The sequence below is a fragment of the Hordeum vulgare genome, chromosome 7H, assembly GCF_904849725.1.
Source record: "Hordeum vulgare subsp. vulgare chromosome 7H, MorexV3_pseudomolecules_assembly, whole genome shotgun sequence".
Classification (NCBI taxonomy): domain Eukaryota; kingdom Viridiplantae; phylum Streptophyta; class Magnoliopsida; order Poales; family Poaceae; genus Hordeum; species Hordeum vulgare.
Genome location: NC_058524.1, coordinates 376,868,625 through 376,940,713, shown reverse-complemented (window position 1 = coordinate 376,940,713; position 72,089 = coordinate 376,868,625). Strand labels below are relative to the sequence as shown.

The 72,089-nt window shown below is 46.6% G+C and overlaps 2 pseudogenes; one reads left to right on the top strand and one right to left on the bottom strand.

Annotated features, from left to right (window-relative positions):
* The first annotated feature begins 43,427 nt into the window (after positions 1–43,427).
* On the top strand, positions 43,428–44,758 carry LOC123411757 (annotated as a pseudogene).
* A 21,656-nt stretch (positions 44,759–66,414) lies between these two features.
* LOC123408924 lies at positions 66,415–68,011 on the bottom strand (annotated as a pseudogene).
* Between the last annotated feature and the right edge of the window lie 4,078 nt (positions 68,012–72,089).

The following is a 72,089-nucleotide window of genomic DNA, read 5'->3' as shown; positions in this document are numbered from 1 at the left end:
TTACATTTGTGGTTACCGAATGTTGTTCGGAGTCCCGGATGAGATCATGGACGTAACGAGGGTTTCTAGAATGGTCCGGAAATGAAGATTGATATATAGGATGGTTTCATTTGGTCACCGGAAAGTTTTGGGTAATTCTGGGAGTGTAGCAGGACTGACGAATGGATTCCGGTAGTTCACCGGGAGGGCCCCACCCACCCGGGAGTGAGCCCAAGGCACTAGGGTGGCGCCACAAGTCCATAGTGTGCTGGTGGAGTCAGCCCAAGGGGCCCATGGCGCCACATAAGAAAATACCAAAAGAAAATAAAAGAAAAAGGGGAAGAGGTAGGTGGGAAGGAAGAGTAGGACTCCTCCTTCCCAAACCGAATTGGAGGAGGAGTCCTCCTCCTCCCTTGACCGACGCACCCTTGAGGCCTTGTGCCTCAAGGCTAGCCCTCCCCCTCCCTCCTATATATATTGGTGGTTTAGGGCTGACTTGAGACACAACTTTGCCACGTGCAACTCAAACCTATCCCACATAGTTTTGCCTCTAGATCGGATTTCTGCGGAGCTCGGGCGGAGCCGTGCAAGAGTAGAACATCACCACCACCGGCGCGCTGCAACAAAAGACCTTCCAATGGCACGATAAATAGGCACGTTGATTGAGAATACTTGACTTGATCCTTCTGCTGCCGCTAGACCTTAAGGGACTTCCTAGGCAAGTATGCAAAGGATTTCCCCCGTGGCCTTGGAGCCTTGCGTTGGTGTTCCCTCGAAGCGGAAAGGGTGATGTAGCGTAGCGGTGGTAAGTATTTCCCTCAGTTTGAGAACCAAGGTATCGATCCAGTGGAGGAGTATCACAAGAGCCTGCACAAACACAAAAAAGCTTGCTCCCAACGCTATGAAGGGGTTGTCAATCCCTTATAGATTGTTTGCCAAGTGAGAACTGAAACCAACAAAGTAACAAAGCAAAGTAAAAGCGGAGGTGTAAACGATGGAAGTGAATAGACCCGGGGGCCGTAGTGTTTACTAGTGGCTTCTCTCATGAAAGCAAGTAGACGGTGGGTGAACAAATTACAGTCAAGCAATTGATAGAACCGCGCAAAGTCGTGACGATATCTATGGCAGTGATTATATCTATAGGCATCACGTCCAAAACAAGTAGACCGATACTTTCTGCATCTACTACTATAACTCCACACGTCGACCGCTATCCAGCATGCATCTAGTGTATTAAGTCTATAAGAACAGAGTAACGCCTTAAGCAAGATGACATGATGTAGAGGGATAATCTCAAACCAATGATGAAAACCCCATCTTTTTACCCTTGATGGAAACTACTTAATGTGTGCCTTGCTGCCCCTACTATCACTGGGAAAGGTCACCACATGGTAGAACCCAAAACCAAGCACTTATCCCATTGCAAGAATCGTAGATCTAGTTGGCCAAACAAAACCCAAGACTCGGAAAGACTTACAAGGATATCAAATCATGCATACAAGAAATCAGCAAAGACTCAAATATATATCATAGATAATCTGATCACAAATCCACAATTCATCGGATCTCGACAGACACACCGCCAAAGAAGATTACATCGGATAGATCTCCATGAAGATCATGGAGAACTTTGTATTGAAGATCCAAGAGAGAGAAGAAGCCATCTAGCTACTAACTACAGACCCGTAGGTCTGAAGTGAACTACTCACGAGTCATTGGAGGGGCGATGATGATGATGAAGAAGCCCTCCAACTCCAAAGTCCCCTCCGGCAGGGCGCCGGGAAGGGTCTCCAGATGAGATCTCGCGGAAACGGAAGCTTGCGGCGGCGGAAAAGTATTTTCGAGGCTCCCCTGATTTTTTGCTGAATTTTTGGGAATATATAGGCCAAGGATCTAGGTCAGGGGGCGGCCAGGGAGGCCACAAGCCCTGACACCGCTGCTTCCCCCTGGTGGCGAAGTGGGAGCTTGTGGGCTCCCTCGAGCCCACCTGGCTTGGCCCAGAGGCCCCCTGATCTTCTTTCGTTCGGGAAAAAATCATTTCGGGGTTTTTATTCCGTTTGGACTCCGTTCCAAAATCAGCTCCGAAAAGTGTCAAAAAAACAGAAAAAACAAGAACTGGCACTTGGCACTGAATTAATAAGTTAGTCCCAAAAAAGATATAAAAGGTACATAAAACATCCAAAGATGACAAGATAACAGCGTGAAACCATCAAAAATTATAGATACGTTTGACACGTATCAAGCATCCCCAAGCTTAACTCCTGCTCGTCCTTGAGTAGGGAAGTGATAAAGAATGAATTTTTGATGCTTTCATGATACCTAGCATAGGTGTCCTTTGTAATTCCTCTTATGTGACGTGAATGTTTAGATCCATTAGATTCAAAACAATAGTTTTCTATTGACGTGGAAACAATAACAATTCAAGCAAACTAGCAAGGTTATCATGAACTTTCAAATAACAAGGCCAAAAGAAAGTTATCCCTACAAAAGCATATAGTCTGGCTATGCTCTATCATCATTGCACAACAAATTTAAATCATGCACAACCCCGGTATTGGCCAAGTAATTGTTTCACACCTTTACTTTCTCAAACCTTTTCAACTCTCACGCAATACATGAGCGTGAGCCATGGTTATAGCACTATAGATGGTGTGGAGTGTGGTGGAGGTTGCAAGACAAAAAAGGAGAAGATAGTCACATTAACTAGGCATATCAATGAGCTATGGAGATGCTCATCAATAGATATCAATGTGAATGAGTAGGGATTGCCATACAAATTATGCACTAGAGCTACGAGTATGTGAAAGCTCTTAAAGAAATCTAGTGGGTGTGCATCCAACTTGCTTGCTCACGAAGACCTAAGGCAATTTTGAGGAAGCCTATCATTGGAATATACAAGCCAAGTTATATAATGAAAATTTCCCACTAGCTATATGGTGGTGACAAAACGAGAGACTCTCAATCATGAAGATCATGGTGCTTAATATGCACAAGTGTGGAAAAAGTGGTAGCATTGTCCCTTCTCTCTTGTTCTCTCATTTTTTTTATTTATTTATTTGGTGGGCTCTTTGGCCTCTTTTTTTTGGTGGGCTTCTTTGGCCTCTTTTATTTCCTCACATGGGACAATGCTCCATTAATGATGATCGTCACACTTTCAACTCAAAACTTAGAGAAACTATGACTCTATATGGAATGCCTTCGGTAGTGTACCGTGTCAATGATCTAGCATGGCATAGACATCAATGGAAACATCATGCTAGCTATCTTACGATCATGCAATGGCAATGTAGACGTGGTGGCACATGTCATGGTGGTAGTTGCATGGCAATATATCTCGGAATGACTTTGAAAAAGCCATAGTAGGTAGGTATGGTGCGTGTTTTGAGGGAGGCTAATGGTGGGTTTTGTGCACCGGCGAAAGTTGCACAACACTAAGAAGATAGTGATGGTGGTAGGTGAAAGTGCATCTAAACCATGGACTCAACATTAGTCATGAAGAACTCATATACTTGTTGCAAAAAATTTATTAGTAATCGAAACAAAGCATTCAACGCATACTCCTAGGGGAAGGGTTGGTAGGTATAAACCATCGCGTGATCCCGACCGCCACGCAAAGGATGACAACCAATATACTAATCATGCTCAGATTTCATCACATAGCGGTTCACCATACGTGCATGCTACGGGAATCACTAACTTCAACACAAGTATTTCTAGATACACAACACCTTACTAGCATGACTTCAATATTACCATAGCCACAACTCAAAACTAATTGAGATGAATCAAACTTCTCTAACTATTTGATGCACATGAAGGTGGAAGTTTTCGTATCCCTTTGGATAACTACCCCTTTTGAGACTACTTTCAAATCATAGATCAACTACCAAGCCACGCACCACTGCGCTCTAAAAGATATAAGTGAAGCACATAGAGCAAAAGTATATAGCTCAAAAGATATAAGTGAAGCACATGTGAGCTGAATTGTCTACCAAAACATATAAGTGAAGCTCGACAAAATCATGGTGTGTGTATGTTTCTCTCTCTAGGTGTGCAGCAAGGATGATTGTGACACAACAAAAATAAAAGACTCCTACGATACAAGACGCTCCAAGCAAAAACACATAACATGTGCTGAATAAAAATATAGCCCCAAGTAACGTTACCGATGGATTGAAGACGAAAGAGGGGATGCCTTCCCGGGGCATCCCCAAGCTTAGGCTTTTATGGCATCCTTGAATCTCTCGGGGATGCCTTGGGCATACCCAAGCTTGAGCTCTTGCAACTCTTTATCTTTTTGTCCATAATAACTTCACCCAAAACTTGAAAACTTCACAACACGAAACTTCAACAGAAACTCGTGATAACATTAGTATGAGAAAGCAAACCACCACTTCCTTAGGTACTGTAGCAAACTTAAATTCTACTTGTGCTGATGTTGGGTTACTGTACTTTCAATCTTCCATGGCTAATACCCCCCGATACTATCCATAGTTTCATTAAAATAAGCAACCAACACAACAAAAACAGAATCTGTTAACAGCAGACCAGTCTGTAGCAATCTGTCTATTTCGTATACCTCTGGTACTTCAAAAATTCGGTACAATTACGAAGGTCTGAAGAATTTGCGTAGCAATCAGCAGGAAAAAGAATCAACTCAAAAGCTCTTACAGAAGAAAAAAAATTCTTTTCGTGAGAAGAAAGTTTCTATCTTTTCCAGCATGACCAAACGATCATCCCCAAGACTAATCATAACGGTTTTGCTTGGCACAAACGCAAAAAGAAACACAAAAAACACAAGCATAATAGAATTATGAAAGTGTGGAAAATACAAAATAGAAAGAAAAAGGATAGATTCGTTGGATTGCCTCCCAACAAGCGCTATTATTTAACGCCCTTAGCTAGGCATCAATGATGCTCACACAAAAGACAAGAGTTGAAGCACAATGAGAGCATCATAAAGCATATGGCTAGCACATTTAAGTCTAACCCACTCCCTCTGCATAGGGATTTTATAGGAAAACAAATTGGAAAGACAACCAATAGTTACCAAAAGCAAGGAAGAAGATAGAGACAAGAGCAATTTCAACATAACGAGAGGTGATTTAGTGGTATGAAATTTTCTACCACCATATTTTCCTCTCTCATAATAACTACATGTGGGATCATATTCGAATTCAACAATGTAACTATCACATAGGATATTCTTTTCATGATCCACATGCATGCAAAGTTGACGCTCTTCAAAAATAGTGGGATTATCATCAACTAAAGTCATGACTTCTCGAAACCCACTTTCAATATTATTGCAAATATCATATTCATCATGAGGTTTGAACAAATTTTCAAGATCATAAGAAAGATGATTACCCCAATCATGATTATTGCAACAAGTAGGAGACATAGCAAAACTAGCATCCCCAAGCTTAGGGTTTTGCATATTTTTAGCATGATTTTCACTAATAGGATTTATAGTGAAACCATTGCAATCATGCTTTTCATCCAAGGAGCCCTCGTGAATCTCTTCATAAATTTCTTCCTCACAATTTTCAGATTCACGCATCTCAAGCAAAACTCCATAAAGATAGTCAAGTGCCCTCAACTCACTAGCAATTCGTTCCACATAGGTGGGTCTCTTAAAGAGATTAGCAAGTGGATGAGGATCCATATCACTAGATTTTCAGCAAGCGAACATGCAAGCATATTGAAGGCACATAGCACACAAGCAACGGGAAGGCAAACAAGAGAAAAGGGCGACCGAAAACGGCAAAAGGCAAAAGGCAAAAGAAAATGGCAAAGGAGAAAGGCAAAGGAGAAAGGCAAATGAAAGTGGCAAATGTGAAGTGGGGGAGAGGAGAACGAGGGGCAACTGGCAACAAAAGTAAATGCAAGAGATGAGTTTGTTAGACCTACTTGGATAGATCTTGATTTCTCCTCCCCGGAAACGGCGCCAGAAATACTTCTGCTACTGCAACAAAAGACCTTCCAATGGCGCCAGAAATAGGCACATTGACGGAGAATACTTGACTTGATCCTTCTGCTGCCGCTAGACCTTAAGGGACTTCCTAGGCAAGTATGCAAAGGATTTCCCCCGTGTCCTTGGAGCCTTGCGTTGGTGTTCCCTCGAAGCGGAAAGGGTGATGTAGCGTAGCGGTGGTAAGTATTTCCCTCAGTTTGAGAACCAAGGTATCGATCCAGTGGAGGAGTATCACAAGAGCCTGCACAAACACAAAAAAGCTTGCTCCCAACGCTATGAAGGGGTTGTCAATCCCTTATAGATTGTTTGCCAAGTGAGAACTGAAACCAACAAAGTAACAAAGCAAAGTAAAAGCGGAGGTGTAAACGATGGAAGTGAATAGACCCGGGGGCCGTAGTGTTTACTAGTGGCTTCTCTCATGAAAGCAAGTAGACGGTGGGTGAACAAATTACAGTCAAGCAATTGATAGAACCGCGCAAAGTCGTGACGATATCTATGGCAGTGATTATATCTATAGGCATCACGTCCAAAACAAGTAGACCGATACTTTCTGCATCTACTACTATAACTCCACACGTCGACCGCTATCCAGCATGCATCTAGTGTATTAAGTCTATAAGAACAGAGTAACGCCTTAAGCAAGATGACATGATGTAGAGGGATAATCTCAAACCAATGATGAAAACCCCATCTTTTTACCCTTGATGGAAACTACTTAATGTGTGCCTTGCTGCCCCTACTATCACTGGGAAAGGTCACCACATGGTAGAACCCAAAACCAAGCACTTATCCCATTGCAAGAATCGTAGATCTAGTTGGCCAAACAAAACCCAAGACTCGGAAAGACTTACAAGGATATCAAATCATGCATACAAGAAATCAGCAAAGACTCAAATATATATCATAGATAATCTGATCACAAATCCACAATTCATCGGATCTCGACAGACACACCGCCAAAGAAGATTACATCGGATAGATCTCCATGAAGATCATGGAGAACTTTGTATTGAAGATCCAAGAGAGAGAAGAAGCCATCTAGCTACTAACTACAGACCCGTAGGTCTGAAGTGAACTACTCACGAGTCATTGGAGGGGCGATGATGATGATGAAGAAGCCCTCCAACTCCAAAGTCCCCTCCGGCAGGGCGCCGGGAAGGGTCTCCAGATGAGATCTCGCGGAAACGGAAGCTTGCGGCGGCGGAAAAGTATTTTCGAGGCTCCCCTGATTTTTTGCTGAATTTTTGGGAATATATAGGCCAAGGATCTAGGTCAGGGGGCGGCCAGGGAGGCCACAAGCCCTGACACCGCCGCCTCCCCCTGGTGGCGGAGTGGGAGCTTGTGGGCTCCCTCGAGCCCACCTGGCTTGGCCCAGAGGCCCCCTGATCTTCTTCCATTCGGGAAAAAATCATTTCGGGTTTTTTATTCCGTTTGGACTCCGTTCCAAAATCAGATTCGAAAAGAGTCAAAAAAAAACAGAAAAAAACAGGAACTGACACTTGGCACTGAATTAATAAGTTAGTCCTAAAAAAGATATAAAAGGTACATAAAACATCCAAAGATGACAAGATAACAGCGTGAAACCATCAAAATTATAGATACGTTTGAGACGTATCACGCGCCGTCGCGCTTCCGGAGAACCCATCTACTTCTCTGTCTTCCTTGCTTGATCAAGAAGGCTGAAATCATCGTCAAGTTGTACGTGTGCTGAACACGGAGGTGTCGTCCGTTCGGCACTAGATCGGAACGGATCGTGGGACGGTTCGTGGGACGGTTCGAGGGACGTGAAGTGTCACACCCTGTTTTTCACCCCAAGTATTCTATGTTGCAAAAATTAGAGCTTGTTAAAACTTTTTAAAATAATGTTGTGAGTGCAATGTCAGCCCTTGTATGAGTGAATGCTTTCTTGCTTGATGACTCAAACCCATGAAAAACTTCGTATTTTGCTCTCTTCAAAAACCCTTTTTTTCCTTTATATCAAGATCACCTTCATCATGTTGGGATACACTACTAGCTCATGAAGCCAAGTGGCACTTCCAACCAAAGTTGGTGATCTGATCCAAATATTATTTTCATTCATTAAAAACATTAATTGGTGATTTAAAATATTATTTTCCTATTTTATATCTATGTTTGTTTCTCAGGCCAATAATGATATTTCCACAAGGAAAATTGCTTTCCTGCCTTAGAAAATTCTGAGTAAATTCATGGAAGCTCAGAAGGACATATATTTTCCATATATAAGATTTTCTACCCTATTTTATATTAATATTATTTGAGTAAAACCCTGAAAACCATTTCTGTCTGTTTTAGCTTTTTGAGATGTTTCCAAAGGAAATGATCTCAATAAATTCCCATAAAATTACAGGAGCCCTCCCAAGCCATATTAGGTGCTCACATAAAATATCACCTTGATCCAAGGTGGGGAAGTGCACGTAATGAGCCCAAAACCCTCTCTGTCCAGAGAAGAGTTGGAACAACTCTACATTGCAAAGTTTCTCCAATGGAGCTGAAACTTTGCAGAGGTGTTTGACACCACAAATGAGGACTCCACACCAAAGATGGGATTTGTGAGACTCTGATTGGCCACACTTCCTTTATAAAGGACAGTACTGGTCATTTTGAGACATTTTCAAGTTTACAAAGTCAAACTTGTTCAATGGAGCTCAGATTTGGTGGAACCCCATGTTTTTACCCCAAGATCAAACCTGTTAAGTTTCATTTACAGTGGTGGGGTGGAAGCACCCCAAGTCACTGTTGAACACCTACTGACAGGAAGGTAAAAACCCTCCTAGCCACTGTTTTACCCAATGCCAAGGACCCAAACTTGGTGGGTTAGAGCACCAGAACACCTTGAGCACCCAGTCAATCAGCCCCTCCCCAACTCCAAGCACAAGTGACAAGAACTCCAATTTGAGTTGCAGGGCAGTACTGGCAACACTAGTGTTCCTTGCTCCCTTGACCAGCTCGAGCTCCCACTAAGCCACAACGGCTAGGTGCACTCCCAGCAACACTCAAGACATGGAGGACACATCCCTAGTGCCCCAGAGCGAGCCAGCATGCCGTGGCATGCCAAAACTGCGCTCTCGGCCTGCTGCAGAGAGCCACCAGCAAGGGGACGACGCTTCGGTCGGTCCCAACCTCCCCAGTTATGTCCAAACACTCCCCCGACAACCGTTCAGTGCAAAGCTACCCCAGGGACCCTCTCCCCCTCGCGCAAGAGCTCATGCGACGCGTGCCCGTGCGTGCCCGACGCGGCCGAGCATGCACGGTCGCTGCGGCTCGACCCCACTCGCTTTCCCTCTGCGGTCGTTGCACCAGGAGGTCCTAAACCACGTCCCGAACCCATGGTTTCGCGGCCAGCACCTCACTGTGCTCGCACGCGCGCCACGGTGAGTCACCGGCGCGCCCGAGTCGGGTCACCGTCGTTGGCCTATAAATAGGTCCCCCCGGCGCCCCAGGACCCTCCAAGCAGCTTCAGCACAACCAGTATACACTCCCTAGCCACCCAATCGAGCTCGCAGAGCCCCGGTGCTCGAGATCGACCGAGGCCCCTCCGCCTCGGAGCTCCAGTCGATCTCCGGCTACACGTCGGCTCCTGCGCTGCCCGACCTCCCATTACGCTCCCCTTGACACTAGGAACATTTCCCTAACTTTCCCGAGCGAATCCGTGCCCCTAGTCCCTAGTTCAACACCAACCCGAAACCTTTCCGCCACGGGCACCTCGTCGCCGGCGACCCAGACCACCTTCGGTGACGTCCCGACCACGAGCAGGTAGGCGGAGGCACGAGGGACCCGTTCCCGTTCATAGATTGGCCTGAGGACAACGGCAGCCTCGCCGGCGTCCATCTCCACCTCTCTGGCTGGAGGTAGGAGAAGGACCCGACAGGTGGAGCCCACCTGTCGGTGTCCTGGGGCAGCCAGCGCGCGCTGCCGCTGACGCTGACCCAAGGGGCCCGCAGGTCAGGTTTGAACCTGGCCCGCGCGCGCCTGGTGGCCAGGCCTACTGGCTGGGCCGGCTGGATCTGTTCCCCTGGCCCTTTTTCCTTTTATTTTAATCATGTAACTTAAATGATTTTTATAAAAAGATTTAGCTAGTGGAAAAATATAATTCTTCCACCAGTAATTTTCTAAAAATGAGTAGTATTTGATTCTGCAATAGTTGACATTTATCAAAAACAGAAACTATTTTGATATAATAAAATGATATTAAAAAGCACTTGTTTACTTCTGTGTGCTTTTAAATAAATATGCTTAGCTAATAAAACTATAGGAAGCATTTTCCAAAATAATAAACTGAATTTATTCAAGCCTTGCAACATTTTTAAAAGCACTTTGTGATCTGTTTTAGTGAGAGCTAGTATTTATTTATTCCTTTCTCGATGATAGAGTTACCGAGTGACGGAGGATCCAGAGCGCAAGACCTCGAAGACCCCGGATACCTAGCTGACCAAGGCAAGCAGCCTTTTGCCATGACTTAAGTATATAAAATTATGCATGCTAGTATAGCAAGTATTTTCCCGTTGCATGTAATCACAGTGCGTGTTCATCATTGATGTGATGGTACCGGGGGCTTCTTCAAAGCCCTTGCATGTTGATAATGATATTCACATGGCTCCTCGGAGCACAAACATCATGAGCTAACCCTACTATCTATGAGGATCATGCTACTGTCATGTTGATTAGTAAAGTTACAAGATCATTGCATTGAGCTTGACCCTACCCCGTGAGGGTCTTGTTATCACCATGTTGACAAGTAAAAATAGAGCATTTTATCATGAGCATGATGATGAGTTAAATAAAGAGATTATGAAAATCCCGTCGGGTGCCACTAATGCCCGAGGGTGATGATGAGTTGGTGATCACTTTTGGTGAAGTGATGCACCGGCGATTTTGGTGTGAGTATGGCTTCGAAAATGGATTAGATTTATGATGTGTCGACCGTCCCAACCTTACCAGTACGACCACGATACCCCTTTATGGGACGGGGCTTTGTTGATTACTCTGGTCGGTACTAGCAAAGAGCCACATTACTAGTGGCGGGAGTGATCGGTGTCACTCTCGTGATGGGGTCGTGCCAGGTAGAACGACTATGCCATTATTATGAGTTCCAGGCACACCGTTGGTCCCTGCATGGTTGATACAGTCCAGAGTCGGTGCTCGTAAGACGTACAACATGTGGGCTGGGTACCAATCGAGTGGACCTCTTTGTCTAGTATCGTCAGGGGAAAGATGATGATCGGGTACTTACCTCAGGTAAATGTGATATACCGCGAGTCGTGGATGACACGGAAGTTTCCTGTTTCTCGTGGGTCCAGCGTACTACCTCTGCACAGTGTAAACTATTCGAATAGCCGTGTCCACGATCAAGGACAGTTGGGTGGTGCTGCTTAAACTATGTCCTGTTTCCGCATAAACCAAGAGTGTGTGTGTGTGGTGTTAAAAAGGTGTTGTTATGATAATCATAATAATATGATCAAGTTCGGTGACTTGACATATAGGGTAAACCCGGATGGTTTAGCCCTCATTGTTACCTTGAGGTTATGACAAGTCCGATGACTTGGCATATAGGGTGAACCCGGTGTGTTCAACCCTTGTCAGATATGTTGGTATCGGTAACCTGTTCTTAAAAAGGAAATTCTTTAACTTGTTGCATATACCTGATCATGCCACCACATTGCATCCCACTAAAGAAGCATGTTACTGTTATTTCTTACCAAATATATTCATATCATGGGCTGTTTGCGAGTACATTCAAAGTACTCATTGGCTTGCCACTGGTTATGTTATTGACCAGACATGGAAGGACCGGAGTTTGGCGATGAGTACGCCGTTGGAGACGAACCTGCGATCTAGGACGCTTCCAAGTCAGAATGCCTGTAGGTGTAGGCTTGATGGCATGGGCACCGCTTAGCCCTTACGAGTTTCCGCTACTCGATGTATCCGTTTAATTTGGCTTTAGGCCTTGCTCTTGAACCCGACCTTCTGGTCGTTTGATGTAATAATCTCGGTACTTGGATGTAAGACTCTATTATTCAGAATCTGTGTTCAGTGAACATTGATCCTTGGGGTCACTGGGCACGGCGAACTCGACTTGCTAGTCGGGGTCCCCACATGAAGACGTTCCACTACATCAACCGTGTTTCTTAATGCTTCCCGATGTGCGATCTACAAGGGTACGTAGATCTAATCTCCACTCGTAGATGGACATCACCATGATAGGTATTTGTCTGCGTAGGAAATTTTTTGTTTCCCGTGCAACGTTCGCCAACAGTTAAGTGGAGGCGGGTTCCTCCACGGGCGCGTCCCCGCCCTGGAAGCATGAAGGGCGATATGCGCCTTCGGCGTTGCCGCTCCACTGGCAGCTAGCGTAGCTGGGCTGGCCCACCTACCTATCGGTCGCCCTGAGCGCGCAATAGCCTCCCCGGTGGCCCCCTTCTCTGCTTTTTCTTTTTCCACAAAATTCAAAATTCCATAGAAAAATCATTTAAACCCCAATTTGGTTGATTCAAATTTCTGCAGGTCCCTAAAATCAAGACCTATCCAAATATGTGATTTGCACATTTTCCAAGCAACTTATATGTTATTTTCAAGCAACTTCTATGTTATGGTTCAAATCATCTCCAAATGGAGTGAATCCAAATTCGAGAGACGTCTAATATCATATCCTATTTTTGAAGCCTTGGTCAACATTTTTGTATGGCATATTTCTCTTGTAATAAATAAATAGCCTCCTTTTGCTATTTAGCCAGTATTGGAAAATACCTAGTATATTCATATCAACTCCAAGTCGAGTAAAACAACTTCCTAAATAGTTCAAAAATTATACTCTGTTAAATGAGTGCCTCCACTCATTTTTACCATGATATTTTCTGTAGACTTCCTGTAAGATCAACTATTCCTCCTTTCATCCATTTAAAATTCTTTGATGATCCAAACCTCCTATGGCAAGCTTCACGTATTTTTCTTATGACCAGAGAGGTCTAACAAAAATATAACTTCCATTTTTATAGCACTTTTGTTCTGCTTGTTGTGTGGCTGACTGTGATTGTTTCCAATGATAGTTGACGAGTAGATGGTGTACTCGGAGTTGGATCGGAAGACCACGAACACCCCGAGGACTTATGAGAGCAAAGGGAGGCAGCCCTTTGACCATGTTTGAGGAAATACTATATTGCATGCTAGTAGAGAAACTATTTCCGTTGCATATGATCATGAATAATAGGTAAATCATCGATATGATGTTTCTGATGGCTCCTCCGGAGCACTTGCATTTTGAGCATGATCCTACCACCTATGAGGGTCACGCTAATATCACGTTGACAAGTAGAGCTAAACAAAGTAGTAGCATGAGCATAATGATGGTAAATATCAAAGGTTCATGAAAACCCCGTCACGTGCCATGCTACTTCTCAAAAAACAGCGCCAGAAATTCACACGTTGACGGAGACTCGGCTTGCGTTGGTTTTTCCCTTGAAGAGGAAAGGGTGATGCAGCACAGGAGCAGTAAGTATTTCCCTCAGTTTGAGAACCAAGGTATCTATCCAGAAGGATGGTCTCGTCAAGTCCAGAGTACCTTCACAAACACAAACAAGCTTGCACCCAACGCTTCAAAGGGGTTGTCAATTCCTTCAAGATTGTTTGCAAAAGTGAGATCCGAAGGCAGAAAGTGCAACGAAGTAAAAAGTGTAAGGCTGAAAATATGGTGTGGAGTAGACCCGGGGGCCATAGTGTTCACTAGAGGCTTCTCTCAAAATAGCAAGTATTATGGTGGGTGAACAAATTACTGTCGAGCAATTGATAGAACCGCGCAAAGTCATGATGATATCTAAGGCAATGATCATACATACAGGCATCACGCCCGAGACAAGTAGACCAATACTTTCTGCATCTACTACTATTACTCCACACATCGACCACTATCCAGCATGCATCTGGTGTATTGAGTTCATGACGAACAGAGTAACGCCTTAAGCAAGATGACATGATGTAGAGGGATAATCTCAAACCAATGATGAAAACCCCATCTTTTTACCCTTGATGGCAACAACATGATGCATGCCTCGCTACCCCTTCAGTCACTGGGTGAGGTCACCGCACGGTATGAACCCAAAACCAAGCACTTATCCCAATGCAAGAATCATAGATCTAGTTGGCCAGACAAAACCCACAACTCGAAGAGAATTACAAGGATATGAAATCATGCATAAGAGAGATCAGAAGAAACTCAAATAAGATTCATAGATAATCTGACCATAAATCCACAATTCATCGGATCTCGGCAAACACACTGCAAAAGAAGATTACATTGGATAGATCTCCATGAAGATCATGGAGAACTTTGTATTGAAGATCCAAGAGAGAGAAGAAGCCATCTAGTTACTAGCTATCGACCCGTAGGTCCATGGTGAACTACTCACGCATCATCGGAGAGGTCATGGTGTTGATGAAGAAGCCCTCCGTGTCCGAATCCCCCTCCGGCAGGGCATCAGAACGTGCCCCATATGGGATCTTGTGGAGACAGAAGCTTGCGGCAGCGGAAAATTACTTTCGATGATCTCCTGATTTTTTTTTGGGATTTTTAGGGAATATATAGGCGCAACCCCTAGGGTAGAGGGCGCCCAGGGGGGCCACAAGCCTATGGGTCGCGGCCTCCCACCTGGCCGCGGGGTGGGGGCTTGTGGGGCCCCTGAGGCTCCCCTGCTTTGGCTCTCAAGCTTCCCAATCTTCTTCCGTTACGGAAAAAATCTTTTCGGGGATTTTCTTCCGTTTGGACTCCGTTTCAAAATCTCCTCTGTAAGGGGTCAAAAACATGAAAAAAATAGGAACTGACACTTGGCACTGAGTTAATAAGTTAGTCCCAAAAAATATATAAAAGCATGCAAAACATCAAAAGTTTTACAAGATAATAGCATGAAACCATCAAAATTATAGATACATTGGAGACGTATCATGCCACTAATGCCCGAGGGTGATGATGAGTTAGGTGGCCACTTTTGGAGAAGTGGTGCACCAGGTGTATTTTGGTGTGAGGTGTTTCGGAAATGGGATTAGATTTATGACGTGTCGACCGTCCCAACCTTACATGTGCGACCACGTTACCCATTTATGGGACGGGGCTTTGTTGATTACTCTGGTCGGTGCTAGCAAAGAGACAAGTTACTAGTGGCGGGAGTGATGTGTGGTCACTCTCATGATGGGGTCGTGCCAGGTAGGATGACCATGACGTTTTTACGTGTTCCGGGCACACCGTTGGTCCCGCATGGATGATAATGTCCAGAGTTGGTGCTCGTAAGACGTACATCATGTGGGATGGGTACCAATCGAGTGGATCTCTTTATCTAGTATCGTCAAGGGAAAGGCATTGATCGGGTACTTACCTAGGGTATGTAATATACCACGAGTCATGGATGACACGGAAGTTTCCCGGATCTCGTGGGTACAACGTACAACCTATGCAGAGTATAAAACTATTCGAATAGCCGTGTCCACGGTCAAGGACAATTGGGTGGTGCTGCTTAAACTACATTGAGTCGTTTCCGCATAAACCAAGTGTGTGTGTGTGTGTGTGTGTGTGTGTGTGTTTAAAGTGATATGTGAGAAAGAGTTGATATGACCAAGTTTGGTGAGTTGGCATATCGGGTGAACCAGAGTGTTCAGCCCTTAACAGATATGTTGATATTTGTGACTTGTTCTTCTAAATACCATCTAGCTTATGTTGCACATCCATCTATGACCATGTTTATTTGCAAACAAGTTGCTATCCACCAATACTGCATATTACTATTATCATACCAACTACATTACCCATATCGTGGGCTGTGTGCGAGTACATTCAAAGTACTGATTGGCTTGCCACTAGTTATTTCATTGACCAGGCATGAGAGAACAGGATTGGGTGAAGAGTAACTTGGTGACGCTCATGCGAGCTAGGACACTTCGCAGTCAGAATGCCTATAGGTTAAGGCTGATGGCATGGGTTCACGCTTTCAACCAATATTTTCTCTATTGGTCCAGTTGGTGTGTTGGCCCCCAAGGCCCTATATGAGCAAGACTTGACCGAAATGGTCATTTATTGTATCAAACGGTATGAATGGATGTAAGATTCTTGTTATTCAGTTTATGTGTGTTCGGTGAGCATTGATCTCTAGGATCACTAAGGATGTTCATTCGACGATCTCGACTCGTAAGTCGGGGTCCCTACAGAGCTGGTATCAGAGCCATCCTGACTGTAGGAAGCCTTTTTAGCACGAACGTTAGTAGGACAAAACTGCTTTCTAGACCTTTCAAAACTACTTGCAAAACCTGTAGCTTTCTCACCTCTCCTAAATTATCAAAGGAAGATAGGTTTTGCCTTAGCACTTCCACTCTTATTTACTTGACACTCCTCGTCTGCTTCTTGATGATGAGATGATGTATATACTTCTCGCACCCTGTTGGTTACCCCAAGTGGAAGGTTGAGATGTAGTTAGCGGCAAGTTTTCCCTCACACGGGAACTGTAAGGTTTATCGAACCAGGAGGACTCCTAGGAGCAACAAGTAGGTGTCTTCCACCCTGGCGCTAGCAGAAGACGTGGACCTGCACACACAACAAATAACTTTGCTCCCAACGAGTACAGAGATGTTGTCAATCTCTCCGGCCTTGTAGTTTGCAACGGATCAAAACACAAGCGGGAAAGTAATAGTGATTGCAACGGAAAAGTAAATGAAAACGGTAAATGGTGAAGGTGTAAACAATGATGGTGATATGGACCGGAGTCACATGATGTTCACTAGTGATGTCTCTCTCCCAAAAGACGATAAACAACTATGCTTGTGTAAACAAATCACAGTTGGGCAATTGACAGAATTATGAACGCATCACAATGCTAATTATGCTACTTGATAGTTAGAGGCTCAATAGTAATGGGCAGTACGCCAAGACAAGTGGACCGTTTATTCATCAGCATCTACTTATTAATCATCCTCCTTGAGATATCTATACAGAACATCTCTCTGGTATTAAGTTGCGAGCCCCACCCAAAGTTTAAACTCAAAGCAACGTACAACTGCATTAACGAACTATGTGTAAGGTAAACAATCCTTGCAACCATGGTCACAAGCACCGTTGTTTTCTCCTTGGTGGCAACATCACATCTCCTAGTCTCATGTTTCTGTCACTCAAGCTAGACATCGAGGGCATGAACCCACAATCATGCATAACGCTTCCTCTTGGAGTTACAATCTACTACTCGGCCAAAGCGATAAATAGCAACGGAGAACATGCATGAATCACTAAGGAACATAATATAAAATAATAATCAAATATATAACTCATAACAATCTGAACATAATCTCATAATCCATCGGATCCCAACAAACTGAGCATAGAAATAGCAACAGAATTACATAGATTCCTTGATCATGTAGGGCAGGTCACAAGGACTAACCATTGAAGCACAAGATTGAAGAGAAGACATCACATAGCTATTGCTCATGGACCCATGGTCCAAGGAGGACTACTCACGGCACGTCCGGGAAGCGTCCATGGCGGTGGAGCAGCTTCCGGAGGTCAATCCTCCCTCCGGCAGGGTGCCGGGAAGAGGTCTCTTGACGCTCCCGATCTCGGAAGCGCTGCGCGGCGGAACGATGGAGAAATTCATGATTCTAGAAGTTTTGGAAGGGTTTCCTTTCAGGACTCTAAATATAGGCCAAAGGAGGGCATCTGAGGAGGTGGGGGCCACTCAGGCGTCCTCCTGGCGCGGCCTAGGGCCTGGCTGCGCCAGCAGGTCGCCTGGGCAGCCCCTGGCCCCCCTCTGGCCCATCTTCGGTGATCTGGAAGCTTCTGTTTCGCTGTTTTTATATATTTTTCCTAGAATTTTTCAGGCTTCGGAAAATTGGGTAAAAGCCCCTGCAAAATAGACATCAGCACACATAAACTGGCACTGGGTGCACTGAGTTAGTAGATTAGTCCAAATATGTGTCAAATGATATAAAAGTGTAGCAAAACATGTAACAATGTCATACAAAAGATCATGGAACAAGCAGAAATTATACATACGTTTGGGACGTATCAACATCCCCAAGCTTAATTTCTGCTCGTCCTCGAGTAGATAAATGATAACACAATAATTTTTGTGGTGACATGCTAACACACATATAAGAACTTCAAAGTAAAGCAAGTAAGATATGCAGTTCAAGTCAAGACAATAACAAGCAAGAGTTTATATCTAGTATTGAATTTAGCAAAGTAAGAACATAAAGGTGCAAGAGCTCTCGATGTCCGTGACTCGAATGTCTCCAAATGATGTTTGCGTGCAAGAAGTGGGAGATGGGTTGAGATCATAAAATATTTATTTAATTGAGAACTCAATCTACTAAAATTTCACACTTAGTCTCCTCCGGAATCTTATTTTCACTCATCCCCAGACCATTAGTCAGGCACAAATCAAAATGATCCTCTCCCTTTCGACTTTGAGCACTCACGCAATGGATGAGAGTAAGCAAGATATGTTGGCACTTAGGATGGAAAATAGAATAATGACAGGGAAGGAAGACAAAAAGGTGTGAAAGGCTCTGCACTTCAATGGGGACAACCATAGGCGAGAGAAAGCCAAATGATAGATATGATGTGAGGAGTAGGGATTGCCATGTAACGGATGCACATATGAGCTAAGTAAGATCTTCAATGGAACTAGTTGTTGGGGAACGTCGCATGGGAAACAAAAAAATTCCTACGCGCACGAAGACCTATCATGGTGATGTCCATCTACGAGAGGGGATGAGTGATCTACGTACCCTTGTAGACCGTACAGCAGAAGCGTTAGTGAACACGGTTTATGTAGTGGAACGTCCTCACGTCCCTCGATCCGCCCCGCGAACAATCCCGCGATCAGTCCCACGATCTAGTACCGAACGGACGGCACCTCCGCGTTCAGCACACGTACAGCTCGACGATGATCTCGGCCTTCTTGATCCAGCAAGAGAGACGGAGAGGTAGAAGAGTTCTCCGGCAGCGTGACGGCGTGCCGAAGGTTGGTGATGACCTTGTCTCAGCAGGGCTCTGCCTGAGCTCCGCAGAAACGCGATCTAGAGGAAAAACCGTGGAGGTATGTGGTCGGGCTACCGTGGAAGAGTCGTCTCAAATCAGCCCTAAAACCTCCATATATATAGGTGGGAGGGAGGGGACCTTGCCTTGGGGCTCAAGGAGCCCCAACGGGGTCGGCCGAGTCCAAGGGGGAAGGTCCCCCCCCCAAACCGAGTTGGACTTGGTTTGGTGGGAGGGAGTCCTTCCTTCTCTTCCCACCTCCCCTTTTTTTTCTTTTCTCCTTGATTTTCTTCTCTAGGCGCATAGGGCCCTCTTGGGCTGTCCCACCAGCCCACTAAGGGCTGGTGCGCCACCCTCATGGCCTATGGGCTTCCCCGGGGTGGGCTGCCCCCACCCCCCCCCCCCCCCCCCCCCCGCGCGCCGGTGAACTCCCGGAACCCATTCGTCATTCCCGGCACATTCCCGGTAACTCCGAAAACCTTCCCGTAATCAAATGAGGTCATCCTATATATCAATCTTCGTTTCCGGACCATTCCGGAAACCCTCGTGACGTCCGTGATCTCATCCGGGACTCCGAACAACATTCGGTAACCAACCATATAACTCAAATACGCATAAAACAACGTCGAACCTTAAGTGTGCAGACCCTGCGGGTTCGAGAACTATGTAGACATGACCCGAGAGACTCCTCGGTCAATATCCAATAGCGGGACCTAGATGCCCATATTGGATCCTACATATTCTACGAAGATCTTATCGTTTGAACCTCAGTGCCAAGGATTCATATAATCCCGTATGTCATTCCCTTTGTCCTTCGGTATGTTACTTGCCCGAGATTCGATCGTCAGTATCCGTATACCTATTTCAATCTCGTTTACTGGCAAGTCTCTTTACTCGTTCCGTAATACAAGATCCCGCAACTTACACTAAGTTACATTGCTTGCAAGGCTTGTGTGTGATGTTGTATTACCGAGTGGGCCCCGAGATACCTCTCCGTTCACACGGAGTGACAAATCCCAGTCTTGATCCATACTAACTCAACTAACACCTTCGGAGATACCTGTAGAGCATCTTTATAGTCACCCAGTTACGTCGCGACGTTTGATACACACAAAGCATTCCTCCGGTGTCAGTGAGTTATATGATCTCATGGTCATAGGAATAAATACTTGACACGCAGAAAACAGTAGCAACAAAATGACACGATCAACATGCTACGTCTATTAGTTTGGGTCTAGTCCATCACGTGATTCTCCTAATGACGTGATCCAGTTATCAAGCAACAACACTTTGTTCATAATCAGAAGACACTGACTATATTTTATCAACTGGCTAGCCAACTAGAGGCTTGCTAGGGACGGTGTTTTGTCTATGTATCCACACATGTAAATAAGTCTTCATTCAATACAATTATAGCATGGATAATAAACGATTATCTTGATACAGGAATTATAATTATAACTATATTTATTATTGCCTCTAGGGCATAATTCCAACAGTCTCCCACTTGCACTAGAGTCAATAATCTAGCCCTCACATCATCATGCGAATTACATTGTAATAAATCTAACACCCATACAGTTTTGGTGTTGATCATGCTTTGGCCTTGGAAGAGGTTTAGTCAGCGGGTCTGCTACATTCAGATTCGTGTGCACTTTGCATATATTTACGTCCTCTCCCTCGACGTAGTCGCGGATGAGGTTGAAGCGTCGTTTGATGTGTCTGGTCTTCTTGTGAAATCGTGGTTCCTTTGCTAAGGCAATGGCACCCGTGTTGTCACAAAACAAGGTTATTGGATTCAGTGCGCTTGGCACCACTCCAAGATCCGTCATGAACTGCTTCATCCAGACACCCTCCTTAGCCGCTTCCGAGGCAGCCATGTATTCCGCTTCACATGTAGAATCTGCTACGACGCTTTGCTTGGAACTGCACCAGCTTACCGCACCCCCATTAAGAATAAATACGTATCCGGTTTGCGACTTAGAGTCGTCCGGATCTGTGTCAAAGCTTGCATCGACGTAACCTTTTACGGCGAGCTCTTCGTCACCTCCATACACGAGAAACATCTCCTTAGTCCTTTTCAGGTACTTCAGGATATTCTTGACCGCTGTCCAGTGATCCACTCCTAGATTACTCTGGAACCTACCCGCCATACTTATGGCCAGGCTAACATCCGGTCTAGTGCACAGCATTGCATACATGATAGAACCTATGGCTGAAGCATAGGGGACGGAGCGCATATGCTCTCTATCTTCATCAGTTGCTGGGCACTGAGTCTTACTCAATTTCGTACCTTGTCAAACTGCAAGAACCCTTTCTTGGACTGTTTCATTTTGAACCTCTTCAAAACTTTATCAAGGTATGTGCTTTGTGAAAGTCCTATCAGGCGTTTTGATCTATCCCTATAGATCTTAATGCCTAGAATGTAAGCAACTTCTCCTAGGTCCTTCATAGTGAAACTTTTATTCAAGTAATCCTTTATGCTCTCCAAAAACTCCACGTTGTTTCCAATCAGCAATATGTCATCCACATATAATATTAGAAACGCCACAGAGCTCCCACTCACTTTCTTGTAAATACAAGATTCTCCAACCACTTGTATAAACCCAAATGCTTTGATCACCTCATCAAAACGTTTGTTCCAACTCCGAGATGCTTGCACCAGTCCATAAATGGATCGCTGGAGCTTGCACACCTTGTTAGCATTCTTAGGATCGACAAAACCTTCGGGTTGTATCATATACAACTCTTCCTTAAGGAAACCGTTAAGGAACGCCGTTTTGACATCCATTTGCCAGATTTCATAATCGAAAAATGCAGCTATTGCTAACATGATTCTGACGGACTTAAGCATCGCTACGGGTGAGAATGTCTCATCGTAGTCAACTCCTTGAACTTGTGAAAAACCCTTTGCCACAAGTCGAGCTTTATAAACGGTCACATTGCCGTCAGCGTCCGTCTTCCTCTTAAAGATCCATTTGTTCTGAATAGCCTTGCGGCCCTCAGGTAGTACCTCCAAAGTCCACACTTTGTTCTCATACATGGATCCTATCTCGGACTTCATGGCTTCTAGCCATTTGTTGGAATCTGGGCCCACCATTGCTTCTTCATAATTTGCAGGTTCATTGTTGTCTAACAACATGATTGATAAGACGGGATTACCGTACCACTCTGGAGCAGCACATGGTCTCGTCGACCTGCGTGGTTCGACAGAAACTTGAACCGGAGTTTCATGATCATCATCATTAACTTCCTCCTCAACCGGCGTTGCAACGACAGAGGTTTCCCCTTGCCCTGCGCCACCATCCAGAGGGATGAGAGGTTCGACAACCTCGTCAAGTTCTATCTTCCTCCCACTCAATTCTCTCGAGAGAAACTCCTTCTCGAGAAAAGCTCCATTTTTAGCAACAAACACTTTGCCCTCGGATTTGAGATAGAAGGTGTACCCAACAGTCTCTTTTGGGTAACCTATGAAGACGCACCTTTCCGCTTTGGGTTCCAGCTTTTCAGGCTGAAGCTTTTTGACATAAGCATCACATCCCCAAACTTTAAGAAACGACAATTTTGGCCTTTTGCCATACCACAGTTCATATGGTGTCGTCTCAACGGATTTTGATGGTGCCCTATTTAAAGTGGATGCAGCTGTTTCTAATGCATAACCCCAAAACGATAAAGGCAAATCAGTAAGAGACACCATAGATCGCACCATCTCTAATAGAGTACGATTACGACGTTCGGACACACCATTACGTTGTGGTGTTCCAGGCGGTGTTAACTGTGAAACAATTCCACGCTGTCTTAAGTGAGTACCAAACTCGAAACTCAGATATTCACCCCCACGATCAGACCACAGGAACTTGATCTTCTTGTTACGTTGATTTTCCACTTCACTCTGAAATTGCTTGAACTTTTCAAATGTTTCAGACTTGTGTTTCATCAAGTAGACATAACCATATCTACTCAAATCGTCAGTGAAGGTGAGAAAATAACGATATCCGCCGCGTGCCTCTACGCTCATCGGACCACACACATTGGTATGTATGATTTCCAATAAGTCACTTGCACGCTCCATTGTTCCGGAGAACGGAGTCTTAGTCATCTTGCCCATGAGGCATGGTTCGCATGTGTCAAGTGAATCAAAGTCAAGTGACTCCAAAAGTCCATCAGCATGGAGTTTCTTCATGCGCTTTACACCAATATGACCTAATCGGCAGTGCCACAAAAATATGGCGCTATCATTGTTAACTCTAACTCTTTTGGTCTCAATGTTATGTATATGCGTATCGCTATCAAGATTCAATATGAACAATCTTCTCACATTAGGTGCATGACCATAAAAGATGTTACTCATAGAAATAGAACAACCATTATTCTCTGACTTAAAAGAGTAACCGTCTCGCAATAAACAAGATCCAGATATAATGTTCATGCTCAACGCAGGCACTAAATAACAATGATTTAAGTTCATCACTAATCCTGATGGTAACTGAAGTGAAACTGTGCCGACGGCGATTGCATCAACCTTGGAACCATTTCCTACGCGCATCGTCACTTCATCTTTCGCCAGCCTTCGTCTATTCCGCAGTTCCTGTTTCGAGTTGCAAATATGAGCAACAGAACCGGTATCGAATACCCAGGCACTACTATGAGAGACGGTTAAGTACACATCAATAACATGTATATCAAATATACCTGATTTTTCTTTGGCCGCCTTCTTATCTGCTAGATACTTGGGGCAATTGTGCTTCCAGTGACCCATACCCTTGCAATAGTAACACTCAGTTTCAGGCTTAGGTCCAGCTTTGGGTTTCTTCGTCGGATTGGCAACAGGCTTGCCGCTCTTCTTCGAATTACCCTTCTTGCCTTTGCCGTTTCTCTTGAAACTAGTGGTCTTATTCACCATCAACACTTGATGCTCTTTACGGAGTTCAGACTCTGTGACTTTCAGCATCGCAAACAACTCGCCGGGAGACTTGTTCATCCCTTGCATGTTGTAGTTCAACACAAAGCCTTTATAGCTTGGCGACAGTGATTGAAGGATTCTGTCAGTGATAGCCTCTTGCGGGAGTTCAATCCCCAGCTCAGCTAGACGGTTTGAGTACCCACACATTTTGAGCACATGTTCACCGACAGACGAGTTTTCCTCCATCTTGCAAGCATAGAATTTATCGGAGGTCTCATACCTCTCGATCCGGGCATTCTTCTGAAAGATAAACTTCAACTCCTGGAACATCTCAAATGCTCCATGACGCTCAAAGCGACGTTGAAGTCCCGGTTCTAAGCCATACAAGACTGCACATTGAACTATTGAGTAGTCCTCCTTACGTGCTAACCAAGCGTTCTTAACATCCTGATCAGCCGTAGCGGGTGGTTCATCTCCTAGCGCAGCATTAAGGACATAATCCTTCTTCCCAGCTTGTAAGATTAGCTTAAGATTACGAGCCCAGTCTACAAAGTTGCTTACATCATCTTTCAACTTAGCTTTCTCTAGGAACGTATTAAAATTCAGGGTGACTGTCGCGTGAGCCATGATCTACAACACAAATATATTCAAAGTGGACTTAGACTATGTTCAAGACAATTAGAGTTTAACTTAATCAAATTATTTGCTAAACTCCCACTCAAAAAGTACATCTCTCTAGTCATTTGAGTGGTTCATGATCCACTTACACTAGCTCGAGTCCGATCATCACGTGAGTTGAGTATAGTTTCAGTGGTAAGCATCCCTATACTAATCATATCATCTATATGATTCATGATCGACCTTTCGGTCTCATGTGTTCCAAGGCCATGTCTGCACATGCTAGGCTCGTCAAGCTTAACCCGAGTGTTCCACGTGCGCAACTGTTTTGCACCCGTTGTATATGAACGTTGAGTCTATCACACCCGATCATCACGTGGTGTCTCGAAACGACGAACTGTAGCAACGGTGCACAGTCGGGGAGAACACAATTTCGTGTTGAAATTTTAGTGAGAGATCACCTCATAATGCTACCGTCGTTCTAAGCAAAATAAGGTGCATAAAAGGATTAACATCACATGCAATTCATAAGTGACATGATATGGCCATCATCACGTGCTTCTTGATCTCCATCACCAAAGCACCGGCACGATCTTCTTGTCACCGGCGCCACACCATGATCTCCATCAACGTGTTTCCATCGGGGTTGTCGTTCTACTCATGCTATTACTACTAAAGATACATCCTAGCAAAATAGTAAACGCATCTGCAAGCACAAACGTTAGTATAAAGACAACCCTATGGCTCCTGCCGGTTGCCGTACCATCGACGTGCAAGTCGATATTTTCTATTACAACATGATCATCTCATACATCCAATATATCACATCACATCGTTGGCCATATCACATCACAAGCATACCCTGCAAAAACAAGTTAGACGTCCTCTAATTTTTTTGTTGCATGTTTTACGTGGTGACCATGGGTATCTAGTAGGATCGCATCTTACTTACGCAAACACCACAACGGAGATATATGAGTTGCTATTTAACCTCATCCAAGGACCTCCTCGGTCAAATCCGATTCAACTAAAGTTGGAGAAACCGACACTTGCCAGTCATCTTTGAGCAACGGAGTTACTCGTAACGATGAAACCAGTCTCTCGTAAGCGTACGAGTAATGTTGGTCCAAGCCGCTTCAATCCAACAATACCACGGAATCAAGAAAAGACTAAGGAGGGAAGCAAAACGCACATCACCGCCCACAAAAACGTTTGTCTTCTACTCGAGAAGACATCTACGCATGAACCTAGCTCTGATACCACTGTTGGGGAACGTCGCATGGGAAACTAAAAAATTTCCTACGCGCACTAAGACCTATCATGGTGATGTCCATCTACGAGAGGGGATGAGTGATCTACGTACCCTTGTAGACCGTACAGCAGAAGCGTTAGTGAACGCGGTTGATGTAGTGGAACGTCCTCACGTCCCTCGATCCGCCCCGCGAACAATCCCGCGATCAGTCCCACGATCTAGTACCGAACGGACGGCACCTCCACGTTCAGCACACGTACAGCTCGACGACGATCTCGTCCTTCTTGATCCAGCAAGAGAGACGAAGAGGTAGAAGAGTTCTCCGGCAGCGTGACGGCGCTCCGGATATTGGTGATGACCTTGTCTCAGCAGAGCTCCGCCCGAGCTCCGCAGAAACGCGATCTAGAGGAAAAACCGTGGAGGTATGTGGTCGGGCTGCCGTGGAAAAGTCGTCTCAAATCAGCCCTAAAACCTCCATATATATAGGTGGGAGGGAGGGGACCTTGCCTTGGGGCTCAAGGAGCCCCAAGGGGGTCGGCCGAGTCCAAGGGGGAAGGTTCCCCCCCCCCAAACCGAGTTGGACTTGGTTTGGTGGGAGGGAGTCCTTCCTTCTCTTCCCACCTCCCCTTTTTTTTCTTTTCTCCTTGATTTTCTTCTCTAGGCGCATAGGGCCCTCTTGGGCTGTCCCACCAGCCCACTAAGGGCTGGTGCGCCACCCTCATGGCCTATGGGCTTCCCCGAGGTGGGTTCCCCCCCCCCCCCCCGGTGAACTCCCGGAACCCATTCGTCATTCCCGGCACATTCCCGGTAACTCCGAAAACCTTCCGGTAATCAAATGAGGTCATCCTATATATCAATCTTCGTTTCCGGACCATTGTGGAAACCCTCGTGACATCCGTGATCTCATCCGGGACTCCGAACAACATTCGGTAACCAACCATATAACTCAAATACGCATAAAACAACGTCGAACCTTAAGTGTGTAGACCCTGCGGGTTCGAGAACTATGTAGACATGACCCGAGAGACTCCTCGGTCAATATCCAATAGCGGGACCTGGATGCCCATATTGGATCCTACATATTCTACGAAGATCTTATCGTTTGAACCTCAGTGCCAAGGATTCATATAATCTCGTATGTCATTCCCTTTGTCCTTCGGTATGTTACTTGCCCGAGATTCGATCGTCAGTATCCGTATACCTATTTCAATCTCGTTTACCGGCAAGTCTCTTTACTCGTTCCGTAATACAAGATCCCGCAACTTACACTAAGTCACATTGCTTGCAAGGCTTGTGTGTGATGTTGTATTACCGAGTGGGCCCCGAGATACCTCTCCGTCGCACGGAGTGACAAATCCCAGTCTTGATCCATACTAACTCAACTAACACCTTCGGAGATACCTGTAGAGCATCTTTATAGTCACCCAGTTATGTTGCGACGTTTGATACACACAAAGCATTCCTCCGGTGTCAGTGAGTTATATGATCTCATGGTCATAGGAATAAATACTTGACACGCAGAAAACAGTAGCAACAAAATGACACGATCAACATGCTAGTCTATTAGTTTGGGTCTAGTCCATCACGTGATTCTCCTAATGACGTGATCCAGTTATCAAGCAACAACACTTTGTTCATAATCAGAAGACACTGACTATATTTGATCAACTGGCTAGCCAACTAGAGGCTTGCTAGGGATGGTGTTTTGTCTATGTATCCACACATGTAAATAAGTCTTCATTCAATACAATTATAGCATGGATAATAAACGATTATCTTGATACAGGAATTATAATAATAACTATATTTATTATTGCCTCTAGGGCATAATTCCAACACTAGTGGGGGTGCATCCAACTTGTTTGCTCATGAAGACCTAGAGCTCATTTGAGGGGGCTCATCATTGGAATATGCAAACCAAGTTCTATAGTGTAAGGGTCCACACATAGTTATGCATGAATGATAATCTCTATGTAGTACCAATATAGCAATGGAGTACGAGTGTGGATCTTCAAAAGGAATAGTAGTATTGCCCCCTTCTCTTTTTTTCTTTTTTCTTTTTCTCTCTTTTTTCTTTTTATTTTTTTGTGGCCTCTTTGGACATTTCTATTTATCTCTCATTTGTCCTCTTCGGTATCTTTTGTTTGTCCTCTTTGGGATCTTTTCCTCACTTAAGGGCAACACTCTATGTTTTACATGAATAAAAAGAAGATCATCACACTTTATAGGAAGTACTCAACATAAAGACAAGTGAAAACTATCATGATGTATGCAAATGTATGCCTCTGCCAATGTAGCAGGATATGCAATGATACTAGCGCATCATGTAGCAATAATTGGGGTAAGGCCCAACTATCATGCGGCTCTACGATCAAGCAAAATCATGTATGACATGAATATCAAGTCATGAGATGAAAGGATATGGAAATGCCTTAATAGGTAGGTATGGTGGCTATTTTGAGGAAAGATATAATGAGGCTTATGTATGACAGAGAGTTTCATGCCATGGGTTTGCATGCACCGGCGGAGTTTGCACCAACTCTCAATGTGAGAAAGGGAAATGCATGGTACCGAAGAGGCTGGCATAATATGGATGGTGGAAGTGCGAACAATCAAATACTCACATTAGTTTGAAGAACTCATGCACTTATTATTTGTAACTCTCTATCTAGTTAGGAAATTCACAAAGATACAAGTAACCCGAGGAGGAGTGTTTGGGGGTTTGGTTATCCTTCCACATCCTCGACTCATGGTAACGTGAGGGTACTCTATATATTCCAACCCCTCCAGGGGTTAGCGATTATTTTAGTAGCTAGAGTTCTCAACTAATTTTTAGTTTTTGAAAAACACACGGATTTCCCAAAATACGACACCTGTCACACGGATTTCCCAAAATACAACCCCAGAACTCATACACCAATAGTCCAAACATTACTCAAATCAATACCTCAAAACTATTGCAAGTTACTACGATACTTAAATAGCAACCTCAGTTACCTACTCATGCAAGACACACAACTCAGTGCAACGAGCCAACTCTCTAAAAAATATAAGCATGATAACTCAAGAGAGTTCCAAAAGCAACCTAAATAAAAGCTCTTAAAAAGATAAGCATGAAAACTAAGAGCTAAGCATGACAGTAGCTACAAAAAGATAGAGAACACACAAAAAGATAAGCATGAAAACCTATGTTGTGTTCTAGAGTGGAATGGAGCGTGTCTCTCTCCCAAACAAGGTAGGCTAGGTTCTGACTTATATGAACAGCAAGCAAAACTAAAACAAACTAAAAAGTAAAGAGCGGGACACTCCAAGCATAGCACATAACATATGAAGTGATAAAAATATAACATGGAGATGGACGAACTGATGATTGTTGATAGAGAAGGGGATGCATGGGGTCATCCCCAAGCTTAGACGCTTGAGTCTCCTTGACTATTTCTTGGGGTGCATGGGGGCATCCCCAAGCTTGAGCGCTTGACACTCATGTATCTTATTTCATCATCTCCCATCGCATACTTGAAAACTCCCTTCATACAAAACTCATCATAAGCTGATTAGACTGGTTAGTACCCTTAATAAAATAATTCACTACCTTCTGGAAATAAAGATTTTCATGAAAAGCTACTGCTTCTCATGATTGCCAAAATATTTTTGCAAAAAAAAAAGCAAGCTTAGGATTTGCAAAACAATGGAAACGCAAAACATGGCAGAATCTGTGAAAAACAGAACAATAGGTAGTAAATAATTTATTCGGGGCACTTCTGCAACTCAAATGAAAAAACTCAGAACAGATTCCAGCAAGACAGTTATATAGAGCATGTTGTCAAAAGAAATCAGATCAAAAAGACGATCTGGTGATTTTTGACGATGGTTTCCGTCAGGCAGACAGAATCTATTTATGGACAGCATGTCACAACTTTTGAACTTTCTTGCAATCAGAGGCTATAACTTGGCACAAAACTTAAAAATAAAGATACAATGATGTTGCTACAGTAGTAACAAGCATCAATACCACTAAAATAGAAAGTAAAAACAAATTGGGTTGCCTCCCAACAAGCGCTTTCTTTTATGCATTTGAGCTAGGCATAATGCAAGAAGATCAAGTGTTATCAACTCCAAAAGAATAACTTGCCGGAGTAACGGACTCATAAGTTAACTTAATCTTCTTTCGAGGGAAGTCTTCCACTCCCTTTTTAAGAGGAAATTGGAATTTAATGATTCCCTCTTTCATGTCAATGATAGCACGGACGGTGTGGAGAAAAGGACGTCCCAAAATAATTGGACATGAAGGATCACATTCAGTGTCCATAATAAGAAAATCAACGGGCACGTAATTGTCATTGACAACAATAAGCACATCATCAATTCTCCCTAAATGTTTCTTTATGGAAGAATCAACAAGACAAACACCAAAAGAATATGGATCATAAGGTTTCTGATCAAGCATATCATACATTCTTTTGGGCATAACAGAGGCACTAGCTCCAACATCACACGATGCAAAGAAAGAGATATTATTCAATTTTATTTTGACCATAGGATCCCAACCATCTTCTAGTTTTCTAGGAATAGAAGTCTCTAGCTTGATCTTCGCCTCCCTAGCTTTGATAAGAGCATTGGTAATATGCTCGGTGTGTTGGAAATATGCCCTAGAGGCAATAATAAAATGGTTATTATCATATTTCCTTGTTCATGATAATCGTCTATTGTTCATGCTATAATTGTATTAACAGGAAGCAGTAATACATGTGTAAATAAATAGATCACAATGTGTCCCTAGCAAGCCTCTAGTTGGCTAGCTCGTTGATCAATAGATGATCATGGTTTCCTGATCATGGACATTAGATGTCATTGATAACGGGATCACATCATTGGGAGAATGATGTGATGGACAAGACCCAATCCTAAGCATAGCACTAGATCGTGTTGTTCGTATGCTAAAGCTTTCCTAATGTCAAGTGTCTTTTCCTTCGACCGTGAGATTGTGCAACTACCGGATACCGTAGGAGTGCTTTGGGTGTATCAAACGTCACAACGTAACTGGGTGACTATAAAGGTGCACTACGGGTATCTCCGAAAGTGTTTGTTGGGTTGGTACGAATCGAGATCGGGATTCGTCACTCCGTGTGACGGAGAGGTATCTCTAGGCCCACTCGGTAGAACATCATCATGAGCTCAAAGTGACTAAGGAGTTAGTCACAGGATGACGTGCTACGGAACGAGTAAAGAGACTTATCGGTAACGAGATTGAACAAGGTATGGGTATACCGACGATCGTATCTCGGGCAAGTTCAATACGGAGAGACAAAGGGAATTGTATACGGGATTGATTGAATCCTTGCCATCGTGGTTCATCCGATGAGATCATCATGGAACATGTGGGAGCCACCATGGGTATCCATATCCCACTGATGGTTATTGGCTGGAGAGTGTCTCGGTCATGTCTGCATGATTCCCAAACCCGTTGGGTCTACACACTTAAGGTTTGATGACGATAGGTTTATAGGGAATTGTTATATGAGGTTACCGAAGGTTGTTCGGAGTCCCGTATGTGATTTCGGACGTCACGAGGAGCTCCGGAATGGTCCGGAGGTAAAGATTGATATATAGGATGAATGGGTTTGGACGCCGAAAATGTTTCGGGCACCACCGGTGAAGTGTCGGGACCACCGAAAGGGTTCCGGAGGCCCACCGGGAGGGGCAACCAGCCCCAGGAGGCTACATGGGCCAAGTGTGAGAGGGAACCAGCCCCTGGGTGGGCTGGTGCGCCCCCACACCCAACCCAAGGCGCCTAGAGAGGAAAAGGGGGGGCCCTAAGTCTGGTGGGCCTAAGGCCCACCAGGGGTGCGCCACCCCCATCTCCCCCTCCTAGCCGCCACCCCCCTCTCCCATTTAGGGCTGCCGCCCCCCTTTAGGGTGGGAAACCCTAAAGGGGGCATGATGTCTACTACGCAACCTTCTCCTTGTAGACGTTGTTGGGCCTCCAAGTGCAAAGGGTTGCAGGACAGTAGCAATTTTCCCTCAATTGGGTGACCTAATGTTTATCAATCCGCGGGAGGCGTAGGATGAAGATGGTCTCTCTTAAGCAACCCTGCAACCAAATAACAAAGAGTCTCTTGTGTCCCCAACACACCCAATACAATGGTAAGTTGTATAGGTGCACTAGTTCGGCGAAGAGATGGTGAAACGGGTGCAATATGGATGGTAGATATAGGTTTTTGTAATCTGAAATTACAAAAACAGCAAGATAACTAGTAACAAAAGTGAGAACGAACGGTATTGCAATGCGTGGAAACAAGGCCTATGGTTCATACTTTCACTACTGAAGTTCTCTCAACAAAGATAACATAATTGGATCATATAACTAGCCCTCAACATGCAACAAAGAGTCACTCCAAAGTCACTAATAGCGGAGAACAAACGAAGAGATTATTGTGAGGTATGAAACCACCATAAAGTGATTCTTTCTGATCGATCTATTAAAGAGTTCGTACTAGAATAACACCTTAAGATACATATCAACCAAGGCCCTAATGTCACCTAGATACTCCATTGTCACCTCAAGTATCCGTGGGCATGATTATACGATATGCATCACACAATCTCATAATCGTCTATTCAACCAACACATAGGACTTCAAAGAGTGCCCCAAAGTTTCTACCAGAGAGTCAAAACGTGTGCCAACCTGTGTGCATAGGTTCACAATGTCACGAACCCGCAAGTTGATCACCAAAACATACATCAAGTACTCACATGAATCCACGTGTGCCAACCCATATGCATAGGTTCCCAATGTCCCGAATCCGCAAGTTGATCACAGCAGATAGACACGTGCAAGACATACATCAAGTGTTCTCGAAGACTCAATCCGATAAGATAACTCCAAAGGGGAAACTCAATTCATTACAAGAAGGGAGAGGGGGAAGAACATCATAAGATCCAACTATAGTAGCAAAGCCCATGGTAGATCGAGATCAAGACATCTCAAGAACACGAGAGAGAGATCAAACACATAGCTACTGGTACATACCCTCAGCCCCGAGGGAGAACTACTCCCTCCTCGTCATGGAGATCGCCGGGATGATGAAGATGGCCACCGGATATGGATTCCCCCTCCGACAGGGTGCCGGAACGGGCTCTAGATTGGTTTTTGGTGGCTACAGAGGCTTGCAGCGGCGGAACTCTCGATCTAGGTTTCTTTTTGGAGGTTTCCGTATTTATAAGAATTTATGACGGTGGAATTGCGTCAGTTGGGCCCACGAGGGCGTCACAAGCCTGCACGGTGCGACCTAGGGGGTAGGCCGCGCCCCATGGGCTTGTGACTCCCTCGTGGCTCCTCTGGCCTTCTTCCAAAGCTTCGGGGGTCTCTTTTGGTCCAAAAAAATCATCGTAAAGTTTCATTCCATTTGGACTCCGTCTGAAAAAGGGTCAAAAACACAGAAAAAATAGAAACTGACACTTGGCACTGAGTTAATAGGTTAGTCCCAAAAAAGATATAAAAGGCATATAAAACATCCAAAGTTTGACAAGATAACAGCATGAAACCATCAAAAATTATAGATACATTGGAGACGTATCAAGCATCCCCAAGCTTAACTCCTGCTCGTCCTCGAGTAGGGAAGTGATAAAGAATGAATTTTTGATGCTTTCATGCTACCTAGCATAGATGTCCTTTGTAACTCCTCTTATGTGACATGAATGTTCAGATCTGTTAGATTCAAAACAATAGTTTGCTATTGACGTGGAGACAATAATATTTCAAGCAAACTAGCAAGGTAATCATGAACTTTCAAAATAACAAGGCCAAAAGAAAGTTATCCCTACAAAATCATATAGTCTGGCTATGCTCTATCATTCTTGCACAACGAATTTAAATCATGCTCAACCTCGGTATTGGCCAAGTAATTGTTTTCACACTCTTACTTTCTCAAACTTTTTATAACTATCATGCAATACATGAGCGTGAGCCATGGATATAGCACTATAGGTGGAATAGAGTGTGGTGGTGGTTGTGAGACAAAAAGAAGGAGATGGTCACATTGACTCGACGTATCAAAAGGCTATGGAGATGCCCATTAATAGATATCAATGTGAATGAGTAGGGATTGTCATACAAGAGATGCACTAGAGCTATAAGTATGTGAAAGCTCAAAAGTAGAACTAGTAGGTGTGCATCCAACTTGCTTGCTCACGAAGACCTAGGGCAATTTTGAGGAATCCCATCATTGGAATATACAAGCCAAATTATATAATGAAGATTCCCACTAGCATATGGTAGTGACAAAGCAAGAAGCTCTCAATCATGAAGAACATGGTGCTATCATGAAGCACAAGTGTGGAAAAAGATAGTAGCATTGTCCCTTCTCTCTTTTTCTCTCTTTTTTAATTTGGGCTCTTAGGCCTCTTTTTTTTCTTTTCTTTTCTTTTCTTTTTTTTGTTTTTGGGCTCTTTGGCCTCTTTTATTTTTTTATTTTTCCTCACATGGGACATTGCTCTAATAATTATGGTCATCATACTTTTTATTTACTCAAAGCTCAAAGCTTAGAACAAGGATGACTACATAGGAAACACCTCGCGCAATGATCTAGCGTAGCAATGACATCAAAAAACGGACAAGCCATGAAAACGTCATACTAGCTATCTTACGATCATGCAAAGCAATATGACAATGATGGCACAAGTCATGAGACGGAACGGTGAAGGTTGCATTGCAATATATCTCGGAATGGCTATGAAAATGCCATAATAGGTAGGTATGGTGGCTGTTTTGAGGGAGGCATATGGTGGTTTTGTGCACCGGCGAGAGTTGCGCGGTACTAGAGAAGCTAGCAATGGTGGAAGGGTGAAAGTGCGTATAATCCATGGACTCAACATTAGTCATAAAGAACTCACATACTTGTTGAGAAAGTTTTTATTAGTAATCGAAACAAAGTGCTAAACGCATACTTCGAGGGGAAGGGTTGGTAGGTGTTAACCATCGCGCGATCCCGACCTCAACACAAAGGATGACAATCAATAGATCAATTATGCTCCGACTTCCTAACATAGCAGTTCACCATACATGCATGCTACGGGAATCACCAACTTCAACACAAGTATTTATAGATTCACAACACCCTACTAACACAACCCTACTAACATAACTAATTGAGAGGAATCAAAACTTCTCTTTCTATTCAATGCACATGGAGATGGAGGTTTTTGCATCCTCTTTGGGTACCTAGCAAATTTGGTACTACTTTCATAGCATAAGCCAACTACCAAATCACGCACCGCCGTTCTCTAAACATATAAGTGAATCACAAGAGCAAAAGTATCTAGCTCAAAAGATATAAGTGAAGCACATGTGAGCTGAATTGCCTAACTCAAAGGATATAAGTGAAGCTCGACAAAATCACGGTGAGTGCATGTCTCTCTCTCTAGGTGTGCAGCAAGTAAGATTGTGACACAACAAAAATAAAAGACTCCTACGATACAAGACGCTCCAAGTGAAACACATATCATGTGGTGAATAAAAATATAGCTCCAAGTAACATTACCAATGGATTGAAGACGAAAGAGGGGATGCCTTCCCGGGGCATCCCCAAGCTTAGGCTTTTTCGGCATCCTTGAATCAACTTGGGGTGCCTTGGGCATCCCCAATCTTGAGCTCTTGCCACTCTTTATCTCTTCGTCCATAAGAACTTCACCCAGAACTTGAAAACTTCACAACACAAAACTAAAACAGAAACTCGTGATATCATTAGTATAAGAAAGCAAAACACCACTTCCTTAGGTACTGTAGCAAACTTAAATTCTACTTAGGTTGGTGTTGGGTTGATGTATTTTCACTTTTCCATGGCTAGTACCCTTCGATACTATCCATAGTTTCATCAAAATAAGCAACCAACTCAACAAAAACAGAATCTGTTAACAGCAGACCAGTCTGTAGTAATCTGTATACTTAGTATACTTCTGGTACTTCAAAAAACCTGAAAAGTTACGACCGTCTGAAGAAATTTCATAGAAATCAGCAGCAAAAAGAACAAACTCAAAAGCTCTTACAGAATAAAAACTAAAATTCTTTTCGTGAGCAGAAAGTTTTTGTCTTTTTCCAGCATGATCAAACAATCATCACCAAGACTAATCATAACGGTTTTGCTTGGCACAAACACAAAAAGAAACACAAAAGACACAATCATAACAGAATTATGATGGTGTGGAGAAAACAAAACAGGAAGCAAAAAAGCAAAGAAAAATGTATTCATTGGGTTGCCTCCCAACAAGCGCTATTGTTTAACGCCCTTAGTTAGGCATTGATTTCAATGATGCTCACATAAAAGGTAAGGATTGAAACACAACAAGAGCATCATGGAGCAAATGGCTAGCACATTTAAGTCTAACCCACTTCCTATGCATTGGGATTTTTGTTGGAATTATGCCCTAGAGGCAATAATAAATGTATAGTTATTATTATAATTCCTGTATCAAGATAATAGTTTATTATCCATGCTATAATTGTATTGAATGAAGACTCATTTACATGTGTGGATACATAGACAAAACACCGTCCCTAGTATGCCTCTAGTTGGCTAGCCAGTTGATCGATGATAATCAGTGTCTTCTGATTATGAACAAGGTGTTGTTGCTTGATAACTGGATCACGTCATTAGGAGAATCACGTGATGGACTAGACCCAAACTAATAGACGTAGCATGTTGATCGTGTCATTTTGTTGCTACTATTTTCTGCGTGTCAAGTATTTATTCCTATGACCATGAGATCATATAACTCACTGACACCGGAGGAATGCTTTGTGTGTATCAAACGTCGCAACATAACTGGGTGACTATAAAGATGCTCTACAGGTATCTCCGAAGGTGTTAGTTGAGTTAGTATGGATCAAGACTGGGATTTGTCACTCCGTGTGACGGAGAGGTATCTCGGGGCCCACTCGGTAATACAACATCACACACAAGCCTTGCAAGCAAAGTAACTTAGTGTAAGTTGCGGGATCTTGTATTACGGAACGAGTAAAGAGACTTGCCGGTAAACGAGATTGAAATAGGTATGCGGATACTGACGATCGAATCTCGGGCAAGTAACATACCGAAGGACAAAGGGAATGACATACGGGATTATACGAATCCTTGGCACTGAGGTTCAAACGATAAGATCTTCGTAGAATATGTAGGATCCAATATGGGCATCCAGGTCCCGCTATTGGATATTGACCGAGGAGTCTCTCGGGTCATGTCTGCATAGTTCTCGAACCCGCAGGGTCTGCACACTTAAGGTTCGACGTTGTTTTATGCGTATTTGAGTTATATGGTTGGTTACCGAATGTTGTTCGGAGTCCCGGATGAGATCACGGACGTCACGAGGGTTTCCGGAATGGTCCGGAAACGAAGATTGATATATAGGATGACCTCATTTGATTACCGGAAGGTTTTCGGAGTTACCGGGAATGTACCGGGAATGACGAATGGGTTCCGGGAGTTCACCGGAGGGGGGCAACCCACTCCGGGGAAGCCCATAGGCATTTGGGGGGGTCACACCAGCCCTTAGTGGGCTGGTGGGACAGCCCACCAATCCCCTATGCGCCAAGAGAGAAAAAATCAAAGGAAAGGAAAAAAAAGGGGAAGTGGGAAAGGGGAAGGACTCCCTCCCACCAAACCAAGTAGGACTCGGTTTGGGGGGGGGAGAGTCCTCCCCCCTGGCTCGGCCGACCCCTTGGGGATCCCTTGGACCCCAAGGCAAGGTCCCCCTCCCTCCTCCTATATATATGGGGCTTTTAGGGCAGATTTGAGACGACTTTCTCACGGCTGCCCGACCACATACCTCCATAGTTTTTCCTCTAGATCGCGTTTCTGCGGAGCTCGGGCGGAGCCCTGCTGAGACGAGATCATCACCAACCTCCGGAGCGCCGTCACGCTGCCGGAGAACTCTTCTACCTCTCCGTCTCTCTTGCTGGATCAAGAAGGCCGAGATCATCGTCGAGCTGTACGTGTGCTGAACGCGGAGGTGCCGTCCGTTCGGTACTAGATCGTGGGACTGATCGCGGGATTGTTCGCGGGGCGGATCGAGGGACGTGAGGACGTTCCACTACATCAACCGCGTTCTCTAACTCTTCTGTTGTACGATCTACAAGGGTACGTAGATCACTCATCCCCTCTCGTAGATGGACATCACCATGATAGGTCTTCGTGCGCGTAGGAAATTTTTTGTTTCCCATGCGACGTTCCCCAACAATTTTGTGATCAAACAATTTATTGGAGCAAGAATCAACTAGCATAGGAAGGCAAAACAAGCATAGCTTCAAAAATTTCAACATATGGAGAGAAAGCTTGATACTATTGCAATAAGTAGAAGCATATGATCCTCTCTCATAGTAATTTTCAGTAGCATCGTGAATGTATTCAACAATATAACCAGCACCTAAGGCTTTCTTTTCATGATCTACAAGCATAGGAATTTTACTACTCTCCACATAAGGAAATCTATTCTCAAGAATAGTAGTGGGAGTATCGTAAAAGACTTGAGCACTAGAGATTGTGTCCACAATGAAAAAGCAAGGTTTAGCAAAGGGGTTCTCGAGAGTATGACAAGTTTTATCATCCCTCTTCTTTAAAGCATAAGTATCCTCACAATAATCATCATAGATAGGGGGCATGTTTTCATCAAAATGATTTTGATCATTCAAAGTGGAAGAACTAACAAGATCATCTTCATCAAATATAGCATCCCCAAGCTTGTGGCTTTGCATATCATTAGCATCATGGGTATTTGATATGTCTCAAATGTATCTATAATTTTTTATGATTTCACGATGTTATCTTGTCTTCTTTGGTTGTACTCGATGTGTCGAACTCCTATTTGGTGCCCTCATCGCTAGTTATAGGCTTACCCACAAACTGGTGCACTCGCCATCTCCGTTTTGGCCTTGACCCTTTTAACTTTCTTTTTCATTTTATTAAAATTTGAAAATAATGCACGAGTTAAGATTCAAAATCCAAACCTCATGTTTTATTTCCAACGACGGGAGTAACCACCCGGTACATATCTACATCTACTTTTTTCTCTTCTTGTTGTGCACATTATCGGTTCACGTACCCACTATTTTCTAGGTCTTTTTTTGATGGGGATTGCTACGCGTCCTCCGGCAGATGTGTAGTAAACATCCGTCACCTTTATAGCCGTCGGATCTCCACGGCGTAGATGTTCGATCTAGCTCTTCGTACACGGCTCGGTCGCCTCCCCGACGTATTAGTTTCTGAAACAACAAACCAGTTGCAGAAACAAATGTCGATTGATCTCGTGACACGCCCCGCTTGTTCCCTCACCCACTCATTAATTCCTGAAACAATGATCGCGTTGCAGAAATAACGACGCATTGCAAAAACAACGACCGTGTTGCAGAAACAATTCCTGAAACAACGATCGCGTTGCAGAAATAATTTGTACAACTCCTGAAACAACGGTTGCGTTGTAGAAACAACGACAACGACCGTGTTGCAGAAATTGAAGAGGGATAGATGGCTGCAAGGTTAGCAGCGAGGGAGAGGGAGGATAGGGAGAGGGAGGAGAGGGGAAGGAGCTTGGTGGGGATGTGCCAAGCTCGGGCGCTCCAACAACCATGCGGCGGCCAACGGCCATGATGAAGGCGAGACTTGGAGAGAGATGGGAGAGAAAAGGGGATCCATATCAGATAAGAAATGGGTAACATTGTTTCGATAAGGGAGAAATGAGTAGTGTGGTGCACGGGCCCACACGAGACACGCATCGTGCGTCCGAGGCGACGGACTAGTCGTGGATTCTCCGCCGGCTGATCAAGATCGTTTCCCTTTTTTGATTCAGTTTTTTCCTTTTTCGTTTTTTTCACGAACTTTCTTTTGAATTTGTTCGCTTTTTTACTTGTGAACTTTTTAAAAATTCATGAACCATTTTTTCAATCCACAAACCTTTTGCAAATTTCTGAACATATTTCAAACTTGTACTTTTCTAATACTCACAAACATTTTAAAATTTAAATGCAAAAAATACTCACACATTTTAAAATTCGAATGCAGATACAATTTTCAAGTTCACATACATTTTTTTAAACTCGTGGACTTTTTCAATATTCACGAACATTTTAAAATCCAAATACAGAAACAATTTTCAAGTTCACAAACATTTTTTCAAACTCGTGAACTTTTTTCAATTTTGTGATTTTTTTGCAATTCCGTGATATGTTTGCTAAAATTCACTGACCTCCTCCAAATTCCGTGAAGTTTTTTCCTTTTTATGAACCTATTTTCCTTTTCTTGTGATGTTTTTCATTTTTGTGAACTTCTTTCAAATAACAAACCTTTTCAATTTTTGCACTTTTTTCAATTCATTTATGTTTTTCATGTTCATGAACTTTTTGAAATCAATGATTTTTTTCAAAATCGATGAACTTTTTTCATAGCCACAAACTTTTTTTTAAATCTATGAACTTTTTTCATTTTTCATAAACTGCTATAAAAATTTGTTTTTCTAAATTCATAATTTTTTTAAATTTTCACAATTTTTTCTTAAGTGATTTAAATGCTCTTGTATTAGTTTACAAAGGTAGTACATACATACAATATACTTAGATACTACTAAGCAGGCTCTCCTCTCGTGCAATTTCAGTGGTAAGCGATGGACCCCTCCTTTTTTTTTCCTGGTTGACACGTGTTTGCCCATTTTTCTTCTTTCCTTTGTTTTTATTATTTCATCTGACTCGGAGATATTACCGTTAGAGGCCATCAAAATATCTCCAGCTGGGCCCATTATCCACCGTCAATCGGGAGAGAGACAGAGACGTACAGAGAAAAAAGGGAGCACGCCATCCGCCGCCGCCTCGGCACATCCCTCGCAGGCGAGCATCACCCGTTCGTCGCCGACATCCCTCGCTGTCCGTCGTCGACGCACCACGTCTCAGCCGCCCCCCCCCCCCCCCCCCCCCGGCCATCTATTGGTCTCCTCGGCCCCGATGGCGATGTGGTGTGTCGCTGCTTTCCTGGAGATGGCCGAGAGGCGACAGTCACCGGAAGTCGGACCGTACGTGGAAGCAGCTGCCCTACCAGCGGTGTGAGCACCCACGAGGTCTGCGTCTTAGGGCCCCATCCGTTGTACTGCGCCAGTGGCCGTCTCGCGCGAAACCCGTCAAGTCTTGTGCAGGGGTCGCCTCCGGCGTCCACAAAGAAGAACACATCATACAGGTCTGCGGTAATGGGCTAATGGCAGACTTGAAGTCCAGCAGGATCCGTTTCCAAAGCCTATTGTGGCGATGCATCCGGAGGGTTTCTTCCATGGTACTCGAGCAGACACAACGAGTGGCAGCTTAGGTGTGGCGAACAAGCCGAGTTGAGGACTTGAGGTGCGTGAAGTTTTTCTGTGGCTTTATTTGTGTTCATCTCATGCCCCCCTGCTCTTTGGTATAATGCTGAAAATCAGCGCACTCTAATTTAACTTACCAACATGTATGCTATTTCAAAATTTCTATAACTTTGGTGAATTTCGTTCTGTGTTTCTGTGTTTCTAAGATTCTCCAGGGTATGTTGGTGTGTATAGCAGGAAATAGCATTTCGTATTTCATTAATGCTCTGATCAAAATTAGGTGCAACCAAGATGGGTTTCCCCAGTGGATAGTAGATTGCAGTTTCCTTTTGTTTAGAATGTTCTGATCTAGAGTAGTTCAACAATCTATTTAAGAAGCTGGAGTTGAGGAATTATTGACCACATTTGCAAAACTAGATGATTATATGTGTACGCTTATGTTTTAGTTTTGTAATAACAATATATATGGCAAGGCAATGGACTATACCAGGTCGTCTGAGATGTCTATGATTTGTATATAATCCGCAAAGATAAAAGCGTGTAAGCTCTTCTTTTGCACGCAACTTACCGAGGCAAGATCCGCTGTTTTTTTTTTGCTTTGCACTTAGTTTTTAAATTCCTCTTTTTTGGCACACTAGCCTGTATGCATCCACTCTTTTGTGAACCTGAGCTTAGTTTTACAGGTCTCAAATCATGAAAGGCTCAGTGAGACAGCATGTAGAAGTCTGTAACTTAATATGGGCTAAAGGGAACTCAGGAGGTACAAAATAACTTGGCTAATTTTCCTTGCTACATTTTGGGCATGTCTATAGTTATTGGATTAGCTTATATGTTTTTATAAGCATTAGGTTGGACCTGGCTCACTGTTTTCCATCTGTTCACATATTTTAGTCTGATAAAACAACCTAGATGCAATAATGATCAATAGGCTTTTCCTAATTGAACTTTCTTTCTTCCTTCTGACTTCATTGGCTGTTCTCAAGTCCATGTGGTAGGTATATATAATGTGGACTTTTGGAACCTATGTCAGGAGTGCATGGCTTTAGTATTGAAATATAGCTTTAGAGGTAACTCCACCATTCACTTGATATGTTAGCTCTTCTCCCTAAAACTAATATTTTTTGGATAGATGGATCTTCTAATCTCATGATCCCTTTACCATCTTTGTTTTTGTTGACATGCAATTTACCTTAAAAAATACTTTCTGATATATGCTGATCACAATATATCTTTTTTTATGATATTGTGAATGAATTGGTCGTGTGAAATTAAACTTGAGAAAACATTGTTTCGTCTGCATTTTTAGTTCAAAAAATATGTAGTGTTTTTTTTTTGAACCAGTGACAGGGCGACATGGTTGCTTCTTGGCTATTCATTTTTCAGACTTTGAGATACATACTCATAGGCACTTCTTTATCTCACACAGTTAACATTTTGTAAATAATGAAGGCACGAGAAATATTAATTTAGTGAAGGAACTACCTTTCTTTTTGGCTATTACTCGGCCCTTAAATTTTTCATCTCATTAGTGACAAGTAGTGAAGAAATATCATGTGAGCGTGCAGTTCATCATCTCCTTTTTCTCTCTCCAGCCGCCAAGTGGGCCTTAGCTGTTGAGTACTGCTATGCGATTGTGATCCATGCGATTTAGCGATATGTTTAGGAAGCAATGGAAGAAAATAGCCCACCTAAGCGAAGCTTAACCGTACTAGGATCTAGGCAACAAGAAAACGCCCAGCAATTCCTTTATCCTCGCTAGGAAGTTTAGATCTCCATATAATGAGCTCCAATATTATCACGGGCTTATAAGGATAGCTAGTAGAGTTTGTTAATAATTCTGGCAAATATATCTTGTGTAGATGATCAATAGTTTTCATAGTTTGATTCTGCTATATCATGTAATATTTTATTCAATATCTTGTGGAACTGGCCCCTGTCTGCTAGGTGCGACAAATGACAATAGTTTCTGTGGTTCCTTTTTAACATGCAAAAAAAGGGTAACATACTGCATTGATGATTGTCTATCGGCACAGAGCCAAATATTTGATTATCTCATGTAGTACATAAATGATGTGATTTCCAGTAATATTTTCAGTCAGCTCTGAACGTTATTAGTTTATTACTTATGTACTGACATTATTGTCCTATTTTATGTTGTCCACATGAAGCTTGTTCTTCTCACTTAACAGATCTGCAACTATCAGTAATATAATGAGTTGTTGTTTTGTTTCCACGCCATGGTTCTTCCATCCCACCCTTATCTTCTCAAGGAAACACACATCAGTATTCTTCTTATGGTGATTGATACCAGAGTGGTAGTACAACAAAAAAGATTGATATCCCAAATGGAAGGTATGCTACTTGGGAGTTTACCCGTTTGGTTTCTGCGTTCTTGCAGTTAATACAAGGTTGCATGAAGTGTAGTTTTTTTGCTCTGCTAACTGATAATGTTCGTAACTTCTTTTAGGTTGGTGTTATCATTGGAAAAACTGGAGAAACTATAAAGCATATCCAACTTCAGTCAGGGGCAAAGATCCAAGTAACAAGGGACATGGATGTTCAACCCTGGTCACAGACAAGATTGGTTGATCTTTCGGGCACTCCTGACCACATAAGCAGAGCTGAGCAGTTGATAAGTGATGTTCTTGCAGAGGTACTGTGATATCTTTCTTATGGCCACGACTTCAGATTTAGTTGTGCATCCATTTATTCAACCATACTTGTCATGTGACCTTTTGCAGGCTCATGCTGGCTCATTTGGCACTATCCCTAATTGGAAGTACAATGCACCTCAACCTAGTGTTGAGCAATTCCAGATGCAAATTGCTAACAACAAGGTAAACTGACTGCTTTCTAGAATTGGGTTTGTTTGTCGGACTTTGAAAATCATACGACGCCCCAATATAGCAATGGGGGTTTCTTGTAAGCTTCCCAACTGATATTATTTCACGGACTTCACTTTCTTTGACGATGAAAAACCTTGCCTATTAATTCCATGTCCGACTATTTTTTGGCGAGACAAAAAAATCAATGCAGACCAAATCTGGAGCCTGTATACAGGTTTGCGAAAATTCTTATTGCAAAGTCTAACATAAATTTGGTGGCTGAACCTGGCATAACTTACCATTGAATTTCCCTTAGCACTGTGTAATGCGTTTTGTTGTTGCATTTTTTTCATTTTTCTTATGATTTACCAAGTAAATTAACATCCAAGTTCTAATTTTGCTCAACTAGAAGTAGAACTCATGCTCCTTTCATCTTCATGTTTTTTTTCGAGAAAACGCAAAGACTCTGCGTTTCTTTTTATTGAATAGGGAGAGAATTTAACAGTACACGCCTCCTAGGAGGAGGCTTACAGGGGTTCAACTGAAAATGCTCCTTTCATCTTCATGTAGAACCCATGCTCCTTTCATCTTCATAATTATCTATTTTATTATTCTCCCTTTTCTCCTTGTTAGTTAGTATTATATTTCGTATCATCTTCATCATTACCATCGGTAATAACAATAGTAATATTTGATTTGTCCACAGAAATCCTTCTGCAGGTCATTCCTTTCCATTTTCCTCCTGGTGATACTTCAACTGAAAGAACATTGTATTCAACTGAAAGAACATTGTATATTGATGGTACTACATAGCAAATTGAAATAGCAAAGCAGCTTGGTTACGAGTGAGGTCAGCTTTCTTTCTCTTTTCACGCACCTCCTAAGTGCTGCAGCTATTTGTTATTTCTCAGTGTTGTTAAAATCATGTGGGTTTAATTATCAATTTTTTATATGTTACTGTATTTTTAGTCTCAGAACTAGTTACTTGACCTTCCTTTTCCATTGTTTGCTTTTGAAACTCTTCTCTTTATTTATGATATACCCTATATTCTTGTCAAATGTACATGTCCAAAACGTTATCTCAACGGGTTGTCTTGTAAAACAAGGTGGTGATGGAGCAGCAGCAGTATGGCTTTGAGATGATTGTATACCTTATACAATTGTGTGCTTGCTTCTGAGATGCTTAGAGACGTACAACCAATCTGAAATAATATTTGTAATTTGCGTGGTCTCTTTGTTTAGCTGCTATGCTCTGTGTAGTTTCTCTGATGAAGGTACTAGAAATATTTGAACAATCACAGTTAAATATGTTAGGAATATGCAACTTGTATTCCCATGAGGCCATAGGCCGATATATATACATGTACAAGTGTGGAACATATGCAGGAAACCCCTTATACAACGGGATAAATACAAAGGGGTACATGACTTATATTATAACTCTAACACCCCCCCTCAAACTCATGGTGGATGAACACTGAGTTTGGAGAGATAAAAGCCATGTTGTGCTCTAGTCTGGGCCTTCGTCAGGAAATCCGCCAACTGTAACTCGGAAGGCACATACTGAAGAGCAATAACCTGATCCTGCACACTAGCGCGCACATAGAAAGCATCAACACCAATATGCTTGGTGAGCTCATGCTTCACAGGATCACGCGCAATGCTAATAGCACCTGTACCGTCAGATAAGAGCAGAGTCTGTGTAGTGACAGAAACACCAAAATCCTGAAGTAACCACTGTAATCAAGTCACCTCTGCTGTCAAAAGAGCCATCGCTCGCAACTCAGCCTCTACACTCGAACGGGAAACTGCAGTCTGTTTCTTCGTCTTCCAGGCAATGAGAGAACCACCAAGAAACACACAGTAAGCAGAAAGTGAACGGCGATCTGAAGGATCACTAGCCCAAGTAGCATCCGAATAGGCCTGAAGCTGTAAAGAACTGGAGCGAGGAAAGAATAGATGGTGAGAGATCGTGCCTCGAAGATATCGGAGAACACGAAGGAGATGACTATAGTGAACCGATGTGGGAGCGGAGACGAACTAACTCAGAATATGAACCGGATAAGAGATATCCGGACGAGTGACAGCTAGATAGACAAGACTGCCAACAAGATGACGATAATGCGTCGGGTCAGGCAAGGGATTACCATCAGTAGCACGGAGGTGAACATTGAGCTCCATAGGAGTCCCAACAATGCGCTCGTCAGTAAGAGCAGCACGAGCAAGAAGGTCCTGGATATACTTTTCTTGGGATATAAAAAAGCCATCAGAGGTAGAAGAGACTTCAATCCCAAGAAAGTAGCGAAGTGGTCCAAGATCAGACATAAGAAACTGCTCACTAAGACGGGCCTTTACAAAGGCAATATACTCGGGGTCATCCCCAGTGATGATCATGTCATCAACATAGAGAAGAAGAAGAGTCCGACCACGAGGAGAAAGGTGAATAAACAATGCTGGATCATGAGCACTCGCTGAAAAACCAGCGGCAGTCACCACAGAGGCAAAACGCTCAAACCAGGCGCGAGGGGCTTGCTTAAGGCCATAGAGAGAGCGACGAAGACGACATACCATGCCATGAGGAACAAAATACCCAGGTGGTGGCTGCATGTACACCTCCTCACGCAGCTCACCATTAAGAAAGGCATTCTTAACATCAAGCTGAGATATAGACCAGTGGCGTGTAGAGGCCACGGCAAGAAGTGTACGAACAGTGGTCATATGAGCCACAGGAGCGAGCAAAAGTCTCGTCATAATCACGACCATGCTCCTACTGAAAACCACGAGCCACAAGACGAGCTTTGTGACGCTCAAGAGAACCATCGGAGCGAGTCTTAACCTTGTAAACCCACTTACAAGTGATGGGACGGACTCCAGGAGGAAGGGAAAAAAAGATCCCACGTACCAGTGCGTTTAAGAGCAGCAATCTCCTCAGCCATCGCAAACTGCCATTCAGGATGAACAACAACCTGATGATAAGTAGTCGGCTCAAGAACAGCAGCTCCAGCGGTGGAAAATCCAAAGCGATCAACAGGCGGACGAGGACGAGAACGCAAGCCATAAGTAGGCTGAGACGAGGATGAAGGCACATCCACAGAACGTGAACGACGAGTGTAACACTGAGGAAAAGATGGAACAATGGAAGGAGGAATCGCCAAAATAGAATCGGGGAGTGGCGACGAAGAAGTCACCGGAGATGAAGGTGTAGAATCCGGTGACATACTAGACGAGGAGACCGTGGAAGATGGTGGCGACAAATCGACTGGAGGTGGAGAAGCAGAGGGAGTGGAACGAATAGGCAAAGGCTCGACGGGTGTGATAGGTGTGTCAGGAAAAGTGAGGAAAGAGATATCCTCCACTGAAAAAGTCGAGGAAGATGGGCGTGGGTAGAAGGGACGAGACTCATCAAAAGTCACATCCCGAGAGATACGCATCCGACGACCAATAGGATCCCAACAACGATAGCCCTTATGCTCATCACTATAGCCTAAGAAGACACACTCAACAGACTGAGCGGTCAGTTTGGTGCGTTCGCGGGGGGCAAGAAGAACATAGCAAACACAACAAAACAAGCGAAGTATCAAATAATCGGGAGAACGATCAAAAAGACGCTCGAAAGGAACACCACCCTGTAGAGCAGCGGAAGGTTGGAAATTGATGAGATAGGTGGAGGTGGAGACGACCTCAGCCCAAAAATGTGGCAGGAGAGAGGCAACAATCATCAATGCACGAGCCGTCTCAAGAAGATGACGATGCTTGCGCTCAACCTGAGCGTGAGCACCAGGACAAGAGAATTGAGAGAGAGTCCCTTGCTCAGCAAGAACACCACGCAACATCTTAGAGATATACTCGCCAGCGGAGTCAGCACGGAACACACGAAGGGGGGAAGAGAGCTGAGTATGAAGCATGGCAACAAAACGCTTATAAATGGACAACACCTCACTACGAGAAGTCATGAAATAAAGCCATGTGTAACGAGAGAAGTCATCTATGAAAATAATATAGTATTTATGACCCCCTTTCGAAGCGAAGGGAGCCGGACCCCATACATTGGAATGAACTAAATCAAAAGGACGCTTAGACACTGACTCACTATGTGGATATGGTAACTGAATCTGCTTGCCAAGACGACAACCCTGACACTCTAAAGAGGCATCTCCTGAGACAGACCCCAGAAGACCTCGACGAACTAACGACGACAAACGAGAACCACACGGATGACCAAGTCGATGATGCCACTGCTGGAAGGAACCAGTAGCCGAGGCGACCAAAGCGAAAGAACTGGCGATAGAGTGGGCAGCGGAAGGAACATGAAGCCAGTCCAACTCCCAAAGACCCTCCTCATAAGTCAAAACCTTCTCATCATAAGCACGAATAGCAGCCTCATCAACAACCTTAGCCGCATCCTTCATAGCTTGAGGAGCATCCGCGGGAAGAACCGGTGGAGTCGGAGGAGTGGGATCCACAGGAGGAGCTGGACGTGGCGGACAACAGACCTCGCCAGAGAGAACTCCCCAGAGACGGATGTCGCGCATGTGAATGCGCATGAAGCCAGTGAACACGGTGTAGTTAGTACCATCGAAGATCACCGGACAACGAGGAACAACAATGTAGCCTGATGATAAGACATTTTTTTTCTTTTTTTTTTGGATCAGGATCCAAGTAGCGACAGGTGGGATCGGGACGGGAGGCTGGAGGCGGCGAGATCCAGCGGCAGGTGGTGGAAGCAGCGGGATCCCAACAGTGGCTGGTTGATCCGATCTGGAAGCAGCAGGGTCAACAACACGTGAGGACCATCCGTTGTTGACTTGTAACGCTGGTGGAGGCTGGAGGCAGCTAGATCCGATCGGGATCCCAACGATCCAAGCAGCGGCAGGTGGGATCGGGACGAGAGGCTGGAGGCGGCGAGATCCAGCAGCATGCGGCGGGATCCAGCAGCAGCAGGCTTCGGGGGAATCGATCTGGCTGGGAGAATGAGCGGAACGGGGGCGGCTGGCGGCGGCATCGAGCGGGGCGGGACGGGCAGGAGTCGAGCCGATCGGGACGGGAGGGAGCCGCAGCGGGATCCGGCGGGATCGCAGCGGGAGACCGAGGCAGTGGCTTCAGTCGGGGCGGGAGGGGGAGATCGAGGACTAGCTCGATCGGGAGCAGAGAGACGGATCAATCGCATTGAGTTGCAGCGTGCAGAAAATTGACCTAGCTCTGATACCATGTTAGTAATAAGCAACTTGTATTCCCATGAGGCCATAGGCCGGTATATATACATGTACAGGTGATGGACTATATGCAGGAAACCCTTTATATATTGGGATAAATACAAAAGGGTACATGACTTATATTATAATAACTCTAACATTATACTGTACTGAAAAGGTCGAGGAAGATGGGCGTGGGTAGAAGGGACGAGACTCGTCAAAAGTCACATCCCGAGAGATACGCATCCGACGACCGATAGGATCCCAACAACGATAGCCCTTATGCTCATCACTGTAGCCTAAGAAGACGCACTCAACAGACTGAGCGGTCAGTTTGGTGCGTTCGGGAGGAGCAAGAAGAACATAACAAACACAACCAAACAGGCGAAGCATCGAATAATCGCGAGAACGATCAAAAAGACGCTCAAAAGGAACACCACCCTGTAGAGCAGCAGAAGGTTGTAGATTGATGAGATTGGTGGAGGTGGAGACGGCCTCAGCCCAGAAATGAGGCGGGAGAGAGGCAGCAATCATCATCGCACGAGCCGTCTCAAGAAGGTGACGATGCTTGCGCTCAGCCACACCATTCTGAGCATGAGCACCAGGACAAGAGAACTGAGCAAGTGTACCCTGCTCAGCGAGAAATCCACGCAACATCTTGGAGATATACTCTCCAGCAGAGTCAGCACGGAACACACGAATAGGTGTAGAGAACTGAGTGTGAACCATGGCAGCAAAACGCTTAAAGATAGATGATACCTCACTACGAGAAGACATAAAATAGATCCACGTGTATTGAGAGAAATCATCTATAAAGATAATATAGTGGCGATGGCCTCCCTTCGAGGAAAAGGGAGCTGGACCCCAAACATCCGAGTGAACAAGGTCAAAAGGACGCTGAGACACAGTCTCGCTATGAGGATAAGGTAACTGAACCTGTTTACCAAGCCGGCAGTCCTGACAGTCTAAAGACACACCACCGGAGATGGATCCAAGAAGACCACGTCGAACTAAGGATGAGAGACGGGAGCCACATAAATGACCCAGACGATGATGCCACTATTGAAAAGAGCTGGTAGACAAGGCAACAGAGGAGGAGAGACTGGCTGCAGTGGCAACGGATGGAAGGTGAAGCCAGTCAAGCTCCCAGAGACCCTGAGAGTCACGACGCCGGGGGCCAACACCAAGAAGAGCATCTATGTGACGGTCCAGAACTAAACATGAGTCAAAGTCAAGAATGACCCGACGATCAGAGTCAACAATCTGGCCACCAGAAAGGAGATGCATGGTAAGCCGAGGAACATGAGCAACATCGGGAACATGAAAAGATGAAGTGCTAAGAGTGCCTCGGCCAGTAACCGAGAGAGAAGTACCATCAGCAGTAAGAACATGAACAGGAGAATCTAGAGGACGAGTAGATGACAGAGTGGATGAATCATGAGTCATATGAAAGGATGCTCCAGTATCAAGAACCCATGGAGATGTACCTGCGTGTGTAGAAGGTGGTCTCACAATGCCAGAAGAGTCCGTAGCAGAACCAACAGAACCTGTCGATGAAGAAACAAAAGATGGAGCTAGCAGACATTGAAATCGTCCAATCTCCTGCTCAGTCAGGGGCGCAACTGAAGATGTCGATGTAGACACACCCGACAACGGAGAGTCGAAGGCAAGCAGCAGAGCGCGAAGTCGCGCAATCTCGTCCTCGGTGAAGTACACGGCTGAAGTAGGCGGCGTAATGGCACGAGGAGAGAAGCGACCACCACCACCCGTGGAAGCCGCTAAATATGGCGGTGTAGCATGTCCAGTATTGTCTGCAAAGACCGGTGGAGAAGACGAGGCCGTGTGCAGACAAGCACCAAGCGCCAAGGGAAGACGCGTGGACGAAGAGCAGTCCATGGAGTCATAGGCACCAGGACAACCGGTGAAAGTCGCAAGAGGTGTCGGGGAAGAGCGACATGCACCGATGAGAGTCGCGAGAGTCGGTGTAGAGCGACAATCACCATATGTAGAGCTCGCAGGAGCAACAGAAGAACTACCGGCACAGCCGTCAGGAGTCACGGGAAGCAAGGGACTGCAATGTTGCGTGTTGGTGTAGACCATTTTTTTTAGGAATCGCAGTCAACGAACATCGTCCGCGTCTGAAACCGCGTCCGCGTCAACAACAGGATTGGAGGCGCCTCGATCTGGCGAGATTGGGGCAGGGCAACCAGCAGTTGAAGCTGCTGGAGGCAGACCCAATCGGTAGTTGGGTGAGCTGAGATCCAATCGGGGCAACTGCTAGCGGCGGCAGCAGGGTGAGCTGAGTCCAATCACGGCGACGGCTGGCAGCGGCGGCTTGGCGGCGGCTGGTGGAGGCGGTGGCTGGCGGCGGTTGGCGGATCAGCGGCTGGCGACACAGGATCTGAGATGCGATCCACAGCAGCAGCAGCAACCGACTTCGAGCTGAGACGCGATCCAGGCTTGGCGGGACAGGAGATCGAGACCAGGTCGGCGTCTCACGGGATTGACTTCGAGGAAGCGGAATCCAGGCCTGGCGGGAGAGGAGATCGAGACCAGGCCGGCGGGAGAGATCGAGACCAGGCAGAGCCTCCTGCGTAGACCGGGACGAGAAGAGATCGAGGCCGGCGACTTCGATCGGGAAGGAGAGACGGATCAATCGCTCGAGTTTGCAGCATGCAAAAAATTGACCTAGCTCTGATACCATGTTAAGCTTCATGCACTAGCCAACGCAACCAAAAGTCCGAACTGATGGAAAGGGCTAGTGCAATCTACATATACTGTAACACCCCCTCTCACGTGTGATGGGGAAGACAAGTCAACACGTGCGACCGGAAGAGAGCGACGGCGCGCGGAACTCACGTATGACTCAAGAGGCCTCTACGTGGACACAAAGGGGGGCTACCAGCAATTTTTAATAAATTGCGAAGGCCACGACTTGAACTCAAGACCTTAGCTCTGATACCATGTTAGGAATATGCAACTTGTATTTCCATGAGGCCATAGGCCGATATATATACATGTACAGGTGTGGAACATATGCAGGAAACCCCTTATACAAAGGGATAAATACAAAGGGATAAATACAAAGGGTACATGACTTATATTATAACTCTAACAAACTACTGGCAAATCCATACTTCCAATGGGAGGTTTATATACCCTATCACAACGTCTTCACTACATATTATACCGGTGCTTGTGGTGTTATCGACATAACCCAGACCATACTGTCTGTTGATCATTATCTTGACATAAGACCAAATTAGTGTGAGTAACTAGTTCTGAGGGCTGCACACATCAATCCTGGAGGCAGATTTGTTACTACCTAATTTTAATATACTTGATGCTGATGGATGAAAGATAAAATTATGAACTACTCCCTCTGTTTCGGTATAGAAGTCCCATGTGTACCATTGAAGTATACCATTAGAATGTAATACATACATCCAGAAACATGCGTGGTCTTTCTATGTCGGAACAGAAGAAACTAGTTTGTATTTGTATTATATGATTGGATTTCATATACCTTGTGTTCTCCTCTCAAATTTACGTTTGCTGTTTCTGTACATCTTTGGGGATAGTCGGTGCAAACCGCTACGCAGGTGATCTCTATTATTAAAGCAGAATCGAACGAGATGATGGTTGGACCACCTCCTCCTATCCATCACCACCAAACTCCCACCTCCGGTTTACAGGAAAAAATTGACCCCCAAACTCCCACAGGTACTGGCATCCACACCAGAAAGATCGGCGCTAAAATAACCCACGCAAAGAAAACGCCTCCACCCACCTATCACCAAAAAAATAAGACGCTGCTACCCAACGCGCACGCGCTGTGCGGTAGGACCTCGCGGCTGCCCATTTTAGGAAGATGCCCACGTACGGTCCCCACCCTGATAAAAAAAGGAAGTTTGCCTCCGCGCATCCGCGTTGTCACGTCCTGCCAACAGAACAAAAAAAGAAAAATTACAGTGATCCCTCCCCCACGCGCGTTATCTCGCCTACCACCTCGCAGCCAAGCAAAAATCACTGGAGAACGCACGTTCGTCTGCAACTCTGTGTTGCGATCAGGCAACACTTTGAAGAAACGACTCCAAGAAATTGTGAGGAGCTGGGAAAATTTCTCCCCACGAATCACACCCAGGTAAGGAGCTCCATTACCACTTGAGTAATACAAAGTTCACCCGCAAAACAAAAGGACCACCATTTTTGGCAAGAGAAACAAAGGCATGTTTTTTTAATCTTTTTAGATAAGGAGGATCGCCCCCGGCCTCTGCATCTGAGCGATGCATGCAACCATTTTATTGTTTATTCACAAAAGACTTTACAAAGAAATACAACAATAAGTCGGAAGCCACCATCTAGGCGACAACTGTCGCTACTCGTGTCCATCTGATGAAGGGATGCCGATAGTCTGAGCCTAATACCACAGACCTCGCAGACAAGCCTAACATCTAAGACCTGAGGCCCCAACCAAGCCACTTGCCGGGTATGGGGCACCCACCATTCCGGCGCGCTCTCAGAGGCCGCCGACGCCAACTACCACTTCTCCATCTTGAGAGTTGTACTGACGCATTATCCTTGCTTGGTCTAGCTGCCGTCAACGCCACCATGGCGCCCAATGGCACCACCACCCTGCGCGCGAACTGTTGAGCACGTCACGGTGGCCGCCGGTACACCTCAGCCCCATGTCGCCAAGTACCACCAGCCGACACAACTTGAAGTCTCTGGAAGATCTGTCGTGCGTAGCACCTGCCGACCAGGCATGACAAAGCGTAGCACCTGTTGGCCAGGCATGATTTGACATCTCCACCGAAGCTCCGTGCAAGACGAAGCCGCTCCACCTCCTGCCTCTGACGACCAGCACTGCTCCACAAACGATGCTCCCAAGAGAGAAACGCCACCGCAGTGCCGTCATCGCCTGATATGAAAGACCAGATCCTAGGGTTTCCCCCCAGAGCAGTACGAATGGGTCGACATAAGTCACACAACGATGCCTTCATCAAGGTAACAACGTAGAACGCCGCCATTGCTCGCCGTTGAGTCGGTTTTCACCGGCAACTATGTCTCCCCGACTCGCAGCCAGTACTAGATCACAGATCCAGAGATCAAAACACCCAGCCACAGGCCGACCACCTCTGACGGAAGAGATGACCACCACCACCGATCGCATCGGTCAGAATATATCTGACCGGATGTGCTGCCGACGAGACCACCGGGCCCTTCACGCCGCCGCTGCCGATCTGAAGGCAGTTTGCACTTCACCGCAGACTAGCTGGCCGCCGCCGCCGATGCAAGGCCGGCCGCTGCGCCCGTAGCCCACGCCGCCGTTCGTGACTGGGCCGCCCGCCGCGCCTAGCCGTCGCCGTCCGAGGACGGGCCGACCACCCGCCACCCGTCGCAGCCATCCGCCGCGCCGCAGAATCCAAATCGACCGCGCCACCACACGCCTCGGGGTCCTGCCCCAACCTGGAGACGCGTGAGAGAGGAGATCTCCCGCAACCGCCGTCGGCCCCCGGGCTTAGCCCGGCGGCGTCCATCGGCGGCGGCGGAGGGAGAGGAGGTAGTGCTTGGTGGCGGCGGCTAGGTTTCTGGGCTCTGCCCGAGTCACCCTAGGGGGAGGGCGACGCGAGGGGAGAACAACGAAGGCATGGTTGTGTTTAAATTTTGAGCTAGTGAAACTCTCCCTCTATTCCTCCCATATGATGTACTAGTTTGCAAAACGTCTCCTGTACACTCATGAGTTGCAAACTTGATGTGGATGGATCTTGCCAAAAAAATTGCCTGTTTCTTGCCTCTCCCTCCCATGTTGAACCTGGATGCTAGAGAAGATGCTTAGCGATTTGTGTTGTTTATCATCTTGCCTATTATATTGCACCTGGCCTTTGTAAAAGAAATGAGAACATATTATTTTGATTATAAAAAATCGAGGAAACAAAATATTGCAGGGTTCAATAGGGAAAAATGTTCAATACAAAAAACACTAAGTCGCCCAATTGACTTGCAAAAAAAGGTGTTTTCCTTCCCCTCCCACTTCATTATTGATTGCCTTCCCCCTGATTCATACTTTAGAGGTCAGCGACTACCTAGTTTAGAGGTAGGGGACTTCGCGCGTTTGGTGATTGTGTTACTTTGCCCCTGCCCCACACCATATTTAGATTGGACCCAACCCCCCGGGCTTTCGACGTCTTATGTCGGATGGATGTGAGCGACTATGTTGGTAAGCGACTCCATGCCCCCATGAGTTTTGGTCGTGCGCGACTTGGTTAGCTTGGTTAGACTAAGTTGGTGAAAGGAAGAAAAGAGAAAAATTGAGGCGCCTACATAGTGATGAGTAGGCAACTCCATGTGTCGTGGCTGTCCTGGTGTCCCCCCCTCCCCCCTCACACACACAACTCCCTTGTTTTTTCACGACTTGTGCCCGCCACGGTGAGACTTTGCTATGGGATGGTGGGCGACTCCATTCACCTATTGAGTTTCGTGGTGTGATGTGAGAATGGTGTTCTTGCTTTAAGAAAAGAAAACCAAGGCGACTATAAAGTGTGACCGTATGCGACTATATAGTGTGGACATGAGCGACTTGGTGTGAGCTACTTAGTTGGGTGAGTTTGGTTCATTAGGTGCTTGTAAAAAAATTTGGGCGGTTATACGGCGGTCGAAAGAAGGTGACTGCCTAGTTTAGAGGCAGGCGACTCCATACATTGCATGCCTTATGTCGGTGTGGATGTGGGCAACTATGTTATTCCGTGGTAGGCGTCTCCATCTTCTGATGTGTTTCTGTCGCATGCAACTTGGTAAGCTGGTTAATTTAAGTTTTTGCTTGTTGGTGGAAGGAAGAAAAAGGGAAGAGAAAACGGGAGGCGGCTACATAGTGATTGTAGGCGACTCCGAATGCACGGTGGCCGTGGGCCAATTAGTTCAAACCGGTCGGTTCGTTATGTAGGACGGGCATGCGACTATGTATTGGGGTTTAGGCAACTCAATCTGTGGATTAGGCGTGTGGGCAACATGATGTATTGGATTTGGTCGTGTTGGGCGTGGATGGTAGGCGACTCCGTCCATTCGGTGGTCGTGGGTGACTAAGTTCAACCCGGTCTGCTTGGTTTGTGGGATGGGTGGGGCGACTATGAATTGAGGTTTAGGCGACTCTGTTCGTGTATTAGATATGTGGGCGACTTAGTGTATTAGATTTGGTCAAGTTGGGCGTGGGTGGTAGGCGATTCATCGTGCGTGTGTTGGCCGTGGGCGACTTAGTTCAACCTGGTCGGCTCAGTTTGTACGAAGCGCAAGGCAAACTACAAATTGGGGTTTAAGCGACTTCAGCTGTGTATTAGGGCGTGTGGTCGACTTAGTGATTGGATTTGGTTGAGTTGGGTGTGGGTGCGGTGACTATATGGTTGGATGCTAGGTGACTCCCGTGTGGTCATGGTCGTGGGCGACTTAGTTCAAACCGGTTGGTTCGTTTTGTAGGACGGGCGGGCGACTATGTATTGGGGTTTAGGCAACTCGATCCATATGTGGATTAGGCCTGTGGGCGACTTAGTGTATTGGATTTGATCGAGTTGGGCGTGGATGGTAAGCGACTCCGTCCGTTTGGTGTCCGTGGGTGACTAAGTTTAATCCGGTCTGCTTGGTTCATGGGATGGGTTGGGCCACTATGAATTGAGTCTTAAGCGACTTTATTTATGTATTACACATGTGGGTGACTTAGCGTATTAGATTTGGTCAAGTTGGGCAAGGGTGGCAGACGATTCCTCATGTGTGCGTTGTGACTTAGTTCAGCCTGGTCGGCTCAGTTTGCAGGAAGTGCGAGGCAACTATGAATTGGAGTTTAAGCGACTTCATGTGTGGATTAGGCATGTGGGCGACTTGTGCTTGATTTGGTCGAGTTGGGCATGGGTGCGGCGACTATATAATGGAGTGTTAGTCGACTCCATACATTTGGTGGTCGTTGGTGACTTGGTTCAACCTGGTCAGCTTGTGTGTGGGACGGACGGGACGACTATTAATTAGGGTTTAGGGGACTATTTGTGGATTAGTCATGTGGACGACTTAGTGATTGGATTTGGCTGAGTTGGATGTGGGTGTGTTGACTATAATGGTGGGGTGGTAGGTGACTCTCGTGTGTGAGGTGGTCGTGGGCGAGTTAGTTCAAACCGGTCGGCTCATTTTCTAGGACGGGAGGGCGACTATGTATTGGGATTTAGGAGACTTCATCTATGGATTAGGCATGTGGAAGACCTAGTGTATTGGATTTATTCGCGTTGGGCGTGGATGATAGGCGACTCCGTCCGTTCGGTGGTCGTGGGTGACTAAGTTCAACACGGTCTGCTTGGTTTGTGGGATGGGTGGGGCGACTATGAATTGAGGTTTAGGCGACTCTGTTCGTGTATTAGACATGTGGGCGACTTAGTGTATTAGATTTGGTCAAGTTGGGCGTGGGTGGTAGGCGATTCCTCGTGGGTGCATTGGCCGTGGGCGACTTAGTTCAACCCGGCCGGCTCAGTTTGTAGGAAGTGCAAGACAACTATGAATTGGGGTTTAAGCGACTTCATCTCTGGATTAGTATGTGGGCGACTTAGTGTATTGGATTTGGTCGAGTTGGGTGTGGGGTGTGGCGACTATATAATGGAGTGCTAGTCGACTCCATGCGTTTGGTGGCCGCGGGTGACTTGGTTTAATCCGATTAGCTTGGTGTGTGGGATGGGCGTGACGACTATTAATTAGGGTTTAGGGTACTCCATTTGTGGACTAGGCGTGTTATCGACTTAGTGATTGGATTTGGCTGAGTTGGGCGTGGTTATGGTGACTATATGGTGGTATGGTAGGCGATTCCCATGTGTATGGTGGTCGCGGGCGTCTTAGTTCAACTATGAATCGGGGGTTTAGGCGACTCCATCTATGGATTAGGCATGTGGACAACCTAGTGTAGTGGATTTAGCAGCGTTGGGTACGGATGCGGTGACTACATAATGGGATGATAGACGACTTTGGTGTTTGGTGGCCAAACTAGCCCAATATTAAGCGAAAAATGCCCGCGAGACATCCTTTCTCCCTTTCCCGTCACCACTAGTCTCCCTAAACAACATTAACACATGGCCAAAAACTAGTGAAAAAGATCCAGCATCCACTGGCCGAAACCATGGAGGTGACTCACCTTGTGATATCCAAGATCTGAATCCTTTTGCTCAATAGTTTTTTTGTGCACACGGTCGACCATCACGCCGTGCACGCATTTGTTTCCTCTGTTGCGCCTGTCAATGCATACAGAGCAGAAGTGATGCATAGAGAACATAATGGTTCACGTTTTTTACCTCGGTGTTTGCCTCCTTGAGCGGCTGCTCGTATTGCCTGTCCCATCTGGATTCATCCATGCCTCAGGCGAGTGCATCCCCCCCCCCCCCCCCCCCACCCCCCATCACCCGAATGGAGTCAAGTCATCTGTGCAGAGAGGCATGCAATCATTCAGAAAAATCATCTAACTAGCTGGTGTAGAAAGCATCTAATGTCTAGTTTTGTAAATAAGAAAAAACAGTAGAAAATGTCTTCTCTGATGCATGTAAGATTGCAAGCAAATTTCAAATAATTTTTTTCCCCGACTGAAAATGCTCCTGCTCTATTACCCCTGGACTGATTAGCTGATATGTCATTTACAAAGTCATCTCACCTGTGTACTACTAGTATATAACCGGTGAAATTTACATTGCATGATCAACCAATATCATGCACTTAAAAATTTATTATCCCATCAGAGATGTCTACTAGTACCATGCCATGGTACTTAAATCTGTAATACTAATCCAGTCTAACAACACTAATCCAGACTAACTGACGCTGCTGCTGCCTGGAGGCAGATTTCATGAGCGTCGAACTGTCGGGGATAAGCGCCAACTACATCGCCTTGTTCAGTTCAATTCCAGACAACCTTGTTCTTACCCAAAAGTGTCATCTTGACAGGAAAATATCATCTATTTAGTATATATAATTGCCTTAACTGATGCATGTAAAATTGCCAGACAAAATCAATAAAATAGTTCTTGCATGATAAACAGAAAATGTTTATTCGTTGCGTGCAAAAATGTCTATCTCTTAATCCTCCCATGAATCCACATGGTTACACCCTGTCTGAATTCCCCACAAAATTGCCCAGCCCACCACAAAATCCCCTGTGACGGATCGGTAACTCGCCTCTCAATCCGTCCCGTGGATCCACATAATTGACTAGCTACGTGAATGCCCCTCAAATTTGCCAGCAATGCAAACAAAATCTGCGGTGATGGATATGAAAAATTGCCTCTTAATCTCCACATGAATCCACATAACTGCCTAGCCCCTGTTTTTTGGGGACTTACCTTACGACTGTTGATTATAAGGGGCATAGCTCTGTCGCCGCGCGGACTTGCCTCCTCCCTTGCCGCGGGCGCTCGAGCTGCTGGCGGCGAGCTCCGTCATCACGCGGATGTGCCTCCTCCCCTCCGCGGTAGCGCGGCGACGACCTCCGCTACAACTATCGATATCGAGCGGCCGGCAACCCGCTGTGGATCCACCTCGACTCCTCCATACCTCACCACTGCCGCATCAACACCGATATGCGGCGAAAATCTTACCACTATGGCGGAAAGAGGAAAAGGGTTGGAGGAGGAGGACGAACAGATGGGTGGGGAAAATGGAGTTTCGGAAGGAAAAAACCCCAAGGAAAACGACAAACCCTGCCGTTTGGGTAACTGTTGTATCACGTCGCGCTTGTTTGTCTCGTACAGATCCTACGGCTCTCGTGCGGCCGCTCGGAGCAGAAGGATCGCGCACGCGCACTCCTTAGGACTTGGGAAAAAATAAATCAAAAAGGAGAACCGCCACACACGTCCACTGGTCCACGTCACCCATATCTCCCAAGCCCCTGACCCCGTACTCTTCAGTGCACCACCTCAATCCGCCGCCGTTCACCTCATGGTCCGCCTCGTGGTCGCGATGGCCGCAGATCTCGTCGTGGACGATGCCACCCCAGCGCCACTCTCCTCTGCACGTCGATCCGCGCTTCTCCGCCGCAATCATGATGCCCACGTCTCGGTTTCCGTCGCGCCACCCATCGGAGGCTCGTCGCCATCACCAATTCACCATCACTTTTTTGTATGTCGTGGTGCCCCTGTACGCCCTGTTCGCGTTCGCCTACGCCGTCCACACCTCTACTGCTATCGTGGCAGTTTGATGGATTTCTACTCCGACGACGACCCACACCCGGAGTTCGAGGAAGGTCTCCGAGAGGACCTCAAACTGGTCCACTTCCCCTGTATCATCACGAGCGCAACATCGACGCTGCTCTCGCACATGTCTCCTCCTACCTCGCTGCCGGTAGGCAATTTTGGCTTTCTGAGTTTCGTCAGCAATGTTAGACGCATGGTTAAGCATGTGATTTTGGTTCTGGCTAGCTTGATCACCCGTCATGTGTGATGATGCACAACGCCCAATGGAGTGCCTCTACTTGTCAATATGCTTTTTGGAAGTTAATTTTGCAGGCGCCCCTAATTTGTTGCTTAATGTGATCAATTAGTTTTTGTTGTATGTTGCTGTTGATGAATGCATCAGCTTTAAACTTGGATTGACTTTTGTATGAACTCGAAGTGTACTTGTCAGCTGCCTTGGAAGTTGGAACTCATCATCCTTGCTTTTTTTTCCTGAAGAATTAGAACTGCATACGAACTTTGAGTCTGCCTCCTCTATCATCAATTCATCATTGGTGCTGACCCAGACGATGTTGTTGCACAGGTTTGCTACCACCTCTCTGCCCCTGGTACAACGACTGCGGATTACTGCTGATGGCTTGACGGACTAGGAGACGGAGGATGAGGACGGTCTGGCCCTCAGTGCAACATCATTATCATACCATGAATTACTGCTGGTTAATGTCGCTAAAATTCAGGATGAAGTCTTTTCCTATCTCTTGCCCGCCACAACACATGTGCGTTCTCTCTGCCGTAGCTGAATATTTGCATTCCCTACTTGGTAACATTATTCCCACTTTCTAACTTTCTTTGTACTTAATTGATTAATTTTCATGGTTATTCATTTCTCTTTGTTTTTTTCCATGAGCAGAGCAACTTCCTTGTGGATGACAAAAGAAATCAGTCCGCAGAATATTTTAAATCCATTCTTTATATCTGGTACAAGGAAGCCTGCTCTCACTTGTGCAACCTGCTACTAAGAAGTTTCACTTTTTTGCTAATGCACATCAATTGGTAAGGATAAAACAATGCCAACTTGCTTTACGTTGGTTTTTTACTAAACATATCCATTTCATAAAGACACCGCCTTCAAACAAATCCAGATATCTAAATTGAATGTAAATCAAGGAAATTATGTAGCTCCTTGGAACTTCTCTTTTAGTATTAAAATCTAAATCCTCGTTGCATTTGTGTAGACAATGGGTTAAGCATGGTTGTTAGCTTATTGAATCTTGAAGAAACTACATTACACTTGTATAGTAACTTTAGTACCTACATGCGCATACTCTGATATGTTAGATTTAGGAGAAAGAGTTATTTTATTCACCCACTCATCTCTTTATGTTTTTTCATAATGTTGAGCTGTTTTTTCATCTTCCGATCTACTCCCTCTGTAACTTTTTATAAGACGATTTTTGACACGAGGGGGTACTTTGCTGCAGTTGTGCTTTTGTTACTTTGTTTGCAGCTCTGCGGGACTGAATTTTTCGTGCTAACATGAGTCATATTAGTAGGCCGGTGGGACACAGAACTTGGAGCCCCCAAAGCGCCCGGATGCCCAGGCCATTGGCGACTATAGACCCATCAGCCTCATCCACCTGGTCGCCAAGATATTCGCCAAAACGCTGTCCCTTCGCTTGGCACCAAAGCTGGACAGGTTGGTCAGCAGAAATCAGAACGCCTTCATCGCCGGCCGCTCCCTACACGACAACTTTGTCCTCGTCCGGCAGTCGACGCGTCTCCTACACCGGTTACGCGCGCCCCAGGTCTTGCTCAAACTCGACCTCGCGCGCGCTTTCGACACCGTCTCGTGGCCCTTCCTGTTCGAGGTACTCCGTCAGTACGGCTTTGGAGACTGATTCCTCGACTGGCTGGCCCTCTTGCTGTCGTCTGCGCGCACGCGAGTGCTGATCAACGGCGAGCCAGGCCGCCCTATTTGGCATCGCCGAGGGCGGCGGCAGGGTGACCCTCTGTCGCCTCAACTGTTCGTCCTCGTCGTGGACACACTGGGACGTCTCGTTAAGCGGGCCGTGTCGCTGGGCATCTTGGAACAGCTGCACCCGCACCGCCCCGTCCCGGAGATCTCGCTCTACGCTGACGACGTGGTACTCTTCTGCCACCCCTCTCGGAGCGACATTGCTGCGATCAAGGCGATCCTGGAGCTGTTTGGTCGAGCCTCGGGGCTGCGCGTCAACTACAACAAAAGCTCTGCCACCATGCTCAACTGCGATCCGGGAGATACAGACCTGACCACAGAGCTCCTTGGGTGCAAGATCGCGGCCCTACCGCTCACATATCTCGGGATCCCCCTCACCATCCGGCGACCCTCTAGCGCCCAGCTGCAGCCATTGGTCGATAAGGTGGGGGGCATGCTCCCCAGCTGGAAATCTCGGCTCATGAGCAAATCGGGCCGCCTCGCCCTCGTCAAGTCAGTTCTCTGCGCTATCCCCATCCACCAGCTCCTCGTCTTCGCCCCTCCGAAGAAGACCACCAAGCTCATTGAAAAAATAGGGCTGCGTCGCCGCAAACGGTGGCAGCTGCCACGTCAACTGGCGATGCATCTGCCGGCCGCTTTCCCTCGGCGGCCTAGGCGTCCAGGACATGGAGCGCGCGGGGCTCGCCCTCCGACTGCGGTGGCTCTGGTTCAGCCGTACCGACGAGGGCCGGGCTTGGCGCGACCTCGATCTCCAATTCTCCAAGGACGAGCAGGCCCTGTTCTTCGCCTCCACCACACTGGCCGTGGGGGATGGCAGAACGGGGAGATTCTGGGAGGACCGCTGGATCGGTGGCCGCTCCGTCAGCGAGGTCGCGCCAATGCTCTACGCTTGCATCCCCAAACAACGGCGCAAGCAACGCACCATTGCAGAAGGCCTCCTCAACCACACCTGGGCTCGAGACATCCACGACCACCTAGGCATCCATGAAATAGGCCAATACTTGCTGCTGTGGCGTGAAACCGAAGGCTTTGTTCTCACCGAGGGACCGGACCAGCTAATCTGGAGGTGGACTTCAAATGGCTGCTACTCTGCACGCAGTGCGTACCTCGTCACCTTCCATGGATCCACTAGCTGCGATGCATGGAAGCTGACCTGGAAGAGCTGGGCGCCGCCCCGCGTCAAGTTCTTCCAATGGCTTGCCAATCTAGACAGGTGCTGGACAGCGGACCGTCTGCGCCGCCGTGGCCTTCAACACCATCCACGCTGTGTCCTTTGCGACCAAGAGCATGAAACGATGCGCCACTTGCTAGTCACCTGCCCCTTCTCGCGGTAGGTGTGGCATGACACACTCTCCTGGGTGCGTTTGACATGCCGGCCGCCAGACCAAGAGGCCTCCCTAAACGACTGGTGGATGCAAACCAAGCTGGACAGCCTAAAGCTATGCGCAAGGGCCTCGCCACGGCAACCCTCCTCACAACATGGATGCTTTGGAAGCACCGCAACTCATGTGTGTTCGACGGCGAACGGCCCTCCACTGCCATGCTTTCGGCAAAGATCAGGGAGGAAGCCTCCCTTTGGGTTCGGGCTGGGGCCACCGGCCTTGGGTCGATTGTGCCGCCTACCTGGGATGTGCACTAGTCTTGTGTAGGCCTTTCTTTCCCTTTCCTTTTTTCTTTTGAGACCCTGTAGCCTCCTTCTCGAAGGCATGTACTGTCCATATTCTCTCCCTTTTCAATGTAAAGAAACACAAACCTTTGCGTTTTCCCGAAAAAAATAGTCTACACATGTCCTTTGCACTTGCATTTAATGTTCTTCCTAATTTTCCGATCACAAAAGCCGAGGTGACATTGTGGTTGTAGAGATAGGAGAAAGCAATATATATTTGGACTGCTCCCATCACCTGGCCGCGCCTTGCGTTATGCTCAAGCTCGATCTCACGCGGGCTTTCAACTCCATATCCTGGCCGTTCCTCTTTGAGGTTCTGCGCCAATATGGGTTTGGGGACAGGTTCATGGAATGGCTGACCATTCTCTTATCTACGGCCAGCACACGAGTCATACTCAATAGCGTGCCTGCCCCCCCGATCTGGCACCGTCGCGGGCTGCGCCAAGGGGACTCCACATCGCCACAGTTATTTGTCCTGGCAGTCGACGCGCTTGCCCGCCTCATGCACTGGACGCTCCAGACTGGCATCCTTCGGCGCCTGCACCCTCGCCGCAACGTCCCGGCCATTTCTCTATATGCCGACGACGTGATGCTGTTTTGCCATGCTGAGATGGATGAGGTGCTCGCTGTGAAGAGCATTCTGGGCATCTTCGAGACCGCATCGGGCTTGCAGGTCAACTACGGCAAGAGCTCGGCAACGACCCTACATGGCGACGAGGATAGCGCCGCATTGTTGGATGCGTTGGGCTGCCAGTCGGCGGACCTGCCCATCACCTACCTGGGCATCCTGCTCACCACCCGCCGACCCTCTGCGGCACAGATGCAGCCGCTGGTCGACGCTGTGGCTGGCCGCCTCCCGACATGGAAAGCATGGCTCATGAACAAGGCCGGGCGGCTGGCACTGGTTAAATCGGTCCTCAGCGCGATTCCAACCCACCAGATGCTTGCCTTAGCGCCCCCGAAGAAGACTCTGAAGCAACTAGAGAAGATCCAGCGTGGCTTCCTCTGGGCTGGTCGCGCGGCTGCGCTCGGAGGACACTGCCACGTGAACTGGCGCACGGTCAGCCGGCCGCTCGCATATGGCGGGCTGGGCATCTGAGATCTAGAGCGCACCGGGCTCGCGCTCAGACTGCGGAGGCTCTGGCTATCGAGGACGGACGCCGACCGAGCCTGGCAAGGCCTCGACCTGCAGTTCTCCCACGAGGAGCTCGGCCTTTTCCACGCCTCCACCTTCATGGTGGTAGGCGATGGTCACACGACGCTGTTCTGGGAAGACCGCTGGCTGCACGGGCAGTCTATTCGCGAGCTAGCACCCCTGCTTTACCTTTGCATCCCCAAGAACAGGAGAAGAGCACGGACGGTGGCGGAAGGCATCGCCGGCAATGCCTGGGCATGAGACATTCGCGGCATAGTGGGGCTGCAAGAGATCGGCCAATACCTGACGACATGGCAGCTTGTGGCGCACACTATTCTGTCCGCTGAGCCGGACAAGCTCGTCTGGAAATGGACGGCCAACGGTATCTACTCGGCGAGGTCCTGCTATCGGGCAACCTTCCACGGATCTTTGACATGCCATTCTTGGCAGCTCATCTGGAAGGGATGGGCCCCGTCGAAGGTCAAGTTCTTTCACTGGCTTGCGAACCTGGACCGATGCTGGACCGCGGACAGACTCGCTCGCCGAGGCCTCCCCTCCCCCATCACACTCGCTGCCTGCTATGCGACCAAGAGCCGGAGAACATCCGACACCTGCTACTCACCTGCCCCTTCACGCGGCAGGCCTGGCACGAAGGCCTTTCCTGGCTACGCCTACCGGCCCCTACACCGGAGCATGATGCCTCCATCCAGGACTGGTGGATGAGGGCGAGGGATGCCACACCACCATCACTCTGCAAGGCGTTGCGGTCCGCCACACTACTGGTGCCTTGGATGATTTGGAAACATAGGAATGCATGTGTATTCGATCATATTACCCCGTCGCTCGTCGAGCTCTCGGATAAGATCAAAGATGAGATGAGATGTTGGGCTAGAGCCGGGGACAAAGGGTTTAGGTTAGTCTTGCCCCCATCCTAGGATGTCCACTAAACCCCTTGTAACCTTGCTGTAATAGCCTCTTAGGAGGCTGTAATTCCCCTTCTTTTCAATACAAAGAAACGCAAGGTTCTTTGCGTTTTCTCGAAAAAGAAAGTTTGTATGTGCTATGTATAGTTTGGAAAGATTATGCAGGATATTTCGCATGAATCTATTATCTTTGGTTTGTTTGTATATATTTTCTCCCTCTGTTGACTCTTCAGGTTACCATGACCAAAAGCTTCCTTAGCACTTTGCTTAAATATTTCCTTTGACGTTCTTCTGTTCACCTATAATATTTTTTTTGGAGAGACTTCCCAAAAGGAGCATGATGGAAGATGAGCCCCGCTCCGCTCCTCCCCGCTCCCCAGCCCCTCGCCTAGCCCAGCCCCCTCCCTCCCGCCCCGCCCCCAGCCCTCCCAACGTCATGGCCTCCTCCGGCCACGCGCACCGTTGGCAGGTCTCCATCGACGGCTCGCCTTCCGCGTGCTCCTACAGCGAGGTCGCCGCCTCCCTGCGCTCAGCGGCGCCGACGACGCGTCAGCAGGCCGCTACGCCGCCCCGTGCCGACCCACCCGCCCCTCCTACGGCTGGTGTGCGCCGGGTGCCGGCCATGGCTCGCCTCGGACCACGGTCGGAGGTGCACTGGGTGGAACACGCGGGAGTTGAGGCTGAGGTCGACCAGGATGGGTTCGAGCTCCCCCGCCGTAGGAACCGGGGCCGTCGTCCCCGGCGCGCCGTTGTGCCAAGCCCTCCATCACCTCGCCGTCGCAACCCCTCGCTCGAGGAGGTAGCGGGCCTCTGCTTTCGCTGCCTGGACTCTCGCCACCCGGTGCGTGACTGCACTAGCGACGTCCGCTGCCGCCGCTGCCTCGTGTCTGGCTACGAATCCTGGGAATGCCAGGACCGCCGCCACTCGGGCGCACGCGACCACACCCCGCGCGCGCTTCCGGCGCGGGTCGCGCCACCAGCGGCCCCGAGACTCACGGCGCAACGCGCACCCCTGCTGCCGCCCCCGGCGGAGCTCCAGACACCCATCGACGGCTCGTCCGCTCTGGTGTGAGTCATCATCGTTCGCTCCGTCGAGATCGAGGAGGCTGAGGGCATCCTGCGCCGGGCCTTGGTGGCCTACATCACTGGGACGCGACCTGCCGTCTCCGCGGACGAGGTGTCTGAGCTGCTCCACACCTCCCTCGCCCGGCGCCCCGGTGACTTCTCCGTCCATCTTCACCACCCGGAGGACTTCCTCATCATCTTCGCCTCCCGTGAGCTCAAGGATCGCCTCGCCGGCGACCACTTCATCTCCGGCCCAGGCTTCTCCCTTTCGCTGCGTCCCTGGTGTAAGCGAGCGCATGCTGGCTCCGACAGGCTGGACTACCGCGTTGAGATCGAGCTCCGCGGGATCCCAGCCCAGGCCTGGCACCTCTCCACGGCGGAGCACCTCCTGGGCACTAGCTGCTGGATCGAGAGGCTTCACCCTAGCACGTGCTCCTGTGCCGACGTCGGCACGTTCCGGCTCTCTGCCCGCACCGCCGACCCGGCCCGCATTCGCCGCCATACCACCTTGGAGATCGTCGAGCTGAACCCCTCGCGCCACCAGTCGGATGCTCCATGCATCTTGACCCTGACATACCCGGTGTCCATCACGCTCACCCACGCCGAGCTCGACACCCCGACGTCGAGCATCCCCGCCCCTGTGGTCGACCCCGATGACGGCCAGGGCGGTGACCAAGGGCGCCGCGACGCCGACCCCGCCAGGCGTGCTCGACAGCGCCGCCGCGGCCGCAAGAGGCGCCACACGGACTCCACCCCTGCTGGCCGTGCCGACGGCATGGCCATGGACGACCTCTCCTGGCCACGCAACCCGCGCCCGCAGCGTGCTGACGGTGTCGCTATCCGGGTGTACGACCACGCAGCCGCCGGCGTTTCGCTCGGTCCGTACCATGTAGCCCGGCCACCGCGGGGCCCATGGCACTCGTCGCCCCCGTCATCGCCCCAAAAAAGAAAAGTGCAAAGGAATGTTCAGGACAACCACTGCGCCCGACAAAGCTGGCCTGTCCCCGATCCCCAGGCTGACAGTATCAAAAGCAGGAGCTGGGGCGCCCACCCTCGTGACCCAGGATGACTCTCGCACCCCTGTCGCTGGTGCGGGCCCCTACACGGGAGGTTTCCTGGTGCACGAATGCCACAGCTGCAACCACGTCGTTTTCCTTGAGCACGTACTCAACACCCCACCGTTACAACGATCGCCGTAGCGTATTTATACCCAGGCCAACGCGGGGCCATGACCCGCACGCACCTGCCCATTCCACCGCCTGGTTCGGCCCGCTGCATGCGCGCCCACGACGCGCTCTCCGCGCCAAGCCCTCAACAGACCAACGCGATGACCGCGTCCCCGATCGCCAACGGCTTCTCTCTACACGCACGCCTACGGTAATCAAGACAAATAACATTCTATATATAGTTTTCTACACGCACTTAGCTCATTGGGGGTTAGGTAATTAAAGAGGAGAGAGATGGTGTCTTGCACCTTTCCAATGCATTTTTACTGCACTTCATAATTTGTCCTAAAATGTCTATATGTACACTTTTCACCAGACGGAGGGAGTAGCCCCTACGCGCGACCAGGATCGTCCAATTCCGATCCTATGGTCGAAATTGGTACAAAATTCCGCAAACCCTAGCCCCTTCCTATAAATAGATGCCCCTAACCTCCCCCTAATGGAAACCCTAGCCCCTGCCTTGGGATCCGCGCCACCCAGCCGCCACAGCCAGCCTCCTTCCTCTCTCCTCCAACTGCCGGCCCGCGGAGCCCGGGTTGGGCCCGCCTAAGCCCATCTCGGCCCGGATCGCGCGGTCGCCGCCCTGTTCTGCCCCGAGCCCCGGCTCCTCCCGATCTCCTCCCGCTCCTGGGCGCAGCCGCCCTCTCCCCGCAGGAGCCCCTCGCCGCCGCGCACCTGGGCGCCGGAGCGCAGCCCTCCGGAGAACCAGGCCAGCCCCGTGCCGCACCACTCTTCCCCTCGCCGTTCTTCTTCCTCCCTCAAGCCCAAGCCCTCTCTCTTTCTAATGGCTGCAGGTCGCCAGAGCCCCGCTGCCGTGCCTCCATTGCCGGAAATGGAGCCGGTCGCCCTAGATGTGCCCGTCCCGAGCACCGATCCCCCTCGGAGGCCACTACCGGCGGCCTCGAGCGCGAGATATGCTCCGCCGCCGCCTCCTCAGCATGGGAGGAGCACGACGAGGCGCCTCCAGCGCTCGCCCCCACGTGGCCAGCCAGCAGCGCCTCCCTGCGCCAGGCCCAGCTCCGCCGCCCCTTCGGCCCAAGGCCCAGCCGGGACGTCGGCGTGCCTCCTCCCCCGAGCCGGCCCAAGTGGCCTGGTGAGTCCGGTTATCCCTCGCCACCGTTGCAATATTGATATCCCGCTCCATGCCCACTTTTAGCCCGTTTGCACAGATTTGGCCCATTACTTTTTTTAGGTTTTTGGATCTTATTATTTCAGAAAAAGCTAGATATGAAAACGACCGTAACTTTTAATTCGGGCGTCGGTTTGCGAAAAGTTATATATGGAACTTGTGTAGTTTTTCGCATAGAACATTATTTTGCAACTTGCATGCATATTTGAAGTAGTTTGAACAACCGTTTGCCTAGATTTGCGTGATGTCTTAATAGGTTAATTGTTGCGTAGATGTTTTTGTGCACGTCCGGTTTGTTCAAATCCCGTAGATAAAATGTTCACAATGTTCGTCATCCTTTGCCATGTATTTTAGAGTACTTGCTTAATTTTTTTGCATGTAGGAGCTGTTAATAGTTTGCTATTTCGTGTTTAGGACATATTCTCGCATATATGTGTGGCGTTAGTTTTATTTTGCAACCCCACATATTATATATGTTTTTGGGGTAGAAAACTCCATAGAATTTAACTATGCATTTAGTTTTGCGTTTCGAGTAAGTTAGCGTGCATGATATTTTGCCATGTGCCCTCTTGTTTATTTTGTGGGATTTATTTCGTGCGTGATATGCATGAGTTGTGAACTAGAGATATGCTCTTGAACATGTAGACTAGCACCTGGTAATTTTGGTTGCTATAAAATCCATGGTTTGGTGTTGTTTGCTTGTTGCCAACATGCTAGAAAATAGTGCTGATTTGGAGATGCTGAAATATTTTCAAGTCTGACATTTGTAATATTTTGTTGCTGTCTTGCCATGAATTTTGCTAGTGATCTACAACTCCTTTGAGGTTGGTGCAATGGAGTTAATTGTATTCCTTAGGATTCTCTAGCATGCTGTAAATTTTCATGCCATTCGGTGCCCCGTAGCAATATAGTTTTGCTGCTGTCAAATGCCTTCTGGGTTGAAACTGCTCTGTCAAAACTGTTATTTTCACTAAGTATGAAACTGTGTGTCAGATGCTATTTTGTGAGTTATTTTCCTAGTGATCCATGCTGCCATGCTAGATGTTATTAGTATGATGTTGTAGTGCATCTTGACCACTACTTCCTCATGTCTTGTTTGTGCATTTTAGAATTATGTAGCTTGTTGTTTTGGGGTGTAGAAAATGCCATGTTGCTGTTTTTGGACAGTTTGTAGTCATTTCTTGTTTAGCTTGTATTTGTTGAACCGTTGCTCTGTTTGAAATGTGTTATATACGAAACTTGCTTGGAATCTCGTATAGGTTCATATTATATTGCTGCCTTCTTGGTTAGGAATGCTTGTGATTATCATTGCATACATGGCATCATATCTTGCGGTGATTATATCTTTTGAACCGTATTTCCGTTTGCAATGATCTCTATGTGTAAATTGATTGGAACGACGCGTAGAATCACGTGAACGACTTTATTTTATTGTTTAACAAATATTAAAATGTGTTAGTTCAGATCTCGACAGAATTATAAATTAACGTACGGGGTCAGTTCGAAGATGGTATAAGTCGTTTCCGACCCCATTTAAAATGCCTAGATAGGTAGCTTAATTATGCTTCACCTCTTGCCATATTTAACCAACATTTAATATGGCCGTGAAAATAAACAGGAGTGAACTAAATAATTAAATGTGGAGTTTCGTCAATATGCAACTCGGTGCACATTAAACTTCACTTAATGTGTAGTGTTTGAATGTGTGAATTGCCATGTCATTCTGTGCATAATTGATACCGTTCATGCATCATATGTGTTGTGCATCGTGTGGTGAATATCGTGTGTTGATTCTTGTTTTCGGTTTGCTTCGTCTCGATAGAGTTCCACAAGCGTGTCGGAATGTGAGGACCCGTTCGTCTACATCGGTTCGTCTGCTTCACAAAGCCATTCTTATTCCAAGCAGGATATCATGCAAGATGATCATTTCCCTAGATACTATTACTATCATTGCCAAGTTAGTGTTTCGTATCTATCGTTATGTCGCGCTGCCTACCACCTGTTAAATATCAGTCTCTCAACATTGCCATGAAACCTTCAACCTTTTACAACCTAGCAAACCACTGATTGACTATGTTACCGCTTGCTTAACCATGTGTTAGCGTTGCTAGTTATAGGTGAAGTTGGTTCCATGTGATAACATGGGTTCCTTGTTATATCACCATATTAATGCTATTTAAATTAATTCACCTATATACTTGGTAAAAAGTGGAAGGCTCGGCCTTTCTAGCCTGGTGTTTTGTTCCACCTTTGCCGCCTTAGTTTCGGCTACCGGTGTTATATTCCATAATTGAGCGCTCCTACCAAGATCAGGGTTGTTATGGGGACCCCCTTGATATCCGTCTTAGATTAAAACTGGTCTAGCAAGGCTCAACTTTGGTTCTACATTTTCCTAATAACTAATAAATAGCATAGGGACCTGCCGGCACCCGTGGATAATTAATCAACCCCGGGTCAGTGCTCCGCATGAGTGTTGGTCAACCCACCTAGAAGTCGGCGGTGCCACCTCGGGGCAACTCGAGGGTTTTGCTATCGTCCATTATGCATAGACGGTTGTGTCCTGAGAACAAGATACGCGGGTCCTATCGGGTTCGTCGACACACCGGGTGGCCTTGCTAGATTAGTTTACCTTTGACGAATGTCTTGTGCATCGGGATTCCGGTGATGCTTTGGGTAATCTCAGAGTTGA